Source organism: Toxorhynchites rutilus, chromosome 1 (assembly GCF_029784135.1).
Source record: "Toxorhynchites rutilus septentrionalis strain SRP chromosome 1, ASM2978413v1, whole genome shotgun sequence".
Classification (NCBI taxonomy): Eukaryota; Metazoa; Arthropoda; class Insecta; order Diptera; family Culicidae; genus Toxorhynchites; species Toxorhynchites rutilus.
Window position 1 is genome coordinate 179,647,861 of NC_073744.1, and position 54,245 is coordinate 179,702,105.

A 54,245-nucleotide genomic window follows, 5' to 3' on the forward strand; every position below is an offset into this window, starting at 1 on the left:
ATGTTTAGATTTATACTCTTGGAACTATTGCTTGAAATAACAATCAATTGTTTTGAAACTACTATGCAAAGCAGTATGTCGTTGTTGTTCTGGAAATCGCGTATAGCAGTTTCTCTATAGTTTTCAACAGCGTTTCATACTTTCTTACAGTTTCGAAATTTGCTAATATACATACCGAACTTTTTACGAACTTTGAACTGTATATAATCGAATTCTGTATTTTATCGAGTCAAAAACATTGTTCTATTCGTTTTTTATGCATATATTTTCGTTTTTTTAATATAAAAGTAGAATTTAATTTTTTGATTCATTTCTTAAAGTCACACCTTTCTCATACGAAAAAAATAAATTTATTCAGAATCTCTCAGGAGATGATAGACGATCATATTTGATGAGAAAAATCCTTCTACGCATATGTTTGAATTTCAACAATGATAGAGTTATAGAACTTTTTGTTGTTTCAGACTTTGTTGCCTCTAACTGGATCTACATTAAAAAGTACGCTAAAGAATAAAGTACTGGAACATCTAAATTAGTGTATTTAAATAACATTTTGGAAGTGAAAAACTTAAAAGTTGGTAATTTTCAATATGTCATTATTAGTTTTATCCCAGAAATTCATATTAAACATTATTGTTTCTATCGATTGGATTAAAGTTCTCTAGTTCTCTACAATTTGTTCTTCGACACCTAACTTCTGTCTTTCTTAATTTTGCTGCAATATCGATATAAAAAATTCCTGGTAAAAATTCAACAAAATCTTCAAAAGTCACGGATTTCACCCCACTGTACTTATAATAGGCACTTATATTTCTCCTTAACGTTAAAAGGTAACTTTTTTTTCGAAATCAGTCATATTCGAAATATAAAAAAAATATTTCTCTTTCGAACTGTATATAGTTTCGAGTCCAAAATTGTATATCGAATAACTTTTTTGGGTCAGGTTTGTCAAGTTGTGCCTTTCTAAAGGTCACGAGTTCAATTCTCACTCCCGACATTCTTCCAAAAAAATGGAAGTTAAAGTGACGAACCAGCCAAATGAGTTGAAAGTCACAATAATACAGATAAAAAAAAAAAAGTTGTGCCTTTCATCAAACTCTACCATGGCTAATAGAAGTATAAGGAATGGCTTTGTTCTGATACTGTATATAAGTTTATGTCAATACATGCAACACCAAAGCGCTTATCTTCGCGTACTAAAGTTTTTTACTTTATAAAAAGCGCACTAACGCACCAGTTTCCGTTTTGCAGTTGAAAAGGAAAATGTAATCCGTGTTACATTCCTAAATGAAACAACATAGCCCAACTATTGAAGCTCAAAAATTATGATGATTTTCTGAAAAACCTATTTTGGTGGAGATAATTCGAGCCTAAAACCATTGTTAGGTAGATTAACTTGTTATAAATAGAATATTTGAACTAACATTAATAGTTAAAGTTTCATATTATTACCTGAAAGATACGTAAAGTTCAAATAAAACGTTATGACATTAAAAGTTTAATAAACTTCACGTTTAAGCCTAGTAGTTTGCTGTGAATAAAAAAATGGGTGGGTTATATCTATGATAAAACCGCAAGGTTGACGTGGCACTATCTTAGCTTGGCAATCATTTGTTTGTATTGATTAAATTTTTGATTGAATGAAACAATTTCCCAATTCAATTAAATGTGAAAACATTTTGCCTAATCATCAAATGGTGTACGTAGAAATTCTGTGAGCAGAACATATGAAGGCATATCCTTCAATGCAATCTTGAATAACCCGCTATGCAAAACAAAAATGCGGGTGCAGAAATACTCCCGGCTTGCATGAATCAACAACTTCAACTTCTATAGAACAAAAATACCCCCGACCTGCATGAATTTGCAATGCCAATTTCCCCAGGCACATTAGTTCTGAAATCTCTGTTAGGAAACAAAGGCTCGCCCTACTTTCATGTATTTTCAATGCCGATTTCCACAAGTCTGCTTGGTTTTGATGGTCGTGTTGGGGAAACCGTAAATCGGGCCAATCAAAACAAGGCAGTTAGGGCGTTTAGATAACGCTCAAAATTTCACAGTTATTCAATTGTTTATCTAATAAAACATAACATTCTATTAATTGCGATAGATGCGTGGAAATATTCCCTATCAATTGATGCAAACATCTCTCCGATCCAGTAAGAAATGTTTGAGTTATAAGCATTCAAAATCTTGCATTTTTTCCTGCATGTTCTGTGTTTAGGTTTTCATTTTACCCCCCCCCCTATATTCCGGTTAGACGTAGTCCCACGTCAATAAATGCGAAACTAGAAAAATGCTTCAATTCAATTTTCATCCCGTGCACCATACGTGCAGCCAAGGCTCGGCCACAGCCCGCTAATACCAGGGACAGACATACAGCTGTACTTGCGCTGTAAGCACAGCAGTGGAACTCCATACAATTGTATTTGTGTTTGTTTGTATTTTGTATTTGTGAATTAATTCACTGACTAAAAAGTGTCCACATTTTCATCGCTTGTTTACGTGGAGAATATAATTTTTTCACGCACACTTGATTTGAGAGTGTATGGATTTCTAGCTGTCTTGACGCAAGGTCTTTAATGAAAAATGAGAAGATGGGAAGGTTTATATAAACATGTTTATAATTACATAAGTTTATTCAAATATTAATATTGCCCTTATTTAACTATTCAGTGCAATTTTATCAAAATTTGAAAGAGAAATTAAAAAAGGAATGTTTTTTTCAATATTTTTATGAGATTAATCTATTAAAAATCCATGATTACCTTTGCTTTATTATTTACCCCCCATTAATTGTTAATTTTTCCTGCTTTTCGTTCTTTGACCTATCATTTTGAGAGGTTTGAAATTGCGACAAGATAGAAATTTGGTGTGAAAGAGCGAATTGTAGAAAATTAAGTCGCAAATTCTCTAAACTTTATAATTAAAGTTTTTATGTAGTATTTAATTTTTGAGTTTGTTTGAATGACAGATTGAAGTTGATTCATAGAAGAATAAGACTCATTTGATATTACGATTTTTGAAATCGACTCAATGGTTGTAAAATTATGACGTTTTGGAAGAAATCTTACTTATTTAATCAGCAAAAGGCCCACGTGGCATGTGCTGTACACAAAAATCGTCTCCATTCACATGAATTTTATTTTTTTTTTTCCAATTGTTAACTTTCATTCTCATATCAAGGATCAACATATCATATCTTTCCATTAATCCGCAAACATGCCTAGTAGTAACTTAAAAAAAAACAAACTCATAAACGACAAAAAGAGTCTTCGTATATTTTTTATATATTTTTCACAGTTTTATAGTAGTTTTATAACGCTTTTTTAGTTGGAGTGCCTTTTAATTGGCACTTCGCCAGTTGGAGCCCGCGTCAATCAAGAAGCAATCATCCGTCATAATTGTATGTCAGGTTTACTCAGTTTTTCAATGCCATTTTTATTGAAGAGTCTTTGAACGTTAAAATCAAGAAATTAAGGCATAGTATAAAAGTATTTAGTTTTGCAGTTTGTTTGACAAATGTATTCGTTTGAAAATATTTATTAATATATATCCATATATAAAGTGGATTATATCACATCCACTATTCAAGGAAGTTAATGATATTTTCTACCATCAAACCAAATGCAGTAATCTTAATTATTATTATGGCCGTACTAAAAGACATGAAAAACAACAAGAAAAACGCGAACTTTGAAATTTGTGAACTATTGCAGTATTATTGCAGCCATTCCATGCCAAACTGATATAGTGGTTTTCGGATTTTCGTGAAAATTGGTAGCTTCCCAGCAAACATTAAGTCGTATGAATAGCTATAATTGGAGGCGATATACATACAACCAAGACACATTTGTATGATATATGATGCAGATAACTAGCATATACACACAAAAGTGGAGGCGATATACGTATATGCCATATTTTGTACGCATATAAAGCCGTATATAACGATATGCGATGCTTTTTGGACTGATATGCGATTTGATCCGACAATGTTACCACTCAATCCAATCGTGTTTTTGCATTTTATGCGAGTTTAGATATACATGATCGATATTTTGATTGATATTTTATGCGATTGTGATTTGATACGAATTTATATGTAACTTATCATATGCAAAGTTATACGATTTAATGTTTGCTGGGGTGATTCGATTTTTTTCACTTTTTCCCAAAAATGACTTTTATCAAAAATTCATAACTTTTGAACCACTAAGCCGATTCACATTATCGATACATCAAATTGAAGTTAATGAGCTAGTCTTTTTTGGCAAAAATGTCAAACTTGCAAGAAATTTGAATTTTTTTCTTGTAATTCTTGATTGTATCCGTTTTTATAGTTTACATGGTTTCGGGACCAACGGCGCTATATTTTTCTATATTTTTTCTTGAAAACTGAGGATTTTTAACTCAAAATTAGATATGTTCTTTTTTTCTTTTTTGAGTTATAATTTTTTAAAGTTAACCGATAGTTCGGAATATTAATTTCTCCTATTCTCAAAAATTCATAACATTTGAACTGCTAGAGCGATTCAGATGATAGATATATCAAATTAAAGCCTAGATTTTTTTGGAAAAATATTGCACTTGCGAAAAAAATTCATTTTGTTTTCGTGATTAATAATTGTATCTGTTTTTTTGACGTAGGACTACGTCTTTCATTTCTATACCGGGGTGTAAAATCAATGTTTCGAAAACGAAAGCGTTACGCCGGAGACCGAGATTTTAAGCGTTAATAGCTCCTAAACAACTGAACGAAATGGTATGATAAACACTTCATTCGAAAGATAAAATGTCTACGCGTTCTATACTTGTTACTTTTTGATCCAAAAACTTGTTTCAATAGTCTTAAAATTGTTTTCAAAACAGGCTATTGAAATCACCAATCGGTATATAAGCGAGCGCCACTCGGAAATCCACTCAGTTCTAATTGAACAGCGATTGGAGCATGTTGTCGCTGTTGTGGTGAAGCTCTTCGTTTATGATGAAAGCGCGGATGAACGGTGTCACCAGGAGCCTGTTTGTGCACCCTAGGCCAGAAGGGAATCCATCAGGAGGAGAGTGATGCCACAAACGGTTCCCCGGGAAGACATCGCTACACACACACATACACGCGCGGAATTCTTTCCGTTTGGATGCCATTCAGCATCGAGAAAGTTCCGGAAAGATCTAATCATTTCTGGAAAATAATCTGCCAGTTCCTCTGGGAATTTAAAAATACATTCATGTGAAAGAGTTTATTTTAATGTTTTCTAACCATGTAACACAGCGATCAAACTCATTTGATTTTGTAATTTTTCAACCAAGTGTAATTAGCAGGAAAGCTTCTGAAGATTATTCTTCCCCATCAGTAGGATACTTCCGTATCCAATATTGTATGCGCACGCAATCGATTATTGCTCAGTCGCCGAAAGTTTCGAGCTCAGAGTTCTCCTCTAGTTTGCCTTCCAAATTGCCATCGTAAACCACACCTTCTCTCGATTCAATCACACACAAAAAGCATACTTAAGCGATATTCTGGTGGTGAGACACATTCATTTTTCGTGAGGACATCGACAAGACAACATCGTTGCCTAACGTGCTGGAGGAGGTGGACGGCGAAGGATCGACACATACACGCGCAGAATTCTTTCCGTTTGGATGCCATTCAGCATCGAGAAAGTTCCGGAAAGATCTAATCATTGCTGGAAAATAATCTGCCAGTTCCTTTGGGAATTTTCAAAATATATTCATGTGAAAGAGTTTAATTGAATGTTTTCTATCCATGTTACACTGTGACCAAATATGTTTCAATCAAGTGCTATTAACAGGTGGTTATCGAGTTGGCATTAACCACTGGTGGGCTTCCAGTATCGAGGAAAATGTGGAAATATCTAATCGTTACTGAAAATAATCTACCAGTTTCTCTGGGAATTTAAAAATACATTCATGTGAAAGAGTTTATTCGAAAGTTTTCTATCCATGTAACACTGTGACCAAATATGTTTCAATCAAGTGCTATTAACAGATGGTTATCGAGTTAGCATAAACCACTCGTATCTCGTATCCTATATTGGATGCATAAAACCTTGTGCCTCCAACGTAACGCTCTCATTTTCGAAGTCCCCCAAATATTCATTTATTCATTCATTCAGAATGTTTTTAGATTCAACTTCAAACAAATGATCTCTAAATCAATGATAGTCCTACGTCACCCTTGCGGTTATACCATAGATATAACTCACTTCCTGTTTTTTATAAATAAAAAAAAATAATTTTTTGCAAGTGTGAAATTATTGACTTGAATTAACTATGTCGATTATCTGAATCGGTTCAGTAGATCAAAAGTTATGAATTTTTGAAAAACGTAATTTTTGGAAAAAGGAGAAACATGATTTTTTGAACCATCGGTTAAATTTGAAAAATCATAATTTAAAAACGAAGAAGGACACATTTTTGGATATGTTGTGTAAAAAATCCTCAGCTTTCGAGAAAGAATATAAAAAAAATGTAGCGCCCTTGAATGAAAACTATAAAGAACAATTACGAACAATAATTGGCATGGAATATATATAGTATATAGTTTGGTGTTAATTTCCCCGGCAGCTAAAAAGCTGTTTACTAAAAACTAATTGGCGTTAACGTTTCATTGCCTTGTAAATTCTAGATACAATACCAACAGAGGGTATTAAAAAAATGGCTTTTTACGGGGTGTGTTCGAAACTGAAAAAAAAAAAGAAATTTATTCAGAAATCATATTTTTAAGTTGTTTTTTAAGCGTACATACATTATTTAGTGGTATAATTATTGTATCATTCAATTTATTCCGATGAGAATGCTTTAAAATATATCAACTGATGCTCTTACCACATTTTAATTTTTTTTTTCAATGTTCAGTTTCTATGGCGAAGCTTCATTCGTAAATTACACATTTGTCATCATTGGTGGAATACGACCATAAATGTTGTTATGAATAGAACAGCAAGTTATGATTACAATACATATGGGTTTATTTTGATAATGCATTATACATAAGCCGATAAAAATGCATTATAATATTTGTCCACAGCGTTTCAGCGTGTATATGTATATTTTATTCAATTTTCAGTTCATAATTTCTATCCCATTCGCCGTGTTTATCATGATGATGCTAACATTATATACGAACCTCCCACCTTATATATGATGTCTCCCACCCTCTTAGAGACATCTTAACAATATGTTCAATTTTTAGAGCGTAAACCATCTGTCAATTTTTTCACTGTTTACATTTTCTTGCCACAAATCGTTGCCACTTTTTTCTCTCAAGTTCCACTTCTCTTCTCTGCTGTAAGGGTACAGCGTTGTACAGGTACTATCGTACCATGACAGACATACTTTAGTTGTACATTGTACCATATGTTAAACTGACAATCAGTATTTTGACGTAGGACTACGTCTTTCATTTCTATACCGGGGTGTAAAACCAAAGTTTCGAAAACGAAAGCGTTACGCCGGAGACCGAGATTTTGAGCGTTAATAGCTCCTAAACAACCGAACGAAATGGTATGATAAACACTTCATTCGAAAGATAAAATGTCTACGCGTTCTATACATGTTACTTTTTGATCCAAAAACTTGTTTAATAGTCTTAAAATTGCTTTCAAAACAGGCTATTGATTTCACCAATCGGTATATAAGCGAGTGCCGCTCGGAAATCCACTCAGTTCTAATTGAACAGCGATTGTAGCATGTTGTCACTGTTGTGGTGAAGCTCTTCGTTTATCATGAAAGCGCGGATGATCGGTGCCACCAAGAGCCTGTTTGTGCACCTTAGGTCAGAAGAGAATCCATCAGGAGGAGAGTGATGCCACAAACGGTTCCCCGGGAAGAGTTCGGAGCAGCCGCCACACACACATACACGCGCGGAATTCTTTCCGTTTGGATGCCATTCAGCATCGAGAAAGTTCCGGAAAGATCTAATCATTGCTGGAAAATAATCTGCCAGTTCCTCTGGGAATTTAAAAATACATTCATGTGAAAGAGTTTATTCGAATGTTTTCTATCCATGTAACACTGTGACCAAATACATTTGGTTTTGTGATTTTTCAATCAATCGCAATTAACAGGATAGCTTTTGAAGATTATTCTTCCCCATCAGTAGGATATTTCCGTATCCAATATTGTATGCGCCCGCAATCGATTCTTGCTCTGTCGCCGAAAATTCCGAGCTCAGAGAGTTCAATCCCCTCTAGTTTGCCTTCCAAATTGCCATCGTAAACCACACCTTCTCTCGATTCAATCACACACAAAAAGCATACTTAAGCGATATTCTGGTGGTGAGACACATTCATTTTTCGAACAGAATATTACGCAAGTTGGAAAATTGTAATCAATGCGGGGAAGACCCAGACTATCCTTTTCCCGCATTCAAGGTCTCCTAAACTTGTTCCCACTGACAACGTGAGAATTCGGTTCGGAGACTCCCTTATTGAATGGTCCAAAGAAGTCACCTATTTAGGACTCACATTAGACAGTCATCTAATTTTCAAATCTCACGTTGATAAAACCGTCAACAAATGTAACATTTTACTTCGGTTCTTGTATCCTTTAATTTGCAGGAACTCGAAACTTTGTTTAAAGAATCAGATGGCTGTCTATAAACAGATATTCTATCCTGCCATTGAATATGCGGTTCCTGTTTGGAAGGGCTGTGCCCGGACACACAGACTGAAACTCCAACGCGTTCAAAACAAGATTCTTAAAATCATACTGAATTTGTCACCCTGGACGAGAACAACGGAGGTTCATGAAAGAGCCTGTCTGGATACCCTAGAAGTAAAGTTTGACAACGTCATACAAAAATTTGGAGAGAGGTGCTCCTCTTCCGTGCATGAAATTGTACGGAATTTGTATATAGTAGTTTAAGGTCTTAGGTTAAGTAGGTAGTTTTATTATAACAATTAAAAAAATACAAATGTTTATCATTAAAAAAAAAAAAATTAGATATAGTAAAAACAAACAGTACCTAGCATTCTATTATGCAAATTAAGATGAACAAAGATGTGAAGCGTTAGCTGGCCAATTAAAATGTATAGAACTTTGTATTAACCAAAAACGTATAAGAAATATAAATGAATTTATGCAAAAAAAAAAAAAAAAAAAAAAACATTCATTTTTCGTGAGGACATCGACAAGACAACATCGTTGCCTAACGTGCTGGAGGAGGTGGACGGCGAAGGATCGACACATACACGCGCAGAATTCTTTCCGTTTGGATGCCATTCAGCATCGAGAAAGTTCCGGAAAGATCTAATCATTTCTGGAAAATAATCTGCCAGTTCCTCTGGGAATTTAAAAATACATTCATGTGAAAGAGATATATGTTTCAACCAAGTGCTATTAACAGGTGGTTATCGAATTAGTATTAACCACTGGTGGGCTTCCAGTATCGAGGAAAATGTGGAAATATCTAATGGTTGCTGGAAATAATCTGCCAGTTCCTATGGGAATTTAAAAATACATTCATGTGAAAGAGTTTATTTGAATGTTTTCTATCCATGTAACACTGTGACCAAATATGTTTCAATCAAGCCCACAATCCGTTTTGCCTGCCAAGATCGGGTCGATGAAATGTCAACAATCGACCTCAAATGCTGCCACCTTGCAATCGATTTATCGACCTTTCATATGCATTCATCGAACAACTTGACGCCACTTTTTTGCCAACATATGCAAGGCGTCGACCTGCATGTAACGCTGCTTCCAACACTGATCGTCTCTTGTTTGTATTGGTTTGTTATGAAACATGAAAAGGAAAAACATTGATCGATTTTAATCATTTTATTCAAAAAAACACAAAATGTATATAAAATATAAACAAGATATATAATGCAATCGGTGCATTCAGGTTGTCTGGATTGACGATTCGAATCCAGCTCCTTTTTCTCCTTGACACACATATGTGGCTGAGGAGGTTTCTTCAATGTGCGTGAAGCACGGGATCTCCGATGGGGAAAATTGCTCGAAATACTATCGATGGCCAGGTCCTGCTGCTGTTACTGATGATGCTGTTGCCCGGAATAGCACCCTGGACTTAAGGGATACTGCTGCGGGAAAGCTGATGCTGTTGGCTGGCGTGACAGAAGTGGGAATAAGCAATGTGGTGATGAGGGAAATCATCTTTCTCACTCGCCGATTGATTGAGTCGGATGTATTGATAGCTGAAACAAAATAAAATGATTAGTAAGTGAAAAGCAGAAATGAATTCCCTACTCACCAGTTGTATGATCCGGATAAAAATGCGAACTATTAAAATATCATGCGATTACGTTCGCTTACCTCGCCTATTTTCATTCTACTATACAACGGAATCAGTGCATTCGGGTTCCTCCGGGTGGTAATTCAGCTGAGCAAGTTGATAAATACCTCCTTGTCGTTGAGTTTTCGTGTCTGAAGAGGATTTTGAATGTGCGCGAAGCACGGAACCTCTAATGGGGAAAGTTCTTCGCAATACCATACCATGGTCAAATTCTGCTGCTGCTGCTGTTGATGCTGTCCCCCGGCATTGCCAACAGGGGTTGAAGGTTACTGCTGCAGGAAAACGGATGTTATTGGCTGCTGTGATAGAAGTGGAAATCCGCACTGATGGGAGAAATCATCTTTCTCACTTACCGATTGATGGAAGCAAACGAGTCGAATGTATTCATAGCTGATAAGACAAGATAAAATAATTAATAATTAAAAAGCCGAAATATATTTCATACTCACCAGTTGTATGATCCATTTGTTTTTGTTTGAGATGACAGTTTAGCGGAGTGGAAAAAAGAACCACCAGTGATGCCATTTGGTTTGTTTAATTATTCAGTATTTTCGACTAACGAACTATCCGCGTTGACGATATTGGGTAATAGGCATGACAGTATGGATTTGCAGAAGGAATCAATACACTTTTAAAATGAAAATTATGAATGAACATGATTTTTCCTTAATCAAATTAGTACTCTTTGTAAGTGAAAATCACCATTGCCTGCAAGTGGTGAACAAACGTCATAAAAAAATATGTTTTGAGATAATTTTATATTATAATGACAAGTTTTTTTGAGAATATCTGAACGTCTATAGAAAATAACTCAAATTAGGGTCATGACAACGTACTTTAAGTAGAAAAAATTATGCCAAGAAAAAAATTTCATACAAATTTTAGCAAATATAAACTGATTCGGGCCGACTAATATGATAGAGAATAGTTTGCCTCATACAAACTAATGCCGTATCCAGATGTCGATACCTAATCGTCGTCAACGTGAATAGGTAACAGCGTTACGGTCGTTGTTAGGTCGATGTTTTTTTCGTCGATTGGATTGTGGGAGTGCTATTAACAGGTGGTTATCGAGTTAGCATAAACCACTGGTGGGCTTCCAGTATCGAGGAAAATGTGGGAATATCTAATCGTTACTGAAAATAATCTGCCAGTTCCTCTGGGAATTTAAAAATACATTCATGTGAAAGAGTTTATTCGAATGTTTTCTATCCATGTAACACTGTGACCAAATACATTTGGTTTTGTGATTTTTCAATCAATCGCAATTAACAGGATAGCTTCTGAAGATTATTCTTCCCCATCAGTAGGATATTTCCGTATCCAATATTGTATGCGCTCGCAATCGATTCTTGCTCTGTCGCCGAAAATTCCGAGCTCAGAGAGTTCATTCCCCTCTAGTTTGCCTTCCAAATTGCCATCGTAAACCACACCTTCTCTCGATTCAATCACACACAAAAAGCATACTTAAGCGATATTCTGGTGGTGAGACACATTCCCACCCCCTCCCACTCCTCTAATCCTACCCAAATCCTTTCCACTCCTTTCCTTCCTATCCTCCTGAGAAGGGCCGTTTTGTTTTTTGGCTTTGGAACACGCCTTTCGCTAGGTCACTTGTGCTTCGTTAATGCTTTGGTCCTCGGATCAGTAAATGTTTACTTTTCTTTACAGCATATATTAAATATCTTATGAAGCATAGGATCCCTTCCTACCTTCTTCTTTAACCGAGAGTCGAGTGAACAGATCTGATGAGTGATTTTGTTTGGTTTCCCTTTCGCCAGTCCCCTCTGGGCTGGTTTTATTGTGGCTCTTCACTGGGCTAGAGGCGAATGAACTGCAAAGTTTAAAGCCTCTTAAAAACAAAGAAAGAAAGAAAGAAGAGACACATTCATTTTTCGTGAGGACATCGACAAGACAACATCGTTGCCTAACGTGCTGGAGGAGGTGGACGGCGAAGGATCGACACATACACGCGCAGAATTCTTTCCGTTTGGATGCCATTCAGCATCGAGAAAGTTCCGGAAAGATCTAATCATTTCTGGAAAATAATCTGCCAGTTCCTCTGGGAATTTAAAAATACATTCATGTGAAAGAGATATATGTTTCAACCAAGTGCTATTAACAGGTGGTTATCGAATTAGTATTAACCACTGGTGGGCTTCCAGTATCGAGGAAAATGTGGAAATATCTAATGGTTGCTGGAAAATAATCTGCCAGTTTCCCTTGGAATTGAAAATTACATTTCATAAAATATCCATATAATACATTAGGGTTTGTGATTTGTCAATCAAGTACAGTTAGCAGGTTAGCTTCTGAAGATTATTCTTCAGAACAAGGTTTTTCGTATCCTATATTGGATGCATAAAACCTTGTGCCTCCAACGTAACGCTCTCGTTTTCGAAGTCCCCCAAATATTCTTTTACTCATTCATTCAGAATGGATTGAGATTCAACTTCAAACAAATGATCTCTAATCAACGATAGTCCTACGTCACCCTTGCGGTTATACCATAGATATAACCCACTTCCTGTTTTTTCCAAATTTCACCACATATTTCAATGAAAAATGTTTTTATTTAGCGTCTAAACTATCAAACACAACAAATATGTTTCCAATCTGAGTTATTAACTCAAGGGAAAGTCAGTGAAAAGAATGTTTACCAAGTGTTTTGATTCGATTTGTTCATGCTACCGACCACTAGCCGTCAATGGCGCTGCGCACAGCACAACTGTAGCCATGTACAGCGGTAAAACAGGTCGGTACAGGTACAGCGATTGTACCGAGTTGCTTGCATGGTTCTAGCGCTGTACATGGTGACAGACATACAATTTTCGAAGTACAACGGTAGTACAGCTGTATGTCTGTCATAAGTATAAGAGAGCACAAGCGCCTGTATTTAGTTTACAGCTGTGAGTGGATGACGTCTACAAGTATGTATCATAGCGAATAGAAGAAAGAATGAGCTTAGAATGCTCGAGCTCCTCTTTTAAAATTCAAGCTTCGAATGTTGATGGTTCACCGATGTCGATGGGAGTGAATCAAGGCAATTCGCCTGGCACCGTAGTGTTGAATGGTTCAAAGGGAGCAACGTACATGAATGAGAAAACGAATGAAGGGCATAGGCTCATATTCAGTTCATTCAAAATCCAAGCACTGTCGATTCGATCTCTATAACAGGGTCCATTAGGGTGGGTTTAGACTAGTGATATATTCATGTGAAGAAATATGAGATTTATAGAAATCGCATCAACCGTTTACACTAGCGTGAATTTCTATATTGAATATATTCATATTTTCGATGAATTTATTCACCTGAAGTAGAACTGCATCCAACTTTAGTGATTTCTCACCAGTGAGAAATTCACAAGCGTTTACATATGCTGAATTTATTCAAGTTATATATACCTCGAATAAGTGTATCATATTTATTCTCACCCGTTTACACATATTTTCACGTGAATAAATCCATCTATAGCTACAGATCTCCCTAATGTAAGCCGCCATTATAGAGCAAAAAATCCCTGTAAATAATTTTATGAAAAGAGAACAGACTTTTTCTTCCTTTTGAAGGCTGTATATTTATTCCATTCAATCCGTACAACGATATGAAAAAATATTTCATAAAATCATACGAAAATGCAATGTTGCGCGTGACTTAGAAGCCGCCGCCACCTCCCCAGGATCCAGCAGCTTGGGCGGGCTCATCCTCGTTCCAGTCATCCGCTTGCACGAACTGAGGAACAACAGCTGGAACAGCTGCAACAACCGGAGCGGCACCGGGAACAGCAACTTCTTCGCCTCCCCAGTTGCCACCTTCCTCGACAAGCGGTAGCTGCTCCTCTGGGTAAATGTCCTTCGCGACTGGAGCGGCCTCGATGGCAGCTGCCTCCTTATCAACCTCCTCTGGGTTACGATAGAAGAACAGATCGGGCATGACGTCCCACTTGTCGCGGGAAATTTCCCCGCGCAGACGAAGCACCTCACGGGCCAACATCCACCACATCAGACCAATCGAGAGACGCGAGTTGGTATTGCATGGGATAGCGATGTCAACAAACTTCAGCGGCGAATCGGTGTTGCAGAATGCGATGACCGGAATGTTACAGTACGAGGATTCCGTAACGGGTTGATGATCGGTCAACGGATCGTTAACGATCAACAAACGCGGTTCACGGAAGGCCGGCTGGATCTGATTGGTGAAGGCTCCGGGCGTGAAGCGACCAGCGATTGGAGTAGCGCCGGTGTAATGCGCGAACTTCAGTACGGCACGCTGACCAAACTGACGAGATGAGATAGCGAAAATCTGTCGAAGATCAAGAAACATGTATGAGAATTCGAAGCAACCTTGACTCCCGCCAATTTCAAATGTTCAGAGAATGCAAATCAGTTAGGTAAATTTATACGTCATGGGTATTCCGACCCGAAAGATGGAATAGTTGAATCATCATCTTAAGCACCTTTTCCCGGTCCCAAATAATAAAAAAAAGATTGAAACTAGCTTACCTCTCCGCGGTTCTCGATACCAGCGATGACACGCGCGGCCAGCATCAGCTTCTCCCAGGTGCGGCCCAAGTTGATGATATGCACACCGTCCGGGCGACGTTTGAACACGTAGGACTTCATCTGGAAGTTGACCGAAGTGCTACCAAGATGAGTCGACGCGGACAACATATTCTTAACATCATCCTCTTTGAGGGCGAGAATCTCTAGATTTCCCGACATCGTAGCTTGTGGTTAATTTTGGAGTAACGAAATTAACCTGTTGGATGAAACGAAAAGTTGTTGAGGTTAGAATCTAGCAGCGAAACATTGGCTTATCAACTGAAGCGGAGGAATAATACTCAAAACACGTGTAAAACATTGAAATTGAAATTTACTCCGCAACACCGATTAATTCCACACATTTGAATTGGAATATTCATAACTATCATTTTTAAACAATTTTTTTTTAAGCAATTTTAAACACTTTTCACCAAATAACTAGCAGAATTACAGCCTCAATGCTATATTTTTAGGAGCGAGAACTAACCTTATAAGTGAATGCCAATGGGAGTAAAATTGAAATGGACGATTGTACCGCACTTCACCAGCCTCGTCGATTCGAGACGACGATGTGTAGAGAATTCACAAGTTGACAGCACTTCGTCGAGTCGAGTAAATTCGCTTTGTGTAGAGAGCCAACAGTGAGGAACGAAAGTATTTGCACACAAGGTTTTGATGGTGAATTAATCATTAGGTGAAAATCCCATACCCTTTTATGTTGTAAATGTTGTCTTTAAAATCAAATTGTTAGTTCGAAAATCAACAATATTACTATCGACGAGATTAACATACGACTCAAAACAATCTTATTTTTTCAGTTATTTTCGTGAAAAGTGGTAATTTTGTTCTTCATCGCAAAATATTAGGTCCGTATTTTTTTTTTGTTAGGGTGACTATTTTACTATATATATATATATATATATATATATATATATATATATATATATATATATATATATATATATATATATATATATATATATATATATATATATATATATATATATATATATATATATATATATATATATCGACGAGATTAACATACGACTCAAAACAAAAAATAACTATTGTGTTGGGAAATACAGCCATTCCATGCCAAACCGATATAGTGGTTCACTTATTTTCGTGAAAAGTGGTAATTTTGTTCTTCATCGCAAAATATTAGGTCCGTATTTATTTATTTTTTTGTTAGGGTGACTATTTAGTGCTCTCGTGGCCGAGTGGTTAGCGTCATAACTAACATGCCGGGTGTTCGGGTTCGATTCCCGTTCTGGTCGGGGGAATTTTTCGTCAAAGAAATTTCCTCTGACTTGCACTGTGGTCACGCGTATTCTAGAGCTTGCCACTCAGAATGCATTCAAGGCGTGTTATTTGGCATAGAAATCTCAACTAAGTACTAATAAAAATGACGCAAGTAATACTACTTTGAGACGGCGAAGTTCCTCTAGGAACGTTAGTGCCATTGAAGAAGAAGAAGAAGAAGAAGGGTGACTGTTTCCATTTTAGGGTGATCGGAAAATTCACGTTTTTCTCATTCATCAATTTTGAACTAATTGACTGACTCAGATGATCGACATAGCAAAATAAAGTTAATTTTCTATTCTCTAGTGAAAAAATACTATACTTACTAGAGATTTGGATTTTGTTTTCGAAATTATTGATAGTGTTAGTTTTTTTTACAGTTTACATGATCTCGGGACCAAGGGTGCTATATTTTTTTATAATTTTTCCTAAAAGCTGAGGATTTTTTACAAAACATATCCAGAAATCAGGAATGTGTTCTTTTTCGTTTTGAAACTACGATTTTTGAAAACTAACTGATGGTCTAAAAAATAATTTTTCCCCTTTTCCCCAAAATGAGGTGTTTTAAAAATTCATAACTTTTGAACAACTAAACCGATTTAGATAATCGACAAATTAAATTGAAGTTAATGAGCTAGTTTTCTTTCAAAAAAAGGACTTGCGAGGAAATCGAATTTTATCCACATATATCTAGTCTACTTGTATAGGAATATCGAACGAAGACATGTAAACATGTAAACTTAGAAAAATCATAACTCAGAAACGAAAAACAAAACATGTCCTATTTCAAGAAATGTTATGTAAAAAAGCTTTCAAGAAAAAAGATTCAAAAAAATTTAGAAACCATATAAACTATAAAAAAAACAAAAACAAATTATTGATTGTTTTTGTTTTTTTATAGTTTTTATGGTATAAACAAAATCCATTTTTTTTTCGCAAGTATATTTTTTTCAAAAATGTTTAAAAAAGCTAATTGGCTTCAATTTGATATACCGATCATTTGAATCGGTCTAGTACTTCAAAAGTCATGAATTTTTGAAAACAGGAAAAATGGGAAAAAATTTATATTCCGAACTATCGGTTAACTCTGAAAAATCATAACCTTAAGAAGAAAAAAGAACATATCTCTAATTATGAGATATTTGGTGTAAAAATCCTCAGCTTTCAAGAAAAAACATAAAAAATTAAAGCACCCTTGGTCCAGAAACCGTGCAAACTACAAAAAAAAGACAATAATTACGAAAACAAAATCCAAAATTTTTGTATGATATTTTTCCAAAAAAGAGTGGTTCAAAAGTTATGATTTTTTAGAAAAAGTAATTTCTGGAAAAAAAAGGAAAACTTATATTCCGAATCCTAAAATGAAAATGGGCATCCTAATGGAAAAATAAAAAACGGGTCTAATATTTTGCGATAAGGAACAAAACTTCCACGAAAATCGGAGAACCACTATATCGGTTTGGCATGGAATTGCTGAATAGATATAAATATTAGTATTGGAGGAATATTGTTTCGTCAAAATGTGTAGTGATTCAGTCAGATATAATACTTATGACAAACATTCAACTGTACTAGCGTTGTACTCCGAAAATGGTATATCTGTCAGCATGTACAGCGCTAGAACCATGCAAGCAACTCTGTACGATCGCTGCATCTGTATCGACCTGTTTAATACATATGAAAGTATAGGTTTATTGCAATGACTTCATTTGGAAGATAAAATATCTACGTGTTATATGCTTTTTAATTATTGACCTGAAAGCTAGTTTCAATAGCTTCAAAATTGCTTGTACAACTGGCTATTGAAATCACACAAATCTGTATATAAGCTGGCGCCCGTTCGGAAATCCATTTACAAAAGAGCTTCGTTTAGTGATCGAGTGTCGATCGAGAATAAAGTGTCTTTCTCAAGCCAAGTCAGGAAGGAGTTTGAACTAGAGTTTTCTATTCTTCACAAGGGCCCTTCTCAGGGCTAGAGACGAACAAACTTTATAGTTTAAGGTTTCTATATTCCAAGAAGGAGAAAAAGAAGAAGAAGGAAATCTATTTAGTTGTGGTTGGAAAGTGACGGGAAGATGCTCTCGCCCGCTCGCTTAAACACTAACGGAGCCTTCAGCGAAAAAACGAAGTGTAGATGACAATTAGATACAGATTGTTAACAAATAATCACATTTGCTATGGATTTGATAGCGGAGAAAATGAGATGTTTGATATGGTGTAGAGGATATTCCGCCATATCAAAGAAACCATATCGTTCGATGAAGCAGGAGTTTTAATATATTGTGTTGACGAATGCCACAATTGATCGATGATTCTAATTACCGGGGAGGGGGGTATTATTTGTGCTGGGTATTTTCGAGGAGAAATCGATTCCTCCTTTGAGCGTAATAACTCTTTTCTGACTAAACGAAGTGGTATGATAATCACTTTATTCGAAAGATGAAATATCTAAGAACTATATGCTTGTTACTTATTGATTGCTAAGCCAACGGTAATCCTACTTCCACCTTGCGGCTATATCACTGATATTACCGAGTTCTAGTTTTTTCAATGAGAAGACAAATGTCACTTGCATTTTGCATAGGGTAGTTTTTTCGTGGGAATCAACATTCTCATCAAGTTCCCTTTGAAAATTCGAGAGGGCCATTTTCATTGGCACTCTAATGGCCATATAAAAAATCATTTTCCTCCTATTTTTTCAAATTTTTATGCCGTAACAACATTCCTTGAAATGAGTTGTATATTGTGTCCAACTTTGAGCTCAATCGGTTCCGTACTTTTCGAGTTTTTGACGCGTACACAAACGAACAGAACATTTTTATATACATAGCGATAGAGATGAATTCGAATCCCAGTAGGAAAACCTTACTGTGCTATTGCTGGATGTCGTTTCCACCTCAAGCGGAATATAGGAGCAAAAGTGTTCATAGTTTTTGGTCTGAGTAGAAAGAAGAAGGTTGTAAGGGTGTGAGTTGACTGAGCAGTTTAATTGAAAAGTGAGGACGGAACCAAATAAACTAGAAGCGCTTATAGCTCTCGATGTTTCTCTTTGTCAGTAATATGTTGTAGAAGATCCGAAAGATGCTGACATATACGTGATACACGAATCAAACGCAGCGTTCGTTGTAGGGCCGACGTTAAGCTTTTTGGGAGGAAAGCGCTAACTGACAGGGACTGACAGTTACAAAATAAGAAATGAAAACATTCTCTGAATAGGAAGAAGCTTTCTATGAGAATTTTTTCTTCCGTGCATGTTGTTAATTGAAGTCTGGGGAACCGACTGCACAGCGAAGTGGTGTCATACAAATGCTGGCCAAATCAATAAATAAATACCCAAAAAATAGTTTTAGATGTTTTCAGGAATGTTTACACCTGTTCTTGGTATTTTGATGTGGTTAACTAAACATCTCCGAAACGCTCTGTTCATTTTTAGTACTTGTTCAAATGACTAGTAATATTTTGTTCCGAACAGATAGAGAGTTGTATTTAATTTGGGATATTTGGCATTGGGATCAAACAACGTACAGTAATCATTCGCTAACTGGTCTGCTTTTTAACTGGGCGAACGTTAACTGGTCCTTGGACTAGTTGAAAAGCAGAATTTCGTAAACAATCGACGCCATATTCAATTGGAAGATTTGCTGTGAGGGGCATACATTCGAATTCGAAATGTTATGAAAATTTACATTATTTTCGCATGAAAATTTTTTTTCTCAAATTATATTTCATACCTGTTGTCGCACTCAATGCGAAACATCCATTGGAATCCTTCTGTTCATCCAATTTCATGATCAACGTGAATCAAACAATTCATTGAAGTTCCCCTCGATTTTTTTGACGTTTAACATGCCGGTCCAGTTAAAACGCGAATGTCGATAACTGGTCTTCCCTTTTCGCCCAGTTAGTGAACGATTACTGTATATCCAAACATACTACGAATACAAACATGTCACATTTCCAAACACAGGTACGAAAAAATCACGTTTGTGTGCAAACACAAAACTGCAAAAAGAAGCGGGAACATGGTTATCTCGTACGCAGTGTTTAATGTGAAACACGGTAGACTGGTTTTAAACACCTGCTGCAATTTTATGTAAAACACTAAAAATGTTCAGTTGTATGGAGATTCTTAAAACATCTATATATTTATTAACATTATAAAATATTGTTGTCGCTCAAATTCGCACGACGTAACCCTAGCAATACATTCTATGCCATGGTTAGTCCCAACCATGATATTCAGAGAAACAAGCATCCATAACACAATCACATCGCCACGCCGAGGCTCACCATTCCAGTTCATCCGGCAGCCCGCCCGGATAGTCCCCGGTCAAGCAGGCCGTGCAGTGTCCCACCTTGTCCGGATTGGTTTTATCCATATTCAGCTGAACAGCCTTTTTCAGTCCTTCCACGCTTAGATACGCTAAGCTATCGGCGCCCACATATTTTGCCAACTCTTCTGGATTTAGCTTATTTCCGATGAGCTCCTCCCTTGTTGGGATGTTGATACCCATATAGCAAGGATACAACAGCGGAGGGCTGGCGATACGGATGTGTACCTCTAGCGCTCCCGCGTCCCTTAGCAATCGAATGATCGGACCAATCGTGTTGCCCCGAACGATGGAATCGTCTATCAGAACCACCCGTTTGCCGGTGACGTTTTCCGATAGGGCACCAAACTTTTTGGCCACACCAAGCTGCCTCAGGCGCGTCGATGGCTGGATGAAGGTACGACCGACGTAACGATTTTTGCAGAGTACCTCCGCGAAATGAAGACCGGTCTACGAGAAAAAGAGAACTTGTCGAATATACGAAAATATTTAAATGGCTAGTGATACACTTACCTCTCTAGCAAAACCATGGGCTGCAGCGGTGCCCGATTCGGGTACTGAACTCACAATATCGGCATCGATGGCTGCTTCGCGAGCTAGCTGGCGGCCGCACTGCAGCCTTACCGAGTACACCATTTGACCCTCGAAGATCGAGTCCGAGCGGGCGAAGTAAACGTACTCGAAAATGCAGAATGCGTTGCGTCGCTGCTCGGGACACTCGACCACGTCAATTGTTTTTATTCCGTCACGGGTCAGTTCGACGATTTCGCCGGGTTGTACTTCGCGAACGTACCGTGCGCCAATCGAGAGGAAACCGCAACTCTCGCTCGAGATCACCCAACCATCGGCTGCGAGTTTGTCTATCTTTTCTGTGGGTTATAATCAATTTTATGGATAAGAATCTTCAAACGATCGGCGACTCGGAAGACTTACCTTTTGTGTAAGTCCCAATGGTCAAAGGAACAATCTTCCCGATGCACAGAGGTCTGTTGCCATAAGGATCCCGAACACCGTAGATTTTGTCTTTGAGCATGATCACTAGTGAGTACGAAAGCGGGGCCAACTGCATCAGATGCTTGATGCGGGCTGGCCAATCGGGACCATTATCTTCCCCCTCCGGGGGATTGAGGCACAGTGCCTGTGTGATAAGTTCCGAGTCGCTGTGGGTCGACAGACCCACGCCTCGCGAGAGAACATCCTTTCGCAGACTCTCGCAGTTAACAAGCTCTCCGTTGTGAGCCAACGCTAGGACTCCATGTGCCGTGTGCACGACAAACGGTTGGCAGTTAACTTCCTCCGAAGCCGCCGAGGTCGAATACCTCGTGTGACCGATCCCCAAATTACCTTTGAGCTTCTTCATCGATTCGTCGGTGAAAATATTGTTTATCATACCCATGCCCTTGTGAACGTTGAAATTTTTAGCGCAATTTCCCTCGCTGGTCACTATACCGGCCGACTCTTGGCCCCTGTGCTGCAGGGCAACCAATCCCAGACAGATCACCTGGGAAATGTCGATCTGCGTTGGCCACTCGCCCGTCCCGATCGCTCCAAATACTCCACATTCATGGGTGAGACCTGACTCGACGACACCTCGCCCAAAGCGCTTGCTATTTTTCGGGATGTCACCCGCCAAACGGGGTGTGGTGAAGGCTCCCGGGTTGAGCATTTCAAGCGCATCGGTAAGGCGCTCCACGCTGTCTTCATCCCGTGACGACTGATCGCGTGATGACGGAGGATCCATCCTGCGGAGCGACAACAAACAATATGTGTAATTCAAATCGATTTTGCATCATTCCGGTTATCAGGATCTCGCGTATTAGGAAAACAATCGATTATAGGGGGTCCAAGCTGTTATCAGCTGGGCTGACCGCGTGATCGTCTGCGTGTTTGGCGTTAACAAGCGGGATATTATTGATGCTGACTTGGCAGCGATAGTTGTTTGTAAATATGCACCGTTGCAACCGAGGGAACAATATGTTAATAAATAACAGAAGACTCTCGCCGGATGGCCATGGTCCAGATAACAAAAATAAGTCTATGACGAAACTACTCTATGCGGAAAACATTTACCGCGTCTTGTTTGTGACTGATTAATCGTTGATGTTGTTGACGTGTTTCCTAGTGGAATTTACACGGGAATGAAACAGTGTTTTTGTGCCCATTCGATATTTCGCAGGACAATTTGAGCAGCAGAATTACAAGAATTCAAAATCATCGCAACGAGAGTGAGAGCGACTAAAGTCGACCGCCTGTCCTTGACTCAAGACGAAGGGTTAATGATAATGTTCTGAAAGAAAAATTACTATCGGCGTATGCTCCAACCTACCCAAAAAATATCAGGCGATGACCGGTCGGAATTTCGCTATAGCTTTTGGTGATAATGGAGCACAGATAGTGTCATAGGCATGTGCCAGCGTATGATGTCAATTGGAAATGTCGATCGTTAATGAGAATCATTCAATATTTTTGAATCTAATTGTTGCAAAATATAATGAGTGATTTGAATTAGCAACACATTTTGATATTAGCGCCATCATGTTTGCATTTGTCACTCGCTCTGTGTTTTGTTTGATTTGTTATTTCAACCTAGATAAACTGACACCTGAACAACGCCTTCAAATTGTGTTTAGATTTTCTTACGAAAGATTTTTGACAAAATATCTATGATTCGGTTCAAAAAACTGTTTGCCTATTTCAAGATGTCTTCATCAGGTATTGGCGCATGGTATTTCTCCGCCTTTTGCTATCAAGCCTATCCGCTACTTCACTTATAAAACTCGAACAGATTTCATAATTCGTTCGCGATTGATTTTTCTACTCTGAAAATCCGCTTTACTCAAATCCAATCGACATGTGCAAATGTGTCACCTTGCCTTGACGCAAAACAAAGGTTAAAATGATTCATACGTATTTGTAAAGCAATCCACTCTCAAATAGGCTAGATTGAAGACAGCTTTAAATTGATAAAGTTCGAATGAAAATTACTTGATGTTATTGAAATCAAATGAAATTGAATCGACTGGATTTGACTCGATAGAATTTAAGGAATGTAAAGTTGACATCCGTCCAGGTTATCCTGACTCGATTGGACTTCAGAGTACAGGTGATTGATAACTTCTTCAAAATCGATCTTCTTTGATAATTCGCTTTCAACTAAAAAAACGACAATATACAGGGTGTCACCGTGGAAGTGATACACACATTTGAGTGCCTCCCTCTGTGTACCCCTCAGTGCCTCCCTCTGATGTACACTCTACTCTGCCCTGTTAATCAGCTGTGCTTGTTTTGATTGAGACACATGTTTATAGTGCACTTGTAGTAGAGAACAAATCAAGATCTTGTGTCTTGCTGGAATGAGCAACATACAGATAAGAAGAAAGCTGTCACATCTGAATTTGAGCAGATTATTCGTGTACAGGACCATCAAACGATTCGAGGAAAATGCATAAAATCATCATAAAGAACCTTGGGGATAGAGCTTCCAAGAAACAGAACATTCACGGATTATCTCGCAAAAATATTCAGCACCTCTGAATGGTTCGCATCCCGGTTCGAATCAATTGGACTTTAGCATTTAGGGATACATGCTAGGAAAGCTGCACTTTAGCATTTAGGGATACATGCTGAAGTAAAACAATATAAGTTTGGACACTTTTAAGAACCGTTTGGGAATTCGCACGGCTTCTATCGGTATTTCATCCCAGATATTAATACAGATAGAAGCCGTGCGAACGGCTCGTGATAATTTTGAAAAGCATTTGCGGGCCGTAATCAGAAACAAAAGCGAAAGGTTTGAACTAAACTAATTCTACTGTAACTTTACTACTCTACCATGATAATAAAGAAGAACCAGAAAAGAAAGATGCATTTGTTTTACTTTTATGGCATAAATAAAGTGTATCACTTTCACGGTGACACCCTGTATTCAAGCAAGATTCAATTTATTCAAACATAGGTACATCGAACCCGCCCAAATAATAGCGATCATCATAATTACTCATAAAAAATGCGTAGAGAGGAATTGTCTTAAGAATTTCTTCAGAAAGCCTTCTGCGACTGACATGATCAAGCCAATTTAATTCCTGAAGATCATATGACGAGATGAAACATGGATTTAAAGTGTTCTTTAACTCCTATGCCAATTGTACCCCATAAAGTTGTGCTTCATGCGGTAGTCTAACGGGTTAACCACGTTCTAATTGCTTCGAACCTAAGGCGCCGATTCCGAGGGGGAATGTAAAAATGTCGACTAAAGCATCTTTGGTTTGCAAGCCCTGACCGATTTTTTTTTTCATAAAATGCGCGGATGACGAAGCCCCAATGTTCGCCCGACCAAATTATTATTAGGCTGTCAAAAAAGTCCTGCGGTATTTCCGCGAGGTGACGTTGTAAGCGCGTAGTTCTAGTTGTATTCATTGTATCGAGTCATACTATAGCTTGTTGGAAAGGTATTTAATATAGTCCTTGACAGTGTTTTGTTTGGTTAAGTCGTTCGTGAGTTATAGTGTCGCAAATATGGAGCAAAATAAGGAGAAAATCCGACATATTTTACAGTACTACTATGACATAGGCAAAAATGCATCTCAAGCTGCCAATAAAATTTGTGCAGTTTATGGACCCGATACAGTTTCCATTTCCACCGCACAACGATGGTTTCAACGTTTTCGTTCTGGTGTAGAGGTCGTCGAAGATGCGCCACGCTCCGGAAGGCCTGTCGTCGAAAATTACGACAAAATCGCTGAATTAGCCGAGAAAGACCGGCATAGTAGCAGCCGTAGCATCGGCCAAGAGCTGGGGATAAGTCATCAAACCGTTATTAACCATTTGAAGAAGCTCGATGTATGGGTGCCACACACGTTGACGCAAAAAAACATCTTTGACCGTATCGACGCATGTGAATCGCTGCTGAATCGCAACAAAATCGACCCGTTTTTGAAGCGGATGGTGACTGGCGATGAAAAGTGGGTCACTTACGACAACGTGAAGCGCAAACGGTCGTGGTCGAAGCCCGCTGAAGCGGCTCAGACGGTGGCCAAGCCCTCATTAACGGCCAGGAAGGTTCTGCTGTGTGTTTGGTGGGATTGTCAAGGAATAATCTATTATGAGCTGCTTCCCTATGATCAAACGCTCAATTCGGACCTGTACTGCCAACAACTGGACCGCTTGAAGGTAGCCCTCATGAAGAAGAGGCCATCTTTGATAAACAGAGGCCGCATTGTCTTCCATCAGGACAACGCCAGGCCACACACTTCTTTAGTGACGCGCCAGAAGCTCCGGGAGCTCGGATGGGAGGTAAGAACCAAAAGATTGCATCCGCCGTATAGTCCGGACCTTGCACCAAGTGACTACCACCTGTTTTTGTCCATGGCGAACGAGCAAAGTAGTCGGAAGTTAGCCACAAAAGAGGCCTGTGAAAATTGGCTATCCGAGTTTTTTGCCAATAAGGAAGCGAGCTTCTATAACAGGGGTATTATGAAGTTGGCATCTCGTTGGGAACAAGTCATCGAACAAAACGGCGCATATTTGACTTAAAACAGATGATTGTAACTAATTTTATGAACAAATGAAAATTCAAAAAAAAATACCGCAGGACTTTTTTGACAGCCTAATATAATAATTGAAAATGGGATCTGAATACAAACATAGCGGCATAACATACCGACCAAACTATGGTCGGTATGGCATATTCGATATAAACCAGGGCAACAATACAAACATTTTTTCCTTATAATCAAAATACGTTACAAACTGATAAAAAGCTGGGACAATCAAGAATGGTTGAAAAAACGGTACGTTTGGTCAGCCTACCAATTGGTCGAGCGTGAGTGGGAAGGTCGACCATGTCGAATCGAAAAACAAGAAGTTGACCTCTTCACCAAGCCGACGGAATCTTGTCGTCTGGAACTACTTGAACGCCGATCCGGCATAGCAAATTGAGAAGGGGTGCCATCGAAGTGCTATTCCGTAAAAACATAGTAGGCATGACGAGTTCATTTGTTTACATCACAGCGTCACCGTCACAAATCGATTCCGCGGTTATCATCGAGATACGCGGCGAAAATGGCAGAAATTATACAATCATATGTCCAGAAAGCTAAGAAAATTCAGACAAAAGTGACGTGACAAAGGCACAGAAGAAAATTTCCGGGACAAGAATTTTATTTCTCAGTCAATCAGCAGAGTGATCAGATGACAGGAAAGTAAAGTTTTCGTAACTCATGCACCAAGGAATCTATCAAATCTGAGGGAGACATGAAGAAAGAGTGGGTCTCAGTGCATAAGAAGCTGCAACCAGATGTTGTACAGAACCTTATGAGAGTAGTCAACTAGGTAATTTTCTACAGCATTTTTTCCATGATGCAATTTGATGTGGGACGCCCTTCACTGCATTCAAGATTTTGTAAAGATTAGCTGGCCCGAGATCCAAATGAACGGGGTTTGCTGTAAAATTCAAACTTCCTCTTCTGTGAAAATATTCACTTTAATAATCAATTAAATCACCTTAAACCGAAGAATTCTGGAATTGAAACATTTGTGATCAAAGTTCCACTGTTTGTAATTCCAGTTACATAAAGTACAGTACAGCTGACCACGATTCGGTTTGTCGACCTGTTCTTTCCTGAGTACCCGAAGCGAAGATCAGCAGTAATCTATCACACTATTGAAGCACAGAATGAGAAGCGCGCGAATTTGCATGCAGTTGTTTCCGAACAACATTGCTCCATTTTTCTCTAGGCTACCCTCGATATGTCAGTTGATCGATCATTGGCAGCAACATTACACTACGGTTGTCTAACCGGCTTTAACTGCCGCCGTCTGCCAACAGTCTGCTAAAGCACTCAAACTGGAAATAGTTGTTCACACTTGACACCCCGAAAAACCTACACACTGCATTGTCGATACAAAAAAAAACAACGAGAAACTCTTTGCGAGGGCTACACGAAAACACTCGAAGGTATCGATATATCCTTTAAACTCACGTGCTACAGAGATCATATTTAAAATGCACGACCCAGCCTTGATTTCATCTCAAAGCACAGACTCACATTAAAACTAGTTTTACCTGTTAATTCAAAATCGATCCCGAGCCGACAAATATTTCCACTTTTCTGTCTATGCTTCTTCAACGGAACGAAGAGTACTTCTCAAATTGACGAACGCCACTTATGAATTATACTTGATCCTCACCACTCTTTCGGAACGAACTTCACCTAACCGAGTTCCAAATGACAATAACTGATTTATGGAAATTGCTTTCCCATATTTAATACGATCACCCCAGCTGTCGGGGATAGTCATAATCATGTTCAGCGGCATTACAGGCCAGAAAAATATGGACTCTCCGGACACTCGATCGATCGATCGGATCGTACTAGTACAAGCGCACGTCACTTCTCTTCGTCGTAGGCTCTCTCTCTCTATCGCATAGATTTGCTGCTCAAATACATACGGGTAGCAACAGCACCCCATATTCAGCAGCAACAACAACACCCATAAGGACTGATAATTACATACAAACATAATTGCGCATCCCTTGGGCTAGGGTTGTCCACAAAAAGAATTTTCGAAGATCTTGTTCGCAACAAAAGAATTTTGCCTTGGCGGTCGCAATATTCTGAGATGAGCATGTTCCACAAATTTTGATGACAATTTAACTAACGTTTATTCCCAACTCTAGCGAGGAACCTTGATTTAAAAATATGCAATGTTGCAAACACACGCACTGATGTCAGCTGCCATATATGAGCAATTCCAAATGAAATCGACAAATGACAAAACATGAGTATTTTTAATTCAAAAGAAAGTTTGTATTCCGTGTGGGTTTAAGGAAATATGAGTCATGTAGAAAATTTAAAAAATGGATACAAGATAGTAAAACTATTTTTGACGAACTTTGTGGAACATCGATTTTTTATGAATTTTCGAAACATTGAATATTTGTATGTTAACAATCATTTTAGCCACAAATTATGAATTCTGATGTGATTTAAAACAAAAAAGCTTTTCATCAATCTCCTTCTAAATGCAGCCATTCTGGAGATATGAAAAACATTCTTTTGTTGTCTTTTTTATAGTAAATAGGCTCTTTTAATGTGTTTGTCGTGTTGTACCGCCATGTTCATGAAATTTTATTAATTTGCTTATAATTTTCAACAACTTCTCCAAATACATCATTATGGTAAAACTATATGTTTAGGAGTTACGTTGAAAAACGTCATCGCTACGTTTTGTATTAACCCACATGTCTTCAAATGTTTACACCATTTCGGTAGTTGCCGGCCTAGAATAGCACTTCGGGTCTTGGTCCCTGTCCCTGTCGTATGAGGCGACTAATCGGGTGACAACGCGAGTAAGGGCGCGGTAAAGCCTATTGGAGATTGCACGGGGGAAATACCGTGTACAGGAGCCACGAAAGGAGTGCCAAGCACATCAGGATTGACGCCAGTAAGATCCTGATTACGACATACTGGTTACGACATAGAAAACGGACACGATACGGAAACGATTTCAACACGACGCTAAAGGCTGACAGTCGTACTATCCTGTTCCCTGAGTAAGGAAGGGTGACACCGTCCTGAAATGGCGTTTGGGCTAATAGTGCGGTTGCCCCCGTCCCGGTAATAACTTGGCAAGTCTTCGGGTACGTTCGATGCTCGTCTAGGCCCAGGCACTAGGTACTAGGCGTCAGATGTCACATTCCTGACTTGCGCTGATCTGGCTCTGAACACGGTCCCCATGAAGGACCGTGTCAACCCCTGCATGGCCTCACTGCTTGCATAGATAACCATGGGATCACTGGTAGCGACTATGTACAACGAGCGGAGATAGCGGCCCGAAGTTGGGACCCAGAAAAATATGAATAGTTGCAATAACACACCAACAAACGATGGAGAGGAGAATGTGTTCGCGAGAAGCGGACGAATGCTGAGGTCACCTGTCACTCGAGTAGCCACAACGAGTACAAGCAACACAAAACCACAAGAAGTGTTTGCCGCCCAAGCATTCCAAGGAGATCTTGGCTCCGTACAGAGCCAGTTGTTTACGCTGACCTCAAGCGCATCCCAAGAAGGGCAACTTGGGAGGCTCAGCATCACGGACGTTAGGAAAAAGGTCAACGAACTTTACGAGTTCGTAAAGGACAAAAACAATGTCCACTTAAAAATAAAACATCTGGTGACGAGCATCAGATCGGTCGTCATGGTTGCTGAACGCGAGCATAAGGAGCTGCAGATGAGAGCAGAGGGTGCTGAAAAGGCTCTGCTCGAGGCGAATGAGAAACCCGTCGAGATACTTGAGACGCCGAAGGGTCCTCTGAACACACGATCGGACAAGCGAAGGAGGGACACCCCAGGAGAAGAAGAAGAGCTGAAAAAGGCCAAGAACGATCTGAGTAACGCGAAAGGAGGTGAAAGCAGTGAATGGCGTACTGTCGATAACCAGGCAGAAAAACGCAAAAAACAGAAGGAGAAGAAGAAAAAAGTTGAGCAGGAAAAGAAGAAACTCGGACCTCGAGTGGAGCGAATCAAGGGCGATGCTTTGATCGTTGAAGTGTCAGCAGGAGTATCGTATGCAGCTATCCTTCGGAAAGTGAGAGACGATCCGGAGTTGCAGACACTGGGCGAGAACGTCGTGAAAACTAGGCGCACGCAGAAAGGCGAGATGCTCTTCGAGCTTAAAAAAGATCCAGCGGTTAAGAGCTCCGCTTTCAAACAACTCATTGAGAAGTCACTAGGGGAGGAGGCGAAGGTGAGAGCTCTCTCTCAGGAATCAACCATCGAGTGCCGGTATCTGGACGAGATCACGACTGTTGAGGAATTGAGAACTGCGTTACAGTCACAATGTGACCTTGGCGATGTGCCAATGACAATCCGGCTGAGAAAGGCATACGGTGGGACACAAACGGCCTCGATACGGCTCTCGAAACAAGCTGCGAATAAACTGGTGGAGAAGGGTAAAATAAAAGTGGGGTGGTCCGTGTGCCCGATGAAAGCTCCCCCTCGTATGGCCAAGCAAATGGAGAGATGCTTTCAATGCATGGGCTTCGGTCACCAGGCGAAAAACTGCGGTGGTCCTGACAGATCGAAATTGTGCAGGAAGTGCGGGACGGAAGGTCACGTTGCTAGAGACTGCACCAAGCAACCGAGGTGCATGTTGTGCAAGGAGGAGGACGGAAACGACCACGTCACAGGTAGCTTCAAATGTCCGGCGTACAAAAAGGCGATTGCGGGTTCGCAGTAATGGAGGTTACCCAGCTGAACCTCAATCATTGCGACATAGCACAGCAATTGTTGTGGCAGTCAACAACTGAAACTAAATGCGACGTTGCAATGATCGCAGAACCGTACCGAGTTCCTCGCGATAACGGAAAATGGGTGGTGGATAAAGCAGGGATGGCTGCAATACTAGTGATGGGAAGGTACCCCATCCAAGAAGTGGTGGAAAGCTCACAGGAAGGTTTCGTGATCGTCAAAATCAACGGAATCTTCATGTGTAGTTGCTATGCACCCCCAAGATGGTCAGCGGAGCAGTTTCACGAGATGTTGGACGTACTCACGGATAAGGTCAGCGGCCGCAAACCAGTCATCATCGGAGGAGACTTCAACGCCTGGGCTGAGGAGTGGGGAAGCAGATGCACCAACGCCAGGGGGTACAGCCTACTAGAAGCCTTCGCAAAACTAGACGTCACACTTCTGAACGAAGGCACTAGCAGCACCTTTCGAAGGGACGGCCGCGAATCCATCATCGATGTAACTTTCTGCAGTCCATCACTGGCGGCTAATACGAAGTGGAGAGTGTCGGAGGGATACACACACAGCGACCACCAGGCAATCCTGTATAGTGTCGGCCAACGGAATCCCGCAGCGGTACGGAATACAAAAACCTTTGAGCGGAAGTGGAGGACAAAGGTTTTTGACAAGGAGCTTTTCGTCGAAGCACTACGCATAGACAGCAGAACTCTTAATCTGAGCGCCGACGGGCTGGCAGGAACATTGGTGAGGGCATGCGATACAGCGATGCCGAGAAGACTGAACCCGACGAATGAACGACGTCCAGCCTACTGGTGGAACGAGACACTCAGCATCCTCCGCGCTAACTGTCTACGAGCCAGAAGAAGAGTCCAGAGGGCACGAACCGATGTAGAGAGAGAGGAGCACCGCGCGTCTTTCCGAGCGACCAGAGCCGCCTTGAAACGAGAGATACGTAGGAGCAAATCGAACTGCTATAGGGAGCTGTGTCGAGACGTCGACGCAAATCCTTGGGGTGAAGCATATCGAATCGTGATGGCGAAATTCCGTAGTTCAACGACTCCCATGGAATTATGTCCGGAAAAACTCGAGGTCATTGTGAATGGACTCTTTCCGCAGCACGACCCACCGACGTGGCCACCCACACTGTACGGTGAGGACGAAGCAGAGAACGCACAAGTCACCAACGAAGAACTCATCGCGGTGGCAAAAGGTCTAAAGTTGAAAAAAGCACCCGGCCCCGACGGAATCCCCAATGTGGCCCTGAAATCGGCGATCCTTGCTTTCCCCGACATGTTCAGGGTGGTGCTGCAGAAATGCCTGGATGACGGTCTCTTCCCTGCGGAATGGAAGATACAAAAGTTGGTGCTGCTCCCGAAACCAGGAAAGCCACCTGGAGATCCAGCGTCGTATAGGCCTATTTGTTTGTTGGATACTTTGGGAAAGCTCTTGGAAAGGGTTATTCTCAACAGACTGGTGAAATGCACGGAGGATGACCACGGATTGTCGAAAATGCAGTTCGGGTTCCGGAAAGGAAAGTCGACAGTGGACGCTATTCGGACAGTTATCGAGAAAGCTCAGGTCTCGCTTAAACAAAAACGAAGAGGCGACCGTTACTGCGCGGTGATTTTGATTGACGTGAAGAACGCCTTCAATAGTGCCAGCTGGGAGGCCATCGCCGAGGCGCTACACAGATTGAAGGTCCCTAGCTACCTGTACAGGATACTGAGGAGTTATTTCCAGAATCGGATCCTGGTATACAACACAGACAGGGGACAGATAGTGAAGAATATCTCGGCGGGAGTTCCACAAGGCTCCATCCTAGGTCCTACGCTTTGGAACACGATGTACGACGGTGTTCTAAGGCTGAAGCTACCCAGAGGTGTGGAGATCGTGGGCTTCGCGGACGACATCGTAACAACGGTAATCGGCGAGACGCTTCAGGAGGTGGAAATGTTGGCGACTGAGGCTGTAGACATGATCGGTAGTTGGATGGACAGCGTAAAGCTCCAGATGGCACATCACAAAACCGAGGTGCTGTTAGTGAGCAATTGTAAGGCAGTGCTGCGGGCAGAGGTATCGGTCGGAGGACATACCATCGTTTCGAAGCGGGCGGTGAAGTACCTCGGAGTCATGATCGACGACCGGCTGAACTTCAACCAGCACGTCGACTATGCATGTGGGAAGGCGTCAAAGGCCATCAACGTGGTGGCGAGGATCATGCCAAATAGCTTTGGCCCAAGCAGCAGCAAGAGGCGTCTCTTGGCAAGTGTATCTTCGTCGATACTGAGGTATGGTGGCCCTGCCTGGTTGGCGGCTCTGGAAACCCACCGAAATCGGAGGAAGCTGAACAGCACATTCCGACTCATGGCCATGCGAGTCGTAAGTGCTTATAGGACCATTTCGACAGAAGCTGTGTGTGTAATCGCCGGAATGATTCCCATCTGCATCACTCTGGCGGAAGATAGCGAGTGCTACAAGCGACGGGAAAGCAGAGGTATCCGGAAATTGATGAGAGCGGAGTCGTTGGACAAATGGCAGTATGAATGGGATACGGCAGAAAATGGTAGATGGACGTACAGGCTGATACCGGTACTTTCGACCTGGTTGAACAGGAAACACGGTGAAGTTAACTTTTACTTGACGCAGTTTCTGTCTGGGCATGGCTGTTTCAGGCAATATCTACACCGGTTCGGGCACGCAGTTTCACCCCTCTGTCCGGAGTGTGGAGATATGGAGGAAACACCGGAGCACGTCGTTTTTGTCTGTCCCAGGTTCACCGAAAGGCGCGAGGGGCTGCCTGCACTTCATGTCGAGAATATTGTGGAGGAGATGTGTCGCGACGAGATGATCTGGAATGCCGTGAGCAGTGCAATCACACAAATCATGTCGGAGCTGCAGCGAAGGTGGAGGGCTGACCAAAGTGCTGACAACGTCCGACGGTGAAAGGTGAACAACGGCGACGGCTGTTGCAAGAGATGGTACCTCACGAGAGTAGCTGTGACGGGGTGCGCGTTGTGTTGGAGGGCACCACCTAATCGGCTCTCCGCTGGGAAGAGAAATCCTGCGAGGGTGACTGTGACGGGGCGCGCGTCAAGTTGGAGGGCGCTTCCTAATCGGTGCACGTCTCGACAGGTAAACGGATACTGCCGCGGAGAACAGCAAAAGGCCTACCTGACAACGCCTGATCGTGGCCTGGATGGAGGAACACCGCGAACATTTCGAAGGAACGAGCATCAAGGATGAAGCCACGATCAAAATGGTGAATACCCCACGAGAGTAGCTGTGACGGAGTGCGCGTCAGGTTGGAGGGCACTGCCTAATCGGCGCTCCGTTGGGAAGAGAAATCCTGCGAGGGTGACTGTGACGGGGCGCGCGTCAAGTTGGAGGGCGCTTCCTAATCGGTTCACGTCTCGACAGGTGAGAAACCCCGCGAGGGTGGCTGTGACGGGTTGCGCGTCAAGTAGGAGGGCAACTCCTAATCGGTTCACGTCTCGACGGGTAAATTCAAAATGCCTGCGAAGAGGACATCAGCGCAGTGGAATTAAAAACGAATGGAAAGAAAAAAATATTGAGAAAAAGGGAAGGACAACGCTAGTTAGCGTTGAAAACTCGAGAAGTGCATGAGCACAGCCGCCCCCTGAAGTAGTCGCCTAGATGTGGTCCCAGGGGGAATAAGGCAACGAGTAGAGGGCTTGGTTTTTGTGGGTGCGATCCCCACTCGACGTCTGGGTTAACCCTTCCCAGGTAAGGCTGGTAGAGCGTTCCTCACCTCTTAAAAAAAAAAAAAAAAAAAAAAAAAAAAAAAAAAAAAAAAAAAATGGGGATCAACATAGGGTAGGAGCCTGCCTGTTGGTCTCAAATGTTCCTATCTCACGCCTCCACGAAGATCATATGACGACATTTTTAGATCGGGCGTGAACTGGAAACACACACCTGGTCTTGGCTCCGAGAACGGGTGTCGAAAGTGGCTAAGTGAGGGGGTGCGAGCGAGTCAGAGCGCTATATCTCTCCCGGGGAAGGCCTCCCGGGTCATGGAGGCCTTGCCAACCCGCTGTCTCCCGGGCAAAGGAGATACACCCAGACAATGGAGCTAAGGTCAAGACGAATACTACGAATGCGATCACCCGAGGAGGGTCCCCGAACTGGAGCTGGTCCTGGAACGGGCGTAAGAGCGAGCGGCCAGCGGCTGGAGGGCGATGTGCAAGAGCGGGCCACCAGCCGGGTTCAACCCGAAGAGCTACCGCCACACGGAAACAGCAGCCATCGACATCACCCAAGAAACGCTGCGCCTACGAGACGTGTTGCGACTGCCAGACGACAGTCGTCCACACTTGTGGGTACCACTAGGCGCCGGATCATGTGGACACACGAAATGAATGAATTCGTGATCCGCGCCTATTACATCTGCACTGCTTTGGAGACGGACATGAGCGGTCGCCCTCGAATACTAACAATGTTCGAGGAAGCGTATCCAGAGTTCGTCGGGAGGCTTGATCAGAACGCGATGAACGCGAGGCGTAGAGCGATAGTACGCAACAACATGCTCTCCCAAACGCAAATCGACGAGATCAAGCAGCAGGTGCAGAGAGAAATAAGCTCCAGGAACAACAGAGCAAGCGATGTGTCGAGACGAAGTTCAGTACGGCTGAGCAATTCATTCGCGAGTGGGGCACGCGAATCAGCACCAGTGGAGGCCACAGTACAACAACCCCCTGAGCCGGAAGACCCACAGCCAGATCAACAACTACTACGCGATCTGGTCTTCCACTACGACGAGGCGATCTCACAGTTCCGCGACACAGACCCATTGTCGCGCCCCAGGATCCCGAAGTTGCAGTATTCCCGCAGGCTGACAAGTGCAGTAAAGCTCATGAACGAGCACGTTCTTCCGCTGCACTTGGTTGATGCTGAGAACATGGAGGAGCTGCAACTGAAAGTTTACTGTGCTGCTGTGGCGACTGCCAAAAGTTTAGGATACCGTATTAGGCCAAGAGGCGGACTGCTCCAACATCTCCGTGAAAGGCGTGAGCCTCCATGGCGAAGGAGATTGGAGCAACGGATCCTAAACAAGCGCGCCGCAATTGGAAGACTGATGGCGTACAAAAGAGGCAGCAGATCGGCGAAATTATGTCGCCAAGTTGCTGTGATCGTGCGGCCTACTGAACTTCGCCAGCTGGGAGCTCGCCAGCTGACGGAAAAACTCGACACACTGGTACAGCAATTGAGCGTCCTAACTAAACGGCTGAAACGTTACTCTGACTCTGCAAAGCGCCAGCAACAAAATCGGATGTTCAGAGATAACGAAAAAGCGTTCTACGACCACATTAGCGACGAGAAGCCCGACTACCGCGAAGGTTTGCCAGATATTAGCGATGTGACGAACTTCTGGGCTGGTATTTGGGAGACCCCAGTACAACATCGCGACGGGCAAATGTGGTTAAGACGGGAGGAGGAGAGTTGTGGTGAAATTGGAGAGATGCCAGCTATCATCGTCGAAGAGAACGATGTCCGCGAAGCCTCGCGGTACCTGAGGAACTGGGCAGCACCGGGCCCCGATGGTGTTCAGAACTTCTGGCACAAGAAGCTGACCGTCGCACATCAGAAGATAGCTGAGTGCTTCAACAAGGTGCTACGTGACCCACACAACCTCCCTGAATTCGCCACCCGTGGCGTCACATTCCTCCTCCCGAAAGACAGCAACACATTGAACCCATCAAAGTACAGGCCGATAACGTGCCTATCGAGTCTGTACAAGATATTAAGCAGCATCATAACCGCCAAAGTTTCTGCCCACTGCGAACAACACCATATCATCGTAGAAGAGCAGAAAGGATGCAGAAAAAATACGCATGGCTGCAAAGACCAGGCCATCATCGACGCAACCATAGTCGGCCAGGCGGTTTATAATCAGCGGAACCTAAGCATGGCCTATATCGATTACAGGAAGGCTTATGACTCCATACCTCACTCGTTTCTCGTCCGGGTATTGGAGCTCTACAAAATTGATCCCGTCGTCGTTAGGTTCCTGCAGCATGCGATGAGGCAGTGGAGCACGTCTCTGCACCTTAGTGATGGGGAAAATGTGTTGCAGTCTAGAACGCTGCAGATAAAGAGGGGGATATTCCAAGGCGACTCTTTCAGCCCGCTTTGGTTTTGTCTGGCACTGAACCCCCTCAGTAGGACGCTCAATAGAAACGGTCATGGCTATAAAATAAGGTATGGCGACGGCGCCCACGAAGAAGTGACCCATACCTTTTACATGGACGATCTCAAGGTCTACGCTGATTCACGTCAGCGTCTAGGTGTAGCTATCCGGGTTGTCGAAGACATAAGCAGGGACATCTGTATGGAGTTCGGCCTCGACAAGTGTCGCTGTGTCCACCTGCTGAAAGGACAACTTACCGAATCCGGAGGCTACGAGGTCTATGACGGCGAGTTTATAAGAGACATGGTTCGTGGCGAATCCTATAAATATCTTGGATTCCGACAGCTCACCGGGATTCGCCACTCCGACATCAAGACGGAGCTGCGAGACAAGTTCTTGAGTCGAGTGAACTGTGTCCTGAGGACTTTCCTCAACGCGGGGAACAAGGTACGCGCGATCAACACATTCGCGGTTCCCCTGCTGACCTTCAGTTTTGGTGTAGTCAAATGGAGCAAAACTGACCTAGAGGACCTTGAGAGGAGGATGAGGAAAGCATTCAAAGAGGCCGGAATGCACCATCCTCAATCGGCACTGGAGAGAGTTTCACTACCACGCAAAGAAGGGGGACTTGGAATCGTCGACATTTCTGCACTGTGTGTTGCCCAGGTACGACAACTGCGCGAGTACTTCGCAGAACGCGCCAACCAAAACGCGCTATACCGGGCTGTCTGCGCCGCCGACAGAGGATACAGCGCTCTGCACTTGGCGCAAGCGGAGTACCAACTCAACTGCAATCTGCAGACAGTGGAGGAGAAGATTGCAGCTTGGAAGCAGAAGGCAGTGCATGGTGCCCACCCCCATCAACTGGACCGGCCACACGTCGACAAGGCCGCATCTAATCTGTGGCTAACGCGTGGTGAACTCTCTTCAGTAGTAGAAGCCGACATGATAGCCATCCAGGACAGGATAATGCCGACGAGAAACTGCAGGCGGTACGTCTGGCATCAAGACGTTGATGACATTTGCCGGATGTGCCATCAACCAGGTGAAAACATAGAGCACATTATGGGAGGCTGTCCCGTTTTGGCCAACGCAGCCTACACCGAGCGCCACAACAACGTGGCCCGTATTGTTCATCGACAACTGGCGCTCCAATGTGCTCTACTGGAAGACAACGTACCAAACTACCGGTACCTGCCTGCACCTGTCCTGGAAAATGACCGTTTCAAGCTGTACTGGGATCGCACTGTTCTGACCGACCTCTCGATCCACCACAACCGCCCAGATATAATGGTTTACGACAAGAGCGACCGCAAAGTCACCATCATCGATGTCGCTATTCCACTGAACCAGAATCTGGAGGAGACCCACGGTCGCAAAATCTGCAAGTACCGACCATTGGCCGTGGAGCTCAAGGAACTGTGGGGGCTAAGGGAGGTCCCAAGAATTGTTCCAGTCGTTCTCTCTGGAACTGGAATTATCCCGAAGACACTTCTGGAAGCGCTAAAGGTGTTGAACATCGAGAAGGAATTGGCCGGCATCCAAAAGTCGGTCATCCTTAGCACCTGCGCGATTGTCCGACAATTCCTCGGTCAGGACTAAAACAGCACGAGCATGCAGATACGTGCATTCCGCAGAGCCTAGTCCCCCTTTGGCATTCAGAAGCCCGGGGGCAGGTGAAAATTCTGGCTAGGTTCGCCTAGTTAAGAAGTGAGATAAGTCTAAAATATATCTCTCCCGGGGAAGGCCTCCCGGGTCATGGAGGCCTTGCCAACCCGCTGTCTCCCGGGCAAAGGAGATACACCCAATAAAATGGAGCTACGATCACGAAGAATAATTAGAATGCGATCACCCGAGGAGGGTCCCCGAACTGGAGCTGGTCCTGGAACGGGCGTAAGAGCGAGCGGCCAGCGGCTGGAGGGCGATGTGCAAGAGCGGGCCACCAGCCGGGTTCAACCCGAAGAGCTACCGCCACACGGAAACAGCAGCCATCGACATCACCCAAGAAACGCTGCGCCTACGAGGCGTGTTGTGACTGCCAGACGGCAGTCGTCCACACTCGTGGGTACCACTAGGCGCCGGATCATGTGGACACACGAAATGAATGAATTCGTGATCCGCGCCTATTACATCTGCACTGCTTTGGAGACGGACATGAGTGGTCGCCCTCGAATACTAACAATGTTCGAGGAAGCGTATCCAGAGTTCGTTGGGAGGCTTGATCAGAACGCGATGAACGCGAGGCGTAGAGCGATAGTACGCAACAACATGCTCTCCCAAACGCAAATCGACGAGATCAAGCAGCAGGTGCAGAGAGAAATAAGCTCCAGGAACAACAGAGCAAGCGATGTGTCGAGACGAAGTTCAGTACGGCTGAGCAATTCATTCGCGAGTGGGGCACGCGAATCAGCACCAGTGGAGGCCACAGTACAACAACCCCCTGAGCCGGAAGACCCACAGCCAGATCAACAACTACTACGCGATCTGGTCTTCCACTACGACGAGGCGATCTCACAGTTCCGCGACACAGACCCATTGTCGCGCCCCAGGATCCCGAAGTTGCAGCATTCCCGCAGGCTGACAAGTGCAGTAAAGCTCATGAACGAGCACGTTCTTCCGCTGCACTTGGTTGATGCTGAGAACATGGAGGAGCTGCAACTGAAAGTTTACTGCGCTGCTGTGGCGACCGCCAAAAGTTTAGGATACCGTATTAGGCCAAGAGGCGGACTGCTCCAACATCTCCGTGAAAGGCGTGAGCCTCCATGGCGAAGGAGATTGGAGCAACGGATCCTAAACAAGCGCGCCGCAATTGGAAGACTGATGGCGTACAAAAGAGGCAGCAGATCGGTGAAATTATGTCGCCATGTTGCTGTGATCGTGCGGCCTACTGAACTTCGCCAGCTGGGAGCTCACCAGCTGACGGAAAAACTCGACACACTGGTACAGCAATTGAGCGTCCTTACAAAACGGCTGAAACGTTACTCTGACTCTGCAAAGCGCCAGGAACAAAATCGGATGTTCAGAGATAACGAGAAAGCGTTCTACGACCACATTAGCGACGAGAAGCCCGACTACCGCGAAGGTTTGCCAGATATTAGCGATGTGACGAACTTCTGGGCTGGTATTTGGGAGACCCCAGTAGAACATCGCGACGGGCAAATGTGGTTAAGACGGGAGGAGGAGAGTTGTGGTGAAATTGGAGAGATGCCAGCTATCATCGTCGGAGAGAACGATGTCCGCGAAGCCTCGCGGTACCTGAGGAACTGGGCAGCACCGGGCCCCGATGGTGTTCAGAACTTCTGGCACAAGAAGCTGACCGTCGCACATCCAAAGATAGCTGAGTGCTTCAACAAGGTGCTACGTGACCCACACAACCTTCCTGAATTCGCCACCCGTGGCGTCACCTTCCTCCTCCCGAAAGACAGCAACACATTGAACCCATCAAAGTACAGACCGATAACGTGCCTATCGAGTCTGTACAAAATACTGAGCAGCATAATTACCGCCAAAGTTTCTGCTCACTGCGAACAGCATCACATCATCGCAGAAGAGCAGAAAGGATGCAGGAAAAATACGCATGGCTGCAAAGACCAGGCCATCATCGACGCAGCCATAGTCGGCCAGGCGGTTTATAACCAGCGGAACCTAAGCATGGCCTATATCGATTACAGGAAGGCTTATGACTCCATACCTCACTCGTTTCTCGTCCGGGTATTGGAGCTCTACAAAATTGATCCCTTCGTCGTTAGGTTCCTGCAGCATGCGATGAGGCAGTGGAGTACGTCTCTGCACCTCAGTGATGGGGAAAATGTGTTGCAGTCTAGAACGCTGCAGATAAAGAGGGGGATATTCCAAGGCGACTCTTTCAGCCCGCTTTGGTTTTGTCTGGCATTGAACCCCCTCAGTAGGACGCTCAATAGAAACGGTCATGGCTATAAAATAAGGTATGGCGACGGCGCCCACGAAGAAGTGACCCATACCTTCTACATGGATGATCTCAAGGTCTACGCTGATTCACGTCAGCGTCTAGGTGTAGCTATCCGGGTTGTCGAAGACATAAGCAGGGACATCTGCATGGAGTTCGGCCTTGACAAGTGCCGCTGTGTCCATCTGCTGAAAGGGCAGCTTACCGAATCCGGAGGTTACGAGGTCTATGACGGCGAGTTCATAAGAGACATGGTTCGTGGCGAATCCTATAAATATCTTGGATTCCGACAGCTCACCGGGATTCGCCACTCCGACATCAAGACGGAGCTGCGAGACAAGTTCTTGAGTCGAGTGAACTGTGTCCTGAGGACTTTCCTCAACGCGGGGAACAAGGTACGCGCGATCAACACATTCGCGGTTCCCCTGCTGACCTTCAGTTTTGGTGTAGTCAAATGGAGCAAAACTGACCTAGAGGACCTTGAGAGGAGGATGAGGAAAGCATTTAAAGAGGCCGGAATGCACCATCCTCAATCGGCACTGGAGAGAGTTTCACTGCCACGCAAAGAAGGGGGACTTGGAATAGTCGACATATCTGCACTGTGTGTTGCCCAGGTACGACAACTGCGCGAGTACTTCGCAGAACGCGCCAACCAAAACGCGCTATACCGGGCTGTCTGCGCCGCCGACAGAGGATACAGCGCTCTGCACTTGGCGCAAGCGGAGTACCAACTCAACTGCAATCTGCAGACAGTGGAGGAGAAGATTGCAGCTTGGAAGCAGAAGGCAGTGCATGGTGCCCACCCCCATCAACTGGACCGGCCACACGTCGACAAGGCCGCATCTAATCTGTGGCTAACGCGTGGTGAACTCTCTTCAGTAGTAGAAGCCGACATGATAGCCATCCAGGACAGGATAATGCCGACGAGAAACTGCAGGCGGTACGTCTGGCATCAAGACGTTGATGACATTTGCCGGATGTGTCATCAACCAGGTGAAAACATAGAGCACATTATGGGAGGCTGTCCCGTTTTGGCCAACGCAGCCTACACCGAGCGCCACAACAACGTGGCCCGTATTGTTCATCGACAACTGGCGCTCCAATGTGCTCTACTGGAAGACAACGTACCAAACTACCGGTACCTGCCTGCACCTGTCCTGGAAAATGACCGTTTCAAGCTGTACTGGGATCGCACTGTTCTGACCGACCTCTCGATCCACCACAACCGGCCAGATATAATGGTTTACGACAAGAGCGACCGCAAAGTCACCATCATCGATGTCGCTATTCCACTGAACCAGAATCTGGAGGAGACCCACGGTCGCAAAATCTGCAAGTACCGACCATTGGCCGTGGAGCTCAAGGAACTGTGGGGGCTAAGGGAGGTCCCAAGAATTGTTCCAGTCGTTCTCTCTGGAACTGGAATTGTCCCGAAGACACTTCTGGAAGCGCTAAAGGTGTTGAATATGGAGAAGGAATTGGCCGGCATCCAAAAGTCGGTCATCCTTAGCACCTGCGCGATTGTCCGACAATTTCTCGGTCAGGACTGAAACAGCACGAGCATGCAGATACGTGCATTCCGCAGAGCCTAGTCCCCCTTTGGCATTCAGAAGCCCGGGGGCAGGTGAAAATTCTGGCTAGGTTCGCCTAGTTAAGAAGTGAGATAAGTCTGCCAAAAAAAAAATTTGGTTCTCAAATGGGGATCAACATAGGGTAGGAGCCTGCCTGTTGGTCTCAAATGTTCCTATCTCACGCCTCCACGAAGATCATATGACGACATTTTTAGATCGGGCGTGAACTGGAAACACACACCTGGTCTTGGCTCCGAGAACGGGTGTCGAAAGTGGCTAAGTGAGGGGGTGCGAGCGAGTCAGAGCGCTATATCTCTCCCGGGGAAGGCCTCCCGGGTCATGGAGGCCTTGCCAACCCGCTGTCTCCCGGGCAAAGGAGATACACCCAATAAAATGGAGCTACGATCACGAAGAATAATTAGAATGCGATCACCCGAGGAGGGTCCCCGAACTGGAGCTGGTCCTGGAACGGGCGTAAGAGCGAGCGGCCAGCGGCTGGAGGGCGATGTGCAAGAGCGGGCCACCAGCCGGGTTCAACCCGAAGAGCTACCGCCACACGGAAACAGCAGCCATCGACATCACCCAAGAAACGCTGCGCCTACGAGACGTGTTGCGACTGCCAGACGACAGTCGTCCACACTTGTGGGTACCACTAGGCGCCGGATCATGTGGACACACGAAATGAATGAATTCGTGATCCGCGCCTATTACATCTGCACTGCTTTGGAGACGGACATGAGCGGTCGCCCTCGAATACTAACAATGTTCGAGGAAGCGTATCCAGAGTTCGTCGGGAGGCTTGATCAGAACGCGATGAACGCGAGGCGTAGAGCGATAGTACGCAACAACATGCTCTCCCAAACGCAAATCGACGAGATCAAGCAGCAGGTGCAGAGAGAAATAAGCTCCAGGAACAACAGAGCAAGCGATGTGTCGAGACGAAGTTCAGTACGGCTGAGCAATTCATTCGCGAGTGGGGCACGCGAATCAGCACCAGTGGAGGCCACAGTACAACAACCCCCTGAGCCGGAAGACCCACAGCCAGATCAACAACTACTACGCGATCTGGTCTTCCACTACGACGAGGCGATCTCACAGTTCCGCGACACAGACCCATTGTCGCGCCCCAGGATCCCGAAGTTGCAGCATTCCCGCAGGCTGACAAGTGCAGTAAAGCTCATGAACGAGCACGTTCTTCCACTGCACTTGGTTGATGCTGAGAACATGGAGGAGCTGCAACTGAAAGTGTACTGTGCTGCTGTGGCGACCGCCAAAAGTTTAGGATACCGTATTAGGCCAAGAGGCGGACTGCTCCAACATCTCCGTGAAAGGCGTGAGCCTCCATGGCGAAGGAGATTGGAGCAACGGATCCTAAACAAGCGCGCCGCAATTGGAAGACTGATGGCGTACAAAAGAGGCAGCAGATCGGCGAAATTATGTCGCCAAGTTGCTGTGATCGTGCGGCCTACTGAACTTCGCCAGCTGGGAGCTCACCAGCTGACGGAAAAACTCGACACACTGGTACAGCAATTGAGCGTCCTAACTAAACGGCTGAAACGTTACTCTGACTCTGCAAAGCGCCAGGAACAAAATCGGATGTTCAGAGATAACGAAAAAGCGTTCTACGACCACATTAGCGACGAGAAGCCCGACTACCGCGAAGGTTTGCCAGATATTAGCGATGTGACGAACTTCTGGGCTGGTATTTGGGAGACCCCAGTAGAACATCGCGACGGGCAAATGTGGTTAAGACGGGAGGAGGAGAGTTGTGGTGAAATTGGAGAGATGCCAGCTATCATCGTCGGAGAGAACGATGTCCGCGAAGCCTCGCGGTACCTGAGGAACTGGGCAGCACCGGGCCCCGATGGTGTCCAGAACTTTTGGCACAAGAAGCTGACCGTCGCACATCCAAAGATAGCTGAGTGCTTCAACAAGGTGCTACGTGACCCACACAACCTTCCTGAATTCGCCACCCGTGGCGTCACCTTCCTCCTCCCGAAAGACAGCAACACATTGAACCCATCAAAGTACAGACCGATAACGTGCCTATCGAGTCTGTACAAAATACTGAGCAGCATAATTACCGCCAAAGTTTCTGCTCACTGCGAACAGCATCACATCATCGCAGAAGAGCAGAAAGGATGCAGGAAAAATACGCATGGCTGCAAAGACCAGGCCATCATCGACGCAGCCATAGTCGGCCAGGCGGTATATAACCAGCGGAACCTAAGTATGGCCTACATCGATTACAGGAAGGCTTATGACTCCATACCTCACTCGTTTCTCGTCCGGGTATTGGGGCTATACAAGATTGATCCCGTCGTCGTTAGGTTCCTGCAGCATGCGATGAGGCAGTGGAGCACGTCTCTGCACCTCAGTGATGGGGAAAATGTGTTGCAGTCTAGAACGCTGCAGATAAAGAGGGGGATATTCCAAGGCGACTCTTTCAGCCCGCTTTGGTTTTGTCTGGCACTGAACCCCCTCAGTAGGACGCTCAATAGAAACGGTCATGGCTATAAAATAAGGTATGGCGACGGCGCCCACGAAGAAGTGACCCATACCTTCTACATGGATGATCTCAAGGTCTACGCTGATTCACGTCAGCGTCTAGGTGTAGCTATCCGGGTTGTCGAAGACATAAGCAGGGACATCTGCATGGAGTTCGGCCTCGACAAGTGCCGCTGTGTCCATCTGCTGAAAGGGCAGCTTACCGAATCCGGAGGTTACGAGGTCTATGACGGCGAGTTCATAAGAGACATGGTTCGTGGCGAATCCTATAAATATCTTGGATTCCGACAGCTCACCGGGATTCGCCACTCCGACATCAAGACGGAGCTGCGAGACAAGTTCTTGAGTCGAGTGAACTGTGTCCTGAGGACTTTCCTCAACGCGGGGAACAAGGTACGCGCGATCAACACATTCGCGGTTCCCCTGCTGACCTTCAGTTTTGGTGTAGTCAAATGGAGCAAAACTGACCTAGAGGACCTTGAGAGGAGGATGAGGAAAGCATTCAAAGAGGCCGGAATGCACCATCCTCAATCGGCACTGGAGAGAGTTTCACTGCCACGCAAAGAAGGGGGACTTGGAATAGTCGACATATCTGCACTGTGTGTTGCCCAGGTACGACAACTGCGCGAGTACTTCGCAGAACGCGCCAACCAAAACGCGCTATACCGGGCTGTCTGCGCCGCCGACAGAGGATACAGCGCTCTGCACTTGGCGCAAGCGGAGTACCAACTCAACTGCAATCTGCAGACAGTGGAGGAGAAGATTGCAGCTTGGAAGCAGAAGGCAGTGCATGGTGCCCACCCCCATCAACTGGACCGGCCACACGTCGACAAGGCCGCATCTAATCTGTGGCTAACGCGTGGTGAACTCTCTTCAGTAGTAGAAGCCGACATGATAGCCATCCAGGACAGGATAATGCCGACGAGAAACTGCAGGCGGTACGTCTGGCATCAAGACGTTGATGACATTTGCCGGATGTGCCATCAACCAGGTGAAAACATAGAGCACATTATGGGAGGCTGTCCCGTTTTGGCCAACGCAGCCTACACCGAGCGCCACAACAACGTGGCCCGTATTGTTCATCGACAACTGGCGCTCCAATGTGCTCTACTGGAAGACAACGTACCAAACTACCGGTACCTGCCTGCACCTGTCCTGGAAAATGACCGTTTCAAGCTGTACTGGGATCGCACTGTTCTGACCGACCTCTCGATCCACCACAACCGCCCAGATATAATGGTTTACGACAAGAGCGACCGCAAAGTCACCATCATCGATGTCGCTATTCCACTGAACCAGAATCTGGAGGAGACCCACGGTCGCAAAATCTGCAAGTACCGACCATTGGCCGTGGAGCTCAAGGAACTGTGGGGGCTAAGGGAGGTCCCAAGAATTGTTCCAGTCGTTCTCTCTGGAACTGGAATTATCCCGAAGACACTTCTGGAAGCGCTAAAGGTGTTGAACATGGAGAAGGAATTGGCCGGCATCCAAAAGTCGGTCATCCTTAGCACCTGCGCGATTGTCCGACAATTCCTCGGTCAGGACTAAAACAGCACGAGCATGCAGATACGTGCATTCCGCAGAGCCTAGTCCCCCTTTGGCATTCAGTAGCCCGGGGGCAGGTGAAAATTCTGGCTAGGTTCGCCTAGTTAAGAAGTGAGATAAGTCTGCCAAAAAAAAAAAAAAAAACCATTTCGGTAGGACTCATAGTTTTTGAGATACAAATTATCAGAGATTTCTCGTACTAAAATCGATACGCCCTTTCCAAAAGTTACACTTGAGTCAAAAAATTCCCAAATGCTGTGGAAAACTCATATTTCCTCCAACCCAAACGGAATACAAACTTTCGTTCGAATCAAAAATAGAAGTTTTTAAAATGTGCATTTTTAGTTCTATTTCATTTGGAATTGCACTTATACGATGTCGCCCAAAATGGCACTACTGGAATTAAACCCAAGATGCTGGAATTGACAGTATGTGGAATTGCGGGACGACAGGGTTCAGATTTTTTCATCAAATGCAGGGAATATTTTTGCACCCCGGTATGTGTTTTCTACTACTACAAAAGCGGGTACGAACGCAATGCTTTGGTTCGGTTATTCAAGATGACATTGAAAGATATGTCCCCTTATCTTCAGCTAGAGATGGGCAAAACGGTTCATTTCAGTGAGCGGCTCAGAGCCGTGCGCTCAATGAAAAGAGCCGGTTCATTTGAGCGGCTCGACGGCTCTTTTCAAGAACTGGTTTATTCGGATATGTGAAGAATGGAAGACGTAAAAAATAAGGTTCAAAACAATAATCAGTGCAGAGAAAAGTAAAAATATTACTTTACTAAAAGTTTTCTCTTATATATTCCCATCACAATTATCTTCTTTTTTTTTATAAACATTATCTTTTCAATGTTATCTGATGAAAGTCTACTACATCTTTCACAGCAAACTTGTCCTGCTTTCGGAAAAACTTACTCATGGTACATATTACTGAAGTCGCCGGAATACATAATATTTTCAAAAAAAAAAAAGATAGAGCCACGGAGCGACAGATTTCCTTTCATTCCACCAAAACGAAGAATCGCTTAGTCTCAGCAAATGTGGTTCCGCTAAATGTTTATCTACAATAGATGTTGCAGCAGCTTGTGGATCATGTGAGGATCGAAGATTACCAACCAATGCATCAAACTCCTCCCATACAGATGACAGCGCTTCATCACCAAAGATTTGTGGTAGTTTCGTAGGTGTGTATTCTATGAATGTCATTTTTAGCATTCTTATCAACGACTGGTGTGCATAGTTGTACTTTTTGTTATATCCAAAACCTTGCTGCTTGAAGCGAGGATCTAGCAGTACTTTTTAGGCTACCAATTCGTCTGACTCAAGATTTGTAGATCGCTTTACCAGCTCCGAAATTAATTCATACAGAGTTTTTTTTTATAATCCCTAACGTTTTTAAATATTTCGAATGGAATGTTTTCATGATTAACTGTATTATATTAGTCAAATCATTTCATTCGATACCCATATGTGGGTTGGATTTATCATAAATAACTGTGATTTACTAGTCAAGCCCGTTCATCTGATACCCATATGATGGGGTTTTCAGAAGAAATGTAGTCTGTCATTTCGTAACGGTCGCCATTTTGGGTTTACATTGTTCATGAATAATTGTGTTCTACTAGTCAAGTCCTTTCATTTGATACCCATATTATGAGGTTTTGGCAAAATATGTAGTCTGCCATTTTATAATGGCCTCCATCTTGGATTTCCATTTTACATAAATAACTGTGTCCTACTAGTCAAGTACTTTCATTAGATACCCATATTGTTTTGCAAAAAATACATATTTCGCCATTTTGGGGTGGCGGCCATTTTTGATTTTCATTTTTCATAAATAACTGTGATCTACTAGTCAAGTCCTTTCATTTGATACCCATATTGATGGGGCTTCGACGAAATTAGTTGTCTGCCATTTTGTAACGGTCGCCATCTTGGATTTACATTTTACATAAATAACTATGTTCTACTAGTCAAGTCCTTTCATTAGATACCCATATTGACGGGGATTTAAAAAAATACATATTTCGCCATTTTGGGGTGGCGGCCATTTTGGATTTGCATTTTTCATAAATAACTGTGATCTACTAGGCAAGCCCTTTCATTTGATACCCATATTGATGGGGTTTTGACGAAATTAGTAATCTGTCATTTTATAATGGCCGCCATCTTCAATTTCCATTTCATATAAATAACTGTGTCCTACTAGTCAAGCACTTTTATTAGATACCCATATTGAGGGGGTTTTGAAAAAAATACATATTTCGCCAGTTTGGGGTGGCGGCCATTTTGGATTTTCATTTTTCATAAATAACTGTATTCTACTAGTCAAGCTTTTTCATTTGATACCCATATTGATGAGGTTTTGACGAAATTAGTTGTCTGCCATTTTGTAACGGCCGCCATCTTGGATTTCCATTTTAGATAAATAACTATGTTCTACTAGTCCTTTCATTAGATACCCATATTTATGGGGTTTCGAGAAAATATGTGATCCGCCAAAATTTACAAACATACAAACAGTTAAATGAAACCGCTTAAGGTGAAGGTGGAAGCTAGCCATTGTAGTAGTATAGGTAAACCCACGTGTAAAAATGGGGTAATAGTGTTTGTGAGAGAAGAGCAAAGCACACGTAAATAGATCAATCCACTTATCAGACTGTGTGGCGCATCATTGACACGAGTCTTGAATACATTTGATGAAAAAATAACAATTCAATACTAAAGTAGAATGTATGAACGATATGTTCCGATGAACAATTGCAAACATAAATATATATAGAAGGTGCATTTGCATATGAAGTAAAATTCTGATTATACGGGAGCGTAACATGAGCAAATTTATAACACATACGAATTGGGGCTCTTTTGGTATTGTTTTCACATATTCACTTTGGAGAGCCATGACCCCTCTCTTCGTTGGCCGTGGCATTTTAATTGAATGTAATACCTTTCCGTTTACTGCTTTTGAAAGCATAGGCAGCCGTGGCAGTGTTCCGAGCTCTGCAATACACTTTTCTTACCCAATGTTAAAGTTTCTAAAACTTACATTATGGACCCATTAAACGTAAAAAAAAATTGTATTGATATCAACACAATTTTATTCTATTGATTTTCATGACATGAAACGCTATGACTCAGAAATTACATTTTATTGAGTGGTTTCTATAGCAATTTCGCTGATGTTGTCTGGCATCAGTGTCGAAAAAATAACGATGCTTTCACCAACACAAACAAAACCATTGCCGAAGATTGAAAAATGAAAATTTAACTTTCAGAGCACTTGCTCGAATTTTCCGACGTTTTTCACTATACAGTGCGACAGCAGATGAAAATTTAATATCTTGTGAGTAATCGATTAGAGTTTGGTTGATATTATTTGATAGGAAGTGTGCGAAAATGATAATTTTCTTCACACTGTTTCGCAAAATTATTGATTTTCTGGCGAGGGGTGAGGGAGGGAGATGAAAGAAATGAGCGCCATTGTGGCAGCCATTTGTGGCTAGCTTCCACCTTCACCTTAAAAGCAGCATGGGAAACATATATTTCTTCCGCACTGCCGCAAGCCACGGTTCGTCAGAACGAGCGTACGATTCACGATTCTTTATCAATAAGCCGGCTCTTAAAAGAAACACGGTTCTTTTATGAGCCGCGGTTCTCAAATGAACGGCTCTTAAATGAACCGCGTTTCAAAACGAGCCACGGCACATAAAAGAACCGTGGGTCTTTTTTGAACCGTGGTTCATTCAAGAGCCGTTCATTTGAGAGCCGCGGCTCATTTTTAAAGAACCGTGGATCGTACTTTCTGACGTACCGGCTCAAATGAGCAGCTCGTGAGCGCTCGCCCACCTCTATCTTCAGCTCACTGAACTTCTACGCGTACCGTTTTATGATTAAGGCAGTACTCTAGTCTAGAAATTTGAAAAAAAAAATATTTTTTTTCCCTCATACTTCTGTAGTTTATGTTTTCTAGAATATACCCCAGAAAGGACATATTGAAAATCCTAACCATTTTAGTGATCTAACCTGGTTCGGCCGTAACAATGAACTTCGAACGCGTTTTTCTCGAAACTAGTTTTTTTCAAACTGGCGTACACGATAACTCAAGTTCTACTGAACCGATTCATGTCGAAATTATATGAATACAAACTGCATGCATCTCTCTATCGTATGAACCTCTAAAAATGATTTTTTTTAAATTTTACTTTTTAAAAAAAATGAGAAACGTAAGAAAAAACGTTTCAAACCGCATTTCGTTTTTCAAACGGCTGCCATTCTGTCACAAGATGTTTTTGACTTGTCCGAGGTTCATGCGATAGCGGCATCTTTACTGATTCAGAGTCAGTTCTATTTCTGTGTTTCAGATAACCAGGAGGGCTGGAATCGTGTACGCCATGGCACAACTTTTTTTTAACCCTTCATCAGCTCTTAACTATTTTAGTTATGAATATTTTTTTCCGTTCGATTTTTGTTTCATTGTTAAAAGAAAGATGAACAAATAATGACATAATGGATAGTAAAAATATTCTTTGTTTTATTTTTACGGAGACCGAAAAAACGTTCGGAATTCGTGTCTCTACACTAGAATACCCCCTCAGGCAAAATGTTGATAAGCATTTGCTGCGATAACGTCGATTGATTCAACAATATGCGTTCGATGTGCATGTCAAAATCCAAGCTGGGGGCCTCAAACTCATTAAATTAAGCAAATTCGTAGTTCGTACACTTGAATGATGCAATAATCTCTGTAAAATACAATGATCGTTTGACAATTCTTCCGTTCACATATTTTGGAAGTTCTAGGCATCATACGAAACGTAAAAGGATAACGGACGGTCAGACTTATTTATTAAATTTACTTGTAACGAAGAACGTAATCTATCACAATGCATGGATTGACCTTACATGGCATTTGTTCAAACTCTTTACCTGCAAAGCAAACACGTTGAATTCAATTGAATTCGGAATTTGTTTCATTCAACCAATATAAACAGATGATTACTAAGCCAACGGTAGTCCTACGTCAACCTTTCGGTCATATCATAGATATAATCCACTCATTTTTGTTTGATTCAGGATAATATTTCAATCAACGCAAAACGGTAAATATATGTAAAAATATTTGTCCAAAATCTGAAAAAAATCTGTTCGCATATAAATACGAAAACAAAGTAAAATCAGTGTTTTATCGGAGTTGTGAACGAAAATTGAGCACCCCTATCCACAGTAGCATGATTTTTATAGTTTTGATAATTGGATGCTGTACTTTTGTTATTTTCCTTTCCTTCTGTTTATTTTGGGGTATTTGGTGAGCAGCTTTGAGGATAATCCGTCAAACAAAAAGAAATTCTTTCTCTACCCATCCATAATGTATTGTATCAATCGATTCTCGCGTAGCAACACTAGTTTTATCTTAATTCATCACTTAGATGATCCTACGCGGGTTCCAATCAGGTAGTCCAATGTCCATGTGTAAACCACTATACTAACTGTTCGGTATCGGGTCTCGTACTCTCTCACTATCGCATACGCAGTCGATTTACAAGGCGATGTGATCGCTAATGATCAGAAAGCACCGAATATGTTGTCCTATACATAAAACGGTGTCACAAACACGTGTTAAAATACCGGTACCGGCACCCAATATCACACCATGGTATGGATCTCGAATTCCTAGAAACGCATAGCGTTTCCTCAATAGGTATCGCCAATTGTCTTCTAAAACACCAGATCACCGCACTATAGAACTATATCCCGAAAAAAACATCCAACACGTGGATACTCACTAGCGATTGGAAGGAACTAGAACAAAACAATTCTACACGGATTAGACACACGGCATTAAATTTTGCGGGAACCACTCCAAAAACGTACGACAATCCATGTGCCCGATTGCGCTGATATTAGTTTTGCATAGACGGAAATATTTTCCACTAACCGAGGTAGAGAGTATTGTACTCGATCTGGGTAGGGATTGAGGAATTTGTATATCCATGCATCTTCCATTGGGTTGCATTTTTCGAGAGCGTTCGGTTCGTTTGTGTTTCATAATGAACACAGATGCGTCAACTTCCCCGAATCCCGGAAAATTTCCACTGTTTTCAATTTGTACAGGATCTGCTTGCGCAGAGAAGATCGAATTTCGCTGTGTGCCGTTTTGCATTTCTTGGAAGTCGTCATCCAGATGCGTCAAAGATACTTGACATACAACACTTCCACGCCATGATTTCAACAATTTGATGTATAGACAATTTGAAAAAAAAAGACTTTCTGTATAATGTTTATCAATATATCCATGTCAGAGCTCAAAACATTTCGCGGAACAGTGCAGAATCAGTTAAAATATTTCCTAGTCGAACTTCAGATTTTTTTTCAAAATACGCACCAAAAAAATACGTGCCAATCAATCTGGGGGGATCAGCACTATCAATTGTCTCAATCTTCACGGAATATGATCTCAATCATTTATCTCCAATTCTTCAGATTACGAACTGCTCTCAAACCGCTTCCAGTTGGCCAAACCATTTCGCCTCCATATGACATTTTTCCGGGATACTTTTTAATTGGGGCGACTGTCCGAGGTTGTTGTAACATATGAGTGCTGCCACTAGCGACCTTCAACCTGGCGATGGAGTTTTAATTGCAACAAAATTATTTTTGAATCTTAACTCGGTAGCACTGGAGAACAGGCACAATCTCGGGCATCCCGTCGTTTGCTTGAAGCTTTTGAGGTCGATTCGCAACAGTCGTTGTATTCCTCAAAGCTCAATTTGCTCAAAGATTGAGCTCAAAGTTGGACACAATATACAATCCACTTCAAGGAGTGTTGTTATGGCATAAAAATTGAAAAATTGGAGGAAAAATGATTTTATATATAACCGGAGTGCGTTTCTGAAATTGAGCTTCTAATGAAAATCGACTATTCAGTAATGAATATGTGTTCTATGTGAAGGAAGCATCTTTTTTCCACGTGTTTGACAAAATCATGAACTGAACTCGTGTTTCGAAGTGATTTCAAATTTATCGATTTCCCTTATCTATCTTAACCATGCAACCACAATTTGCCACAGCAAAGCGTGGCAGGGTACAGCTAGTTTTTATATATAAAAGAAGGATTTTCACGTACGTGTAAATTAACATCACAGTGCTCCCGTGGCCGAGTGGTTAGCGTCAAACCTAACATGCCGGGGGTTCGGGTTCGATTCCCGTTCTGGTCGGGGAAATTTTTCTTCAAAGAAATTTCCTCTGACTTGCACTGTGGTCACGCGTATTCTAGAGCTTGCCACTCAGAATGCATTCAAGGCGTGTTATTTGGCATAGAAATCTCAACTAAGTACTAATGAAAATGACGCAAGTAATACTACGTTGAGACGGCGGAGTTCCTCTAGGAACGTTAGTGCCATATAAGAAGAAGAAGAAGAAGAAGAAGAAGAAATTAACATCACAGCAAAACGGCTGATCATATCAGCGCGTTCAATATATTTTTTGAGTTAGTTTTAACCCAAATTAGAATAATAGAGTACTTTGGAAAATATTTGAAATGATTAGAATGATATATAAAACAAGGATTTCCAAAATAAAAAGAGGTAATTCGAAAATAAGGGGTACGCATATGTATGTTTCGCTGTGAAAATCATCATTTAGATCAATTTTACAGATCTGAACGATGACATACAAACTCTCTTGAAATATATTAGTTAATTTTACCAATCAAAATATTCTCTAGAAATAAATGATATGGCAGAACAACGTTGGCCGGGTCAGCTAGTTATATATAAAACGTTGTTGAAAATTCAAATTTTGATTTTCTTATTTTTATTCACATTTTTCATATTG

At 42.8% G+C, this 54,245-nt stretch overlaps 2 protein-coding genes and 1 long non-coding RNA gene across 6 annotated transcripts; all 3 read right to left on the reverse strand.

The window, feature by feature from the left end:
• Positions 1 to 9,789: 9,789 nt before the first annotated feature.
• Positions 9,790 to 10,937, reverse strand: LOC129762353 (uncharacterized). The gene is made up of 4 exons (XR_008740597.1): positions 10,732 to 10,937; positions 10,636 to 10,672; positions 10,241 to 10,554; positions 9,790 to 10,184 (listed from the first exon to the last, which is right to left on the reverse strand). It is a non-coding gene; the product is annotated as an uncharacterized LOC129762353 (long non-coding RNA).
• A 2,897-nt stretch (positions 10,938 to 13,834) lies between these two features.
• LOC129773915 (40S ribosomal protein SA) lies at positions 13,835 to 15,399 on the reverse strand. The gene is made up of 3 exons (XM_055777583.1): positions 15,312 to 15,399; positions 14,786 to 15,041; positions 13,835 to 14,585 (listed from the first exon to the last, which is right to left on the reverse strand). The coding sequence occupies exons 2-3, from the start codon at positions 15,002 to 15,004 to the stop codon at positions 13,938 to 13,940; spliced, it is 867 nt and encodes a 288-aa protein (XP_055633558.1). The 5' UTR covers positions 15,005 to 15,041; positions 15,312 to 15,399; the 3' UTR covers positions 13,835 to 13,937.
• Positions 15,400 to 20,239: 4,840 nt separating this feature from the next.
• LOC129761869 (amidophosphoribosyltransferase-like) lies at positions 20,240 to 52,334 on the reverse strand. Of its 4 annotated transcripts, none has more exons than XM_055759690.1 (4): positions 52,196 to 52,334; positions 21,394 to 22,202; positions 20,974 to 21,329; positions 20,240 to 20,910 (listed from the first exon to the last, which is right to left on the reverse strand). In XM_055759690.1, the coding sequence occupies exons 2-4, from the start codon at positions 22,199 to 22,201 to the stop codon at positions 20,416 to 20,418; spliced, it is 1,659 nt and encodes a 552-aa protein (XP_055615665.1). In that variant the 5' UTR covers position 22,202; positions 52,196 to 52,334; the 3' UTR covers positions 20,240 to 20,415. The 4 variants fall into 4 exon arrangements, with proteins under 4 accessions (XP_055615665.1, XP_055615666.1, XP_055615664.1 ...); XM_055759691.1 differs by lacking the exon at positions 52,196 to 52,334 and adding an exon at positions 51,900 to 52,099; XM_055759689.1 differs by lacking the exon at positions 52,196 to 52,334 and adding an exon at positions 27,524 to 27,762.
• Between the last annotated feature and the right edge of the window lie 1,911 nt (positions 52,335 to 54,245).

Excerpts from the sequence above, each read along its gene's own strand:
- LOC129773915 (XM_055777583.1), bottom strand. The coding sequence starts at position 15,004 with ATGTCGGGAAATCTAGAGATTCTCGCCCTCAAAGAGGATGATGTTAAG. Across the intron at positions 14,586-14,785 it reads GTATCGAGAACCGCGGAGAG|ATTTTCGCTATCTCATCTCG; the intron begins GTAAGCTAGTTT and ends GATCTTCGACAG.
- LOC129761869 (XM_055759690.1), bottom strand. The coding sequence starts at position 22,201 with ATGGATCCTCCGTCATCACGCGATCAGTCGTCACGGGATGAAGACAGC. Across the intron at positions 21,330-21,393 it reads CATTGGGACTTACACAAAAG|AAAAGATAGACAAACTCGCA; the intron begins GTAAGTCTTCCG and ends TATAACCCACAG. Across the intron at positions 20,911-20,973 it reads CCCATGGTTTTGCTAGAGAG|ACCGGTCTTCATTTCGCGGA; the intron begins GTAAGTGTATCA and ends TTTTTCTCGTAG.